General features: G+C 43.4%; 2 protein-coding genes across 2 annotated transcripts in view; both read left to right on the top strand.

Annotated features, from left to right (window-relative positions):
* LOC147235860 (SMAD family member 6-like) overlaps positions 1–6,518 on the top strand; it is a 17,472-nt gene extending 10,954 nt beyond the window's left edge. The window contains exon 4 of the mRNA XM_086144197.1: positions 5,507–6,518. Within this exon, the coding sequence (XP_086000323.1) occupies positions 5,507–6,192 (686 nt within the window). The 3' untranslated portion in view covers positions 6,193–6,518. The remainder of the gene's footprint in view (positions 1–5,506) is intronic.
* A 21,596-nt stretch (positions 6,519–28,114) lies between these two features.
* Positions 28,115–53,161, top strand: smad3a (SMAD family member 3a). Its single transcript, XM_086144189.1, has 8 exons — positions 28,115–28,926; positions 47,113–47,306; positions 47,456–47,590; positions 48,912–49,037; positions 49,927–50,139; positions 50,279–50,416; positions 51,709–51,853; positions 52,761–53,161. The coding sequence occupies exons 1-8, from the start codon at positions 28,724–28,726 to the stop codon at positions 52,882–52,884; spliced, it is 1,278 nt and encodes a 425-aa protein (XP_086000315.1). The 5' UTR covers positions 28,115–28,723; the 3' UTR covers positions 52,885–53,161.
* The last annotated feature ends 804 nt before the right edge of the window (positions 53,162–53,965 follow it).

Below are 53,965 nucleotides of genomic sequence, written 5' to 3'. Positions count from 1 at the left end.
TCGTGATGCAAATGATAATAAAAAACGCAACGTCAAGCTCGGTGAGAAAATCCGACCTGGAAGTTGTCGTGACGCCACCAGGAGAAGCTGAAAAGGCTAATTTCTATTTTTTTTTTTTTTTTTTTTTTCGTGTAACCATTAATGGTGGAACAGCGGGAATGTTAGGAAGACCCCGGGGGTAAGTCGCACTTTAACCCAAAAAAAAATAAAAATAAAAAAATAAAAAAATAAATAAAAAAAACAGACGCTTACGTGGGTTCGGACGGAAATTACGTCCAAACCTAACGGATCAGGTCGGATCGTGGAGGGGGTCAAACTCCGTTTGATCCGCTAATTTAATTGCACATCAGACGGTCAAACCGGTGTCAAGATACAATCAGACAGTAGGGAGGGGGACGTGTAGGATGGGGGGGGGGTCATGAAGTCCGTTGACTTTATCAGATGATGATGTTTCAGAATCATTCAAGCAGAGTCCAAATACATTTATATTGTTTTTTACTGGCTGCTCCGAGTCATCTGTCGTGTGTGTGTTAGTGTGTGTGTGTGTGTGTGTGTGTGCAGGGGACAAACCCTGTTCTCACAGTGGCCTCTGGATGAGTCCGATCAATGGTTTCCCGAAAGAAGGGTGCAGATTAAAATGTGTTTTGTGATTTGGGACGGTGCAAATAAAAGGTTTTACAAAATTTGACTTGACTTGACTGAGAGGGAGACGGTGGCGGCGGGAGGACGGCGCAACGCCGCATAAGCAGAGTTCAACAGAGGACGTCTCAGTGTGTGCGCGCTGTAAGACGAGGCCGGTTCGGATGTAAACTGATATTTCACTTTGAAGAAACTGGTGCTCGCAGCATTTTACATTTTCCTCCATGGTTCCACACCGCCCCAAAGATTTTCTCTCTCCTCTCTTGCTACCAACGCTTGATGTTTTTGTTTCCTTTACGTAGCGTGATGCAAATGCAGAAATGACGCAGTCGCCGTCCCGTCTTGTTCCTGGAGGATTTTCTTACGTTTGTCCCCGAATGTTAAATTGTGTCCCGGTCGGGAGCGATTCCGGTTTAAGTGGGCCCAAAAGATGTTTTTTTTTTCTAAACTTTGGCTTGGTGATGTCGTCCAGGATGCAGGAACGCAGGCGAAACCCAAGTCCAAGTAGCGACAGAAATGCAGGAAACTGAGTGAATTAACCCTTTTTTTTTTTATGTGGTGGAAAAACTGCGTTTATAGCTGCACACTGCAGCAGACGGCATCACAAGATTGACTCCACAATAGAAAGAGAGGGAGAGGGAAAGAGTGTGTGTGTGTGCAAGAATGTGTGTGTTTGTATGTGTTTGTGAGCAAGAGCCCTGTTGTGTTTGACTGTAAAGCCTCTGTCTGGCGATAACGCAGCCCGCTGATGGCAGAGATAGTCAAGACGCCAGCTTAAAAGTGGCTTTCTGGATTGAAGTTGCCCTGTAATGATAGTTGTCTCAAACAAAACAGGATCTACCATTTGTAGACATCGAGGGGTGTTTCTTCCTGTTTCTTTTTCTTTTTTTCTCCTCTTCCCTCTTTCTCCTTTTTTTTTTTTTTTTTTTTTTTTTTTTTTGGAAAGCTTCAGGAGGAAATTTGATCAAAACAAAGCATCTCAGAAGCGCCCCGACAACGGTCAGTAGCTGAATTCAATCCTCTCTTCTCGTCCCCGTGTCCCCCCTCCAGCCTCCAGCCTCCAACCCCCCCGCCTCCGCCTCTCGCTCCCCAAACCACCCACTTCTTTCAGCACAGTGGAAGAGTCTAATAACTGGAGGGGAATCTAATCCTTGGCACTGGATGAAAGACAAGGGTCTCCCTCCCTCCCTTTCTCACAGTCTCTTTCTCTCTTCATTTTTTCCATGGATGCTGGTTATGCTTGGCAGGTTCTCATTTTCCTGTTCACCCTTTTACTCGTCCCTTTTTTTTTTTTTTTTCAACTCCCTTACTTCCCACTTTTCTCCACGACTTTCCCCGTCCCGCTGTTGAGTTTCAGGTAGGCGGCTGGAAGCCTCCGCTTTTCGGCCGCGGGAGTTAACAGAAGTCATTAATACGCTTATTTAGCGTCTGGCTGACCGTCAGAAAGGAAAATTGATAATCGTCTGTTAAATATGAATCATCAACACGGTTGACTCATGGGTGATTCTTTCTTTTTTTTTTTCTTCTTCTTCACTGTGAGAAACCAAACCTTCTGCAATACATTAACCTCAGACTCCAAACATGTTTCTCACCAGTAGGTTGGAAAATCTGTTGTGGGGAACGGCAAAAGTCAAACGCCATAATTGCCCCGTGACAGTTATGCAAACAGGCGCCGTGCCTTTGTTTTTATCCGACTAATGTCAGCCACATTTGCGCCGATTTTCAGCGCGGAGAGCACAAACCAGCGCGGGGAATGTTTACAGGGGCTAATGCCCTCTACGCCTTACTAATCTCATCACACGCAAGTGGCTCGCCGCGTTCGGGGAACGCCAGCAGGTGGAGATCTGCTACGTTAGCATCTCTTTTTATGTCCCTGCTGCTAGGCGACATCCAGATATATATTCTCTTTGACTTGCATGTAAATGTAGATGGGTGGGCTTCCTTTTTTTTTTTTTTTTTGACTTAAATGACTGGGTTTGTCACAGTTATTCATAAGTGATGTTTGCATTTTAACCACACGCTAGCGGTAATCTGGAATCACATCAACAGCGCAGAAGTTCTGTTGAAGTCATTGGGTCAGTTTTGTTGAAATGAGCTGAATTTAAGATCCGGCCATTTATATGTGTCATGTAAATATTCTAAATTAAGTTGCCATAAGTCCAGCAGTTGCAATGTTTGACCTGTAGTTTCAGTCCAAGATGGGACGCGACACCCATCCAATTTCACCGATAGAAAATGTCCTTATGCGGAGTATCCCTCAAAATATCCTGCAAAGTATCCAAGAACCCACGTTCTCCTGACAAAAAGAAAAAATGCCCGAGAGGTTTGAACCGCGAGAATGAGCCGGCGGGACGCAAAAACAGACCTCACCTGACTCATGTCTCTTAAATCGCAACGCATGCGGCGAAGCTAGACTTGCTAAACAATTTAGCAGCGGATCATTTCGTTATTTTTACAGTTAACGGTTATATTTCCGGCTTTCCAGGCTCGGGGAGAAAAGCAACAATTAAGGGCGCTCGGTGTTTAGATGAGATTGGCACTAAGAGACAGTGATTCTGAAATGAAATAACAAAGGCTACTTATCTAATTGGTAAACAGTGCTGTTAAATGGTGGTTGGCTTAAATGCTTGCAGGACGCTGTAATTGCTGCCAGCCCTCACACAGATGAATACATCCAGGCACGCACTCTCTCAAACACACACACACACATATATACACACAAACACACACACATACGCAGTGTATCGACTTCCTCGGCTCGAACATAAACATACTGATAACCTCCTGTTTGAACCCGTCTTTAAAAATTCCATTGAAGAAGTCGGTTGCCCACCAGCTCCTTCCCTCCTCACACAGACTCATTAGACGTCCAGCTGGACGAGAGCCAGGCCGGGCTTGATGACACCGCGCTCCGCCGGAGACGTTAAACACGACTCGCCGTACGGACCGGGGGCCGTCGGTCACATCTGGAATTCCGCGTTTTTTTTTTTTTTTTGTTTTTACACGCAGGAACGATCGACGGACCCCGACGGCGTTCGAGTGTTCTCGCCTCTAACCGTATTCACACGTAGGATTGTTAAACGCGGAGTAATCAGACGAAGGGTCGGGGCGGGGGGGCTTTTTTTACGAAGCGCCCAACATTCAATCGGATCCCGGGACTGCGTCGGATTAAATGGCAATTATTGGCGAGGCTAAATGGTATTTCCGTCGGTTTGACTGGAGGCGGGGGGCGGGAATACAGTCTGCTCGCCAAATGAAAAGGAGCAGGGTGCTTTATTATTAGCCGGAGCTGTCACGACGGGAGCGTCTCCCGCGTGGTTGTGAATTCTGATGTCCTCCGTTGGCCGCTCCACGACACAGAGCGCTAACGAGAACAGATAATATGATCCCGCTCTCAGAATTAAGGGATAGTGTTTTAATTTCCCCGGATGATTGTGTTCCAAGATGCTCCGCGTTGTGGAACTCCGCTCGGTGTACGTCCTCAGAGCAGCCAGACACCGAAAAAAAGAGTAGATTTAATGCCAGAGCGTTCGCTACACCCTTCATTATATGATAGGAATTAAAGTGCAGCGCGTCTTAGAAAAACATAAAAAGTCCCAGTTTGTTTTATGACCTCTTTAGGAATTAATTTGATCGTGAGCTCATTAAGTCTCTTTGTGTTTCCCCAGACATGTTTGTGTTGCCTTATTACAGGGAAGAACATGGCTTGTTAAAGTGTGTGTGTGTGTGTGTGTGTGTGTGTGTGTGTGTGTGTGTGTGTGTGTGTGTGTGTGTGTGTGTGTGAGAGAGAGAAAGAGGGAAAGAGAGAGAGAGAGATCCTGCTTGCTGAGCAGCCTGCTCTCTTATTGGAGAGCTGTAAAAACTCCAGACCGCAGGAGTTGCCAGCCTGGAATTCACTAATGACACACGTGGGCCTCAGATGAGAAGTGCAATTTTGTGTGTGTGTGTGTGTGCATGTGCGTTTATGTGTGTGTGTGTGTGTGTGTGCACGCAGTAGTCATACTGTTTGTATCAGAAAGCCCAATTTGTGTGTGCCGGTGTGGGTATGTGAGGCCCTATCCCATCATCTAGTCTGTGTGTGTGTGCGTGTGTGTTTGTACACAAACACACACACACACACACACACACACACACATCTCCTCCTCCCATATCACCCCCTTTCCCCCACCTACCCCCTGAAATGAAAATGGCCGCCGTGCAAACACAACCCACCCAGTCTAGATTTGGGTCCCGGTTTCACCCGAACGCTGCTGGCTAACGGGAGAAGGGGCGGCCATTCCGGCTCCTGGTGGATGAAGAGGGGGTGTGCGTTGGAAATTGAAAGGAATGGGGCCACAGGCACATGGGTCTTTAAATCCTCTGTGTCAATAGAGTCTCTGGAGAAAAATAATGGCATCACTCTGTGTGGGAGTTAATGTGAGCTGATAGCATGAGGGCTGAGGGGTCAAGGGTTCACGGGCTTGCACTAGGTTGACAGAGAGCTGAATGCTTTCCCCCCCTCGCCCCCCTCCACCGTTCCCCTCTTTGTTGCCCCGAACCTCCTCTTTAACTGTGGCGCTGAAGGAGTGTTATGGGGGGAAAACGCAGAGAGAGAGAGAGAGATTGGGGGGCGTGATCGTAGGAAGTGGGCTGTTCTCGGGGGTTGTCAGTTTCAGCCCGTTTCCGTACACAAACGGGGCGAGGAGGGTGAGGGAGGGAGGGAGGGAGGACGGATGTGAGCCAACTCGACGCGATCGCTCATTCAACGTGTCAACATGAATTTTAATTTTCCACCCGTACCGCATGGGCGTTTTATATTTGAATTCTTGTTTTTTTTTTTCACGACAATGTTTTAAATGACACCCCTTTCTCTTTTTGTCGTCCTCAGAGACCGGTACCTCCCTCGGGTCCTCGACCTCCAGCGGGCATCGCTCTCACTGGTGCAGCGTTGCCTACTGGGAGCAGCGCACGCGCGTGGGTCGCCTTTATCCGGCCTACGAGCCCTCGCTCAGCATCTTCTATGATCTACCTCAGGGCACGGGCCTCTGCCTAAGCCAGCTCAACGCCAGCGCCAACCACAGCCGCCGCGAGGACACAGGAAGCCACGGAACATCTGGACTTAACGGCCACCACGGAGGCAGTGGCGGCGGCGGCGGCGGCAGGAGCAGCGTGCAACAGATACGCAGTAAAATCGGCCACGGCATCGTGCTGAGCCGAGAGCCGGACGGAGTGTGGGTGTACAACCGCAGCCAGCACCCCGTTTTCGTCCACTCGCCCACCCTGAATCTCCTCAGCGGCCGCGGGCTGAGCGTGAAGAGGGTGATGCCCGGCTTCTCGCTCAAGGTGTTTGACTATGAGAGCTCCAGCTGGATGGCGGAGCACGGCGTGAAGCCCGAGAGCCAGGAAGGGCCCTGGGACCCTCACAGTGTTCGCATCAGTTTCGCTAAAGGATGGGGCCCCTGCTACTCCAGACAGTTCATCACCTCCTGCCCGTGCTGGCTGGAGGTGCTACTCAACAACCACAGGAAGCACACACACACACACACAATCACAGACACACAGGAGGTTTCCTGACCCAGTATCCGAATTGTAATCTACCTAGATTTAATATAAATTTATATATTTTATAAAAATATATTATACATGTAAATACTTGAGTCATTTTACAATGCAATTATTTATGTGTAGTGTAATGTGTATATGGACAAAATAAAAAAAAAAGGAACAAGAATATGCACTTTTGATTCTATATATGCATTACCTTTCTCAGTGTCATTTTTGCAAACGTGAGCTGTAAGATTAAGATGAATCCGGTATACGTGCTAACAATTCAGCGATTCCATCAACAACAAAAAAATATGGCATACACACTTGTCAATAAAGTATTTGTATTAAATGAAGTCAGTATGTGGTGGCTACTTATTTCTCAAATGTTTTAGCAGCCTTTTAGAGAGACAAAGGTCCTTCTTCCAAAAATTCGGAAAACCCGCATTCATATACGTCTATTAGATTTTCATTCTTTAATATGCTTCAACCGGTATCCTGAGAAACTGTCTAGAAATGATCCTAGAGCGGATTCTGTATTGAATTTTGAATCCGAATTGATCAGTTTTGGCCTTTAAGCTGCTCACAAAGAGCAACTAGCATGTCTGTTTTTCCCTCTTTTTCAAGATTGTGACAAAATGAAGGGAAAGGACAAAAAAAAAAAAAAATATCTATGCCGCATCTTCTCCTTAAAAGAAAAAAAAAACAACCCTCAGTTTAACATCGAAGCAGCCAGATGGGTAACATTTTTACTTAAGGAGCAGTTCACAGCGGCCAGTCGTGAATATATCTGACACTAAGTAGTACTTACGGGACCTGCCTACCTGGGTTTCAACACGTCTCAGTATTTCCATCCTGCAGTACTTGTTAAAAACATCCGGACCGTGGGATCGGGTCCCTCTCATCCCGAGTGACCCCCTCCCCCGCTTCTGTTTGCGAGGGCTACTCGGCGATTAAACCTGACAAATATACTATTAACTCCCTTCTTCAGGTTAACACTGGGAAACTGTTCATTTTTTTTGCCCTGGAATAGGGCAAATTTTAAAATCCTGCCTCCGGATGCCAAGTAAAGCGGGGCCGCATATTTCAAGCGCCTCGGTTTAATCCAGCTCAACGCCACAGAAAAATGCAAACCCCGTACAAAAAAACATGCTGTGAAACGATCGCCTTGCGTCGCTGAATATGGCGGAGGCTTTGTTTTGGAGTCGACGTTGCACGTGAATAACGTGGCCTGGTCGCGTCCAGCGAGCGAATATCCAAAACCATAAATCAAGTCAGAGCAAAGCGGCTTAAGGTCACGCAGTGACGGCAACTCCGGTGGAAGAGGAAGGCGGTGAACTTTTTAAAAGTTCTGAAAATGAGGACGTTTACAGCCCTTCGTGTGCCGTTTGTGTGTTTATGTTTGAATCCGTGCCTCCTTTTTCAAGCTTCGTTCAAACCGTATGAATCATAATCAGCTTTTAACTATCTCCTCGGCGTCAAAGGGGACCGGCGGCGATGGAAAACAGAGAGCGGCTCCACGGTGCCAGTGGTAAGAAAATAAAGCGCATAACTGAGCGATTACACAACAAACCACAGCAGGGCACTCGAACCGACTCTGGAGGCAGAGCGCGGCGCGTTTATAGCTTAATGGCATCCTGTTCCAGCCTTTCAACAACGCGGTTATTTATGCAGATATGTATTTGAGTGAGAGGTCGGGGGAGAAAACGCGACGTAAGCAGCGGAAGGCGGTTAAAAAAAAAAAAAAAAAAAAATCACGGAGACGTCAAGTCTCGGGAGGCAGAGGCACGTCGCTCGGGCAGTCAGACATTTTTGCTGTGACCCTGAACCTCTGAAGGCGGCTCGCCGAAACCGGCAATTAACTTGAGTTTGAAAAGCAGGGGAAGGTTTGATTACAAAGTCGCAGCACCCCTGAAGAAAGAAAGAAAGAAAGAAAGAAAGAAAGAAAGAAAGAAAGAAAGAAAGAAAGAAAGAAAGCGTTCAAAGATCGCCGTAGTTACTGGAAACGTGCAGTCCGAGCTTAAAATAGGTGACGACGCAGAAACCAGTCGCGTCTAATCATCAGCTTGCATGTTGCTGTTATTTGTGTGCAGGAACCGTAATGAAACTTTAATAGGAGCCCTCAACCACCCTCCCCGAGCCCCCGCCCCGTCAAGCCAAGGAAAAAAAAAAAAAAAAAAAAAAAATCCAATGCATATTTCAGTCAAGTGTCTTCTCAGCTTTTCCAGGCGAAGTTTGGGATTTGCGGTCGGGACACAATGGAAGGATTCAGAGAGGCCGAGGCGGGAGGGCCTCCGCCGCTGCTGACACTCGCCGCTCCGAACCTACCGTGTTTTCCTCGCCCGTCTCTTTTTCGGCCCCCGCCCCTGCCCAGCTCTCCTGTCTTAATTGTTTTCCTTTGTCAGAATTCAGAGTCATGGAGACGATGAAATGAATCCCAGGCAGCAGAGAAGGAGGAGGAGGAGGAGGAGGCTGTGGTGGGCGCTGACCTCACTGTGAACTGAATGAAAACGGGCTGCCACAGCCTGTCAGGCTCCACCCCGACAACATTTAATTATCCCCGCGCAGATCATGATGTTATAATTATGTTAATGCGCATTTGGAAGTTTTTTCGGCTCCAAAACTGCGACCGGAGTACCCTCTGCAATTTCGCTTGTCATCCGTTTCCTCTATTCTCCTTCCACGCGGTTCGAAAATCAATTATCAGGTTTTTATTTGCGGGGGGGACGCTCCTTGAGTATTTATGAGATTGTGGCTCAACAAGGGATTTCGGCGCAACAGATTAACCCGAATATGATTTTTCTAAGTGTTTACCCGTGTTCTGTTTCACAACAGAGGTATAAACACCTCGCAAGGTGGAAAGTTGTTTTTATTCCAATAAAGATAAATCAAGCACGTTGATCTGAATTTAAAGGAAACTGATGACCGCCGACCGGCTTCTTGAATTCATGTTTTTTGGACTTAAAGTATCCCAGCGGTCTCTTAGCTTCAATATTTGTTTCTTCTGTTTTATGCCTGAGTCGCGGTGCAGACGTGTGTGTGTGTGTGTGTGTGTGTGTGTGTGTGTGTGTGTGTGTGAAGGGTCGAACACTCCAGGCTTTCTTCCACACACAACTGCTAAAACTGGAACACTTCTCCGTCTTCTACATGAATGAGTGAGTCGACGTGCCCACGACATCAAGCCAACCTCGCTAGTATATGGAATTCACCGCCGGATGAGCCGGGGCTGGAGGGAAGCACAAGTTTAAAAAAAAAACAAAAACAAAAAAACACTCTTTCCAGTTTCATCCCTTTGTTTGTTCGCTTCATCGTCTGAGCTCTCGGTTGTTTGTGTCTTCATATTAAAGCGGCTCCGTTGCCTCCGGTGAGAAATGTACTCTGAGTACGATGTGGAAAAACTTTAGGGCTTCAGCACACAAAGACGCTTGAGATGAGAATCCAGGCGCATCAAACGCTCCTAACAGTAGGATACTGCTAAAGTTATTTATTCCTGATCAGATATGTTTTAGTGAAATGAGATCAATTTTGTCATTCATTCATTATCTAATCAGCTTATCCATCTCGTAGGGCCGTTTGGGGGCTCGGAGCCAATCCCTGACGCTACTGGATGGGACGCAGACCTTGACAGGTCACTTGTCAATCACGGACCATTTGCTCTGTATTGTTTCTTTGACACGGCTGTTTTTTTGTGTCTGAAGAAAAGATGGAAAATGGAGATGAGAAAACTTGGCCAGGTATCGAGAGAACGCTGGGACCAGGTTGATCGCTGGAACTGAACCATGTTATATTATATTATGTTATGATTTGCAAGGATTAGCTATGATTAATTTTGATTTGCTATGGATTGCTATGCTATGTTATTTTTTGTGTATGCTATGCTATGCTATGCTATGCTATGCTACGCTACATCTCGTCATGCCACGTCAAGTTACATTATGTTACCACAGACTGCAATTCTATGTTATGTTACGTTATGTTGTGATTTGCTACAATTTGTGACGATTTAATTTGATTTAACTATATTATGTTTTTTTTTTTGTTATGCTATGCTATGCTATGCTATGCTACATTACATCTAGTAACGTCACATCATTTTACAGTATGTTAAGTCACACTGTGCTATGCTATTCAATGTTAACTAATGCTATGCAATGTTATGTTTTGTTGTGTTGTGTTATGATTTGCTAAGATTTGCTACAATTTGCTTTTATTTGCTATGCTATGTTCTGCTTTGTTATGCCATGCTACATTACGTCTAGTCACATCACATCATGTTACATGAGGTAATGTCACACTGCGCTATGCTATGCAATGTTAACTAATGTTATGCAATGTTATGTTATGATTTGCTACGATTTGCTACAATTTATTTTGATTTGGTATGCTATGCTACATTACAGCTAGTCACGTCACATCATTTTACATTATGTTATGTCACACTGTGCTATGCTATGCGTGTGTGTGTGTGTGTTAACATAACTAATGTTATGTTACGTCAATCTTGATTTGCTATGATGTGCTATGCTATGTTTTGTTATGTTATGCTGTGCTATATGCTATGTTACATTACATTACATAACGTTAAGCTATGTTACATGTTGTCTCATCATGTTACATTATGTCCCATCACACTGTGCTGTCATGTCATGTCATGTCATGTCATGTCATGTCATGTTACGGCAACCAATATTATTGTGTTTGTGTCATGTGGGCCGTCATGCCAGGCTCAACTAAATGGAACTGGGCCACGCTGATACTTGATTGACTGCACCTGACTTGTAATTGGCGCTATGAAAACAGCCAGTTGTCAGGAACACGAAACAGATCACAAAACAGACGCCACCAAGGTTAGATCTCTCCACTCCTCACACTATCTTCTTCGTCATCATCATTATCAACAACACTGCCATGACAGTGTTCAGTCTTTTAGCTGCATATGTGTTTCCCTGTTTGCAGACATGGAGACCCCTCATGTGAAACGTCCTGTTGTCGTCCTTCTGGTGAGTGAAAATCTGTCTTTAACGCGGTCTAATATCAACATATAGCGGGGAGATCCCTTGAGAAACTCGAGGAATAAAAACAGCAAAAATCAAATGAAGTCTGGCAAGCAGAATGCGCATACACAGGTTGTGCCGCTGTCAGCGAGCCTTACATGTCAGACTTAATTATAAAACGGAAAAACGCTCAAACAATCCTGACAAACGCTGGCAATAAACAGATACACAGACAGACAAGCGGTCATCCTGAAAACACACACAGCGTTTGCAGTTTGCAGTCGGGAAGTGAAGCGTAAACTTCCGGCGGCACCGAGTTCGGATCTGTTTTAAGGCCTGACGCGACTCTGACGTCCGAAGTCTGACTAACCTCCTCAAAATATGCCGTATTGTTGCGGCTGGAGGCTGGAATTTGTTGATTTTAATTTGACCGTCGATGCAATCATTGAAAACTTCATACTTTGGAGCCAGTATGAGCGTGTGACTGTGTTACAATATACTGATATATGGCTGTTTTTGCACTAGCAGTAACTTGCCATACATTTTACCAAGAAAAGGGCGGGTTACAAATATTGCAGCAACCTTGACCTTTGACAGCAAAAATCATCTCATCAGTCCAAGTTGATTTTGCATCTTATCGGAAGATACCCCAGATCCCAAACCGCTCCCACCCCGAGTACGATCCCAAGGCAGAGGAATCACAGGTCAGAAATACTCAAAGGAAATTAATTATATGGCAAACAAATATATCTGAAGCCCCAACAAGGCGTACCGGTGGTTCTGACACCGGGGCGAACGGCTGTAAGAGCTGTAATAGAATCAGAAAGCCTATAAGACTCATAATCTTTTATTAAATCAAATCATTTGATGAGCTCTAACCACTTTTTAGATGTTTTTCTTCATCGTATGGCTACAAAGATGAACCGACCACGTTGAATTTTATTCGCGTTCAGAGATCAAATTAAGAAGACTGGCAGGCCAAAAGAAAGATGGCTGCCTTCAAACAAACAAAAATATGAAAAATAGGATGACTGGCACTTTTATGGTTTCCAAGGACATAGGCCGGTTTAGTATTCCCCGCCTCTGCTAAACTATTAGTATAAAACCAGGCGATGTGCGCATCAGACGCTCGGCCTTTCAGTGAGTGACTGAGCCACTGTTTATTTTCCAGCCCGTCTTTGTTTTGTAACTTTAAGCACCATGTCTGTCAGCCATAGTGTAATTATATGGAGACAGAGATACAGGAGGGGGAGGCATTGGAGACAGCCTTCTCTTTCAGCTGCTGCGAGCCACGAACCAGCGCAGCCGGGAGCCGCTCGCCTCCGGAGGGGCGGCCAACTCCCGTTTTAACCCCTTCGATCATCCCAACGGCTCCCCGGGACGGTCAGCCCGACGCTTGTCTCCTCGGAATCGGATTTATTCCGGAAAAGGGATTGAAGACGAGTTTGTGAAAGAGCCTTTGTGCGTTTGCGGACGACGCCCTGATTTTACCGGATTTTACGGGGAATGGCATCAACACTTTCAAAAGGAATACAACACTTTGAGAATGTTAGCAATAATTGGATAAAGTGTTTTAGAATAATTTCATTAAATGCATTTTTGGAGTCAATAAAAGGCAGCGGTGTTGGGGAGAGTAAAAAAAAAAAAAAAAGACCAGGAGCTGCTCAAGGCAGAGCAAGACAAACTGTTGATCCAATGTTATTTTAATAGAATATTTACACACGTGATACTCGGATTTACTTTTTTGTAATGTTTGCTTTCACAATCAACACTGTTGCACAAACACTCCGGATAAGTTAAGGTTGTTTATTTGTGGAAATGTACCTTTTTCAAAAATACTCCAAAGTTGGATTTTGTTTTGCACAGAAAGCTACAGCTGCCTCTCAACTAGCTTTAAATTCAGAATTATGCATTCATTCATTCGGTCATCTGCCCTCTCATCCACACGCCGTTTAGAGACATACGATCATTCACCCTCTCATTCGTAGGTCATATAAAGACAGAACAATTCGCAAGACATAAAGACATATAACAATTCACTCTGTCATCAGAAAGAGACATACAAGCATTCACTCACTTATTCACACATCCTATAAAGCAGCGATCCCCAACTTTTTCTTACCAGGGACCAGTATTATGCTTGAAAATGTTTCTGCGGGGGGTTCAAATAATAAAAACTCTTGTCAGTTCACAGTGTTTAATCTGAATACAACGATTACACTTTATATTAGGCAATTACAATATTCGGCGACAGGAAGGCCAAGGAGGGAAACAGTCATTTATGTAGTTCACGAGTCATTTTGAGACATAAGCAATTCACTTTCACATTTACATATCATTACGAGACATAAAACCGTTCATCCTCTCATCGACGCATCATATGGACACATATAACCATTCATCTGGTTCACAAGTCATATAGTGACATACAACAATTGACTCTCTCATTTAGAAATCATTCACCCTCTCATTCAAAAGTCATATAAAGACAAAGAACAATTCACTTCCTCATTTGCAAGTCTTTTATTTGCTATGCTATGTATGTATGCATGAATGTATGTATGTATGTATGTATGTATGTATATGATTTTTAGATGGCTATTTGGTAGAGCGGTCACTTCGGACTTCCGACGACGGGTAGTTCGATCTTCGGTGACTAAATTGCACTTTTTTTTGAAGTCGCTTTGGATAAAAGCGTCTGCCAAATGACTGGAATGTAATGTAACGTAATGCTACAGGACTGTCTCGGAAAATTTGAATATTGTGATAAAGTTCTTTATCTTCTTTAATGCAATTAAAAAAACAAAAATTACTTTTTCATGATATTCTAATATTTTGAGATAGGATTTTTGAGTTTGCTCAAGATGTAAGCCATAATCAGCAATACTGAAATAACAAAAGGCTTGCAATATTTCAGTTGATTTGTAATGAATCCAGAATGTATGATACTTTTGTTTTTGCATTACAGAAGATGAAGAACATTAACACAATATTCAAATTTTCTGAGACAGTCCTGTATATGCTATGCTACGCTTTGCTATGCTATATGACAAACAACAATTCACCCTCTCATCCAGGTATTTCATACAGAAATGCAATCATTCACATAATTATTGAGATAAATAGAACCGCTAACTCTGTCATTCACATGTATATTTTTGTCTTCATGTCGTGGCGACGGGACGTGGTTCTTATGAAGAGTAAAACGTCGAAATTCAGTTGCCGCGAAAAGAAGATACGCAACAATTCACGCATTGTATAGAGACATACGAACATCGCTCTCCCCTTCACGGGTCAAAGGGCCAGAACCGAATCAGTCGCACATCTGCGCAATCTAGGGTCTCCGCTGAAACCTCCTCCTTGTTTTTTTGAAACCGGAGAAGCGGTAGGAAAACCCACGCAGACACAGAAAGGCCCCTGTCGGGATGGAACCGGGGACCTCCTTGCTGTGAGGCGGAAGCGCTAAACCGCCGCGCCACCGTGCCGCCCCGGTATCCTCCGCCATTTCTCTAATGCCAAGTGACACGAGTGACCGCGGAAATCACGCAGGAGAATAGTTTCCATCCCCGCCGAATGTGTCTCCGGCGTGAAACCCCGACCCCCTTTTTATGATTTTGACCGACGTGAAATTGCATTTTTCGCGCCACGCCTCCGCTGTCATTAACGCGCGGAGGATATTTTAATAATAGTAACGACTGCACGGAAAAATGTTCCATATGTCTGCAAACCCATCGGCAGGGGAGAGGAACGCCTTCGGATGTCATTCGTGTTAAGCGTTCGCGTTGGACGGCGCCATTTTTTTTTCGGATGAGCCAGTCGAAAGGGGTTCCGACCGAGCTGTACGTCCCACAAAGTAAAAATAAACTTTTTTCCTTGTTGTTGCTGCTGCTGCTGCTGCTGCAAGGCAGATGGCATTTTCTCACCGAAATATTTTTGAAATTGGAAAAAGAAATAGGAGAGAATGCGTCGTCCGAGCTGTGGTTTATTATTGGTTATTGTAAATATCATGGCTCGGGGGCGCGGAGCCGCCGCACGAAGACAATGGTCGAGACGCGGGGGGATGTTTGAATACTTTCGTAAAAGTCTTTAATTCATTTTTTTTTACAAAATACATAACAGAAAACAATTCCGCCCGGAGACCACACAATCAAGAATAAGACCAACTCCCCTTCGGTTTTCAATTTGTTATTGTTCGCAGATAAAAGGTTTCCTTTACAAAACTCGCATTTACCCAAAATACCAGCGGGTGGGGGAGCGAGGGGCGGGGGGGGGGGGGGGGTTCTCAGTACGACCAGTGATGGGCTTTTCTTTTTGAAGAGGCTGAAATCTTTTCCATATTGTGGGACTCTAAATGGATGCAGGAAATGCTGTCACTCCACTCTGCTTTCCAAACTTCCAGAATGAGGTTTTGGCTCTGGCAGATGCCAGGGCAGTAAATTCCAGTGCGGTACCGACCCTGCTCAGGTTTCCTCTGGAGACTCCAGGAGTCTCCGCCTTCCCCTTGATTCCTCAGCCTCAGACAGAAACGACTGGACTTTGTCCTCGTTTGCGTTTCGACTCTTGTTTTCTTGTCTCGGGCAGTTTGTCCTGAGGCGTCGCAGGCTGCCGAGGACACCGTTCAACTGTCAAACCGTCGACCGTCCCCGCTTCTCCCGTTGCAAACCGAAGAGCCGGGAAGGGAGGGAAGGAGGGAAGCGGCGAGGGGGGGGGTTTGTGACCTCAGGACAAACATGCATGACTCTGAACAGTCAGCAGGTTCGAGTTAAAAAGTAGGTGAAGTGGAGTCACTCGTAGCTGCGAGGAAAATACAAGGTAGTGGCCGATAAAACAGCTGACGTGGTGAAAAGAGAGAAAGTAAACAGCGGAGGGAAAGGAAGCGAGGAGACATGGAGGTATGAGTCAGCCTGGCAGCGCCGTTGTGTAATGCGACAATTAGCCCGGAGCCGGGACGGGCCCTTTTGGCAAAGACCTGTTGTTGTTAAAATAGAGGCGGCACTTCAGACCGACGGGAATCGGCGTCGAGAATTAGCCTTTGGCCGACGACGTCTACGGACGCTCGGAGACGCCGGGGCGCCGCTCTGTCCCGTGAGCGTTCGGTAGATTGATTCGACGGCGGGATAAACCTCACGTTCACACAAGCACGTCTGAAAGCGGCGAGGGTGACGCGTCCGGCGTGGGAACATGATATCGGAACGGACGGATATTTATCTCTTCGCTTGAATTCTCTGTTGGGAAGTACAGGATCTACTCCCATGAAGAAATTTATCATTTCTGTAAAAAAAATAATGCGCCCAGAAATGGAAACCTTTCAACTTTGCTAGTATAATGACTCTAATGCCATTTAGGAAACATGATATCAGACCGTTTTGACAAGATCCTGTTCTTCAGCATGAAAAAGACCAGCCTTATTATGGAGCGGCACACAAAACTGTTTCAGACATTAAACGTGACTCTTTCATCTGCTTTCCTTTCTTCTTTTCTCTCCCTCTTTGGCACACACAGATATTATTCCTCGTATCAAAGCGCTTTAACGGGACCCGCAGTGGCAAACCGAAGCCACAAAGCCTTTTTTGTTCGGCCTCCTCTCCGACCAGACAGAAATATGCAGCCATTTTTCATATCTCACCTTTTGTCTCCCCAGCAAGGTGTTAAAAACAGAAATAAAGAGGTGGAACTGAGAGGCCCCGGACTCTCATATTGAAGCGGCGCTGACTTGAAACCGAAGATCTTGGATACGTTATATGAAGCAAGAGGACGTCTCGTCGTGGTTTTGTTTTGTTTTTTTCCCGTCGCGGTTCCGGGATCGAGCGGCGGCGAGAGAAGCCGACCGGATCGAGTCGTGCTCGCCGACCCCCGCGATCCGCCGAGATGATTTATGGGATTCTCTCGGCTTTTACGCCAGTCTGTCAGTCAAACCGAGGCGAAGGCGTGAAGCGATGTCGGCTTGTCACCGCGCAACTGTTGCAGGTACTAGCTCGGGCCCCGAAGGTAACATTAGCTCGACTACCGATGCTCTCAAGATCGTTAAATGAGTTGTCGACACGTGCCCTGCAGTGCCGGAGTTGGCCTTTGCTGCTGCCGCAGACGTTTTTTTTTGTTTTTTTTTCCCCACCTTTGCTGATTTAGTTTGTCCTGAAAGTTACGGCATCCAGGCTGTGAATTGCAAAACATAAAAAAATTTTTTTTTTAAATTGCCCTTTTTTTTTTTTTTTAGTTCTGGAAGATTCAAAATCGTTCTCTTCTGTTTTGGTATTAGAACTTATTTAATTGCGCTTTAGGAACATGCATTGATTTCATATGTTTTCATATTTTAATGGCGTTATCTGACAGCAGGTAAAGTCAACTGGACAGTAAACATCGGTGAAAATGTATCTTTGCGTAGTTTTGGGACCATTTCTATCTTCTATCCTGCAAACTGGTGCAAAGTCTTGAACCCTTGCGTCGACATTTCCGTCTTTTACAAACAAGCACGTTTGAACAGGAAAGAGGAAAGAATATTTCCAAGAGTTTTTGTTTTATCTTTTTTTTTCTAGAGATGGTCTCGTGACTGCAAACATTGGAGCCTGAATTAGACCGCCGAGCTACTCGTTGGCGGTTTGTCCCCTCGCAGGTTGCCTCACGTCCAGAGACCGTTTGTCATGTTGTTTTATTCCAGGCCACATCATGGTTACAAAGCATTTTTTTTTCCTCCTTTTTTTTTTTTTTTTTTTTTTTATGCTTCACTTATTTGTGGACTTTTCTCTAGAATTAAAAGTGACACTAACTTGAAAATGAACCGTGATTTGGTTAAAGCTTATTCCTATCATTACAAGGAAGTTGAGCCTGAGCATTTGAAGTCACTTTATATAATTTTGAATTAGCTTGGATTTAATCATAACATGTGCATGCATTATTTCATTAAAACCTAAAATACTTTTGCAATCTGATTTGCAGAATCCGGCTCAGTCAACCGATTCCTGTCTTTGAGCCAGATATTGGAAAATGTAAAATTGGTGTCATGTTTTGGCTTTTTTACTTTTTTCTTTATAAAAGATATATTCAGGGTTTTAAAAATGCCGAGTGGCGTCAGAAAATGTTTTGCGTGATAAAGCAAGAGATTCCTCCTGGAGATCGACACAGATCTAACACATTCTTGACCAGACAGACAATCAGATGGAGCGATAAATGGGAAGGCTGGGAGGCAAACAGACATTTAGACGTCTGGCTCCAGAGGACAGTTATTCCTTCATATCTTCGTTTTGTCTTCAGACACATCATTCATTGTCTACTCCGGGCTATTATCAGAGGCGCGCACGCACACACACACACACACACACACACACACACACACATGCACATGTGTGTGTATACAAACATACAAATATGGGTGTAACATATGTCTGCGTGGGTATATATGTATCGAATTATCCATCCATATACAGGATGTATGAGAACATGAATACACATACACACATTCCTATACATATATGGAATTTGGGTGCTTATACATATATACTGCTCAAAAAAATAAACAACACAATGTAAGTGCAAGTCAATCACACTTGTGTGAAATCAAACTGTCCACTTCAGAAGCTGATTCATTTTGACTTGTTTTAAGGACATTACATCATAGTTGGATCCGCCTGTAAGTGTGTTTTTCCACTGTAATTTGGAGTGTGACTTCAAATCCAGACCTCCATGGGTTCATACATTAGATTTCCATCAATCATTTTTGTGTAGTTTTTTTGTCAGCACATTCAGCTATGTAAAGATTAAAGTATTTTATAAGAATATTGCATTCATTCAGATCTAGGATGTGTTATTTTGGTGTTCCCTTTATTCTTTCGAACAGTATATATATATATATGAGTTTTGTGTGTGTGTGTGTGTGTGTGTGTGTGTGCGTGTGTGTGTGTGTGTGTGTGTGTGTGTGTGTATGTGTGTGTATATTTATATATGAGTACACGATTGCTGTCACTGGGTCTGGGAAAAGTATATCGTGAAACATAAGAGAAAATTTGAATCTCATGCACTTGAATTAATTCCAAACCTTTGAAATATAAATTAAAAAAGAGAACAGCATTTATCTCTCCATAGTTTGTTTGGTATTTATGACATGTATTTTCAGTAGTTCATTCAGCATTTTGCAGCACTGGGATGTCACTGTAGAGGTGTTTTACTGCCCTCGGCTGGCAGAACTCGGTCGTGTTTGCATTTTACGTCCCGTCTTTTCTTGAATAACAATTTCTGTTGTGCTTTTTGGTTTTATTCCTGTGTTTTCACAAAACACAAACTTTGAATCCTTGTCCTAGTCGTCAGTCAAAACCGAGACTGCTTCTCAAACGCCGCATCTTAGCTGAGTAACCTCACACTCTGTTTTCGAAAAATCTTCTTTCGGGAAGAAACTACAGATCAGGCAAAAGCAGTTAAAAATCAAATGTAATGTATTTTTGGATGCTAAAGCTGATGAATTTTTTTTTACCATTATTTTCTAATTCTTGAACAGATTCTGTGCAAGTGTCCACTTTTCTTCCATTTAATTGAGAGTGGAAATATGCTCCATGTTTAAAAGCATGGTGACCAAGTACACCCGCAAGCAATATATGGAACAACCACCCTAGTTTAAATTTCATCTCTTAAAGACAGTATTTGTTGCAGTTGTTTTTGAAAAAACAAAAAAAATGGAATTTGACCTTTAGGGTCAGAGGGTTGCAGATCTGTGATGAGCTCCATGTTCATGTGCTCCTCACAGGCGTGGGAATCCTCCTACAATCACATGTTGAAAACACCCTCCAGACACACATGTTCACGATATATCTTTCACAAAAGGTCCATTAGGATATTTTAACTCTTTTTTTTCCCGCGTCCCGCTTTGCTGCTCCCGCCACCGGCCTTCAGGGGTTTTCTGCAACCAAAGGTCTTCTGTTTCTTCACTTCCTTTAAATCACCACAAACATTAATCACATATATCTGCAATTTAATGGTTAAAACCTTTTCAAAGAAAGCTTATGGTTTATATTGAATAAGGCTTCTCTAATCAGTCAGCGCACATTTTAGGATTTAATATGGGTCCAGTGAGTGCGAAGCACTCGAGGATTATGTTTATGTATAGTGTCGGTTTGTTCTGACAATGTCCTTTGTCTGAAAATGTCACCGTGGCGTGTAAATGCGGATGGTCGATACAGACGTGAGTATCTCATTTCCATTATATTCGTATCACAGGGCCCTAACTTCCAAACAACATTAGGCAGATCACATAGATGTCTTTGTTTATGCCACTACCGTCTGATCGGCTGCGACCATTTTTAAAGGCTCATGGAATTTGATAACAAGTCGGCCGACAATAGCGTTCCGCTCATTCATATTGTCCAAGTGCAAAAATACAATGGTAGCCCAGGGACATTATTTGCATACTGTCGAGGGGGGTGAATAGGGCTTAGGAGAATGAGAAATTATATCAACCACAAAGAAAAAGCAATGGCCTGTGGCCAAATGTGCCGTCCCCGATGCATAGAACATCTCATGCTGAGGGTTCTGTTGTCATATAAATGCAAATGGAAAGCTGGTATGCAGGATATAATGTGCAATTACGGTTTAAATCAGATCCACTTGAATGCTGCGTAAAGTATGCCGGACCGTCACACACATCCCTGCATGTTGTATAAATTTGGATTCATTTTTTTTTTTATTATCTGGAATTTATGACAACATGCATTTGACTACGGCCATGGATCATTACATCGCTGCAGAATTAAAATTATCTGAACAGAATTTGAAAAAAAAAAAAATTAAACAAAAAGCAAGTTAAAATTTAGAAAAAAAAATATTAATGGGATTCATTCAAATGGTCCGATGGCTCAGTTTCTTGATGAACAGAGGAAATAAAAATACTTGCAAAAGAGCTACAAGTCTTCAGTTGTCCGTCTTGGTTGTAATAAAAATAGTTTGCCAGTAGAGGGCGCCATATTATTGAGTCTTTTTTTATTGGTGATTTTTTTTTTTTTTTTTTTTTTTAAACATTTTTTTTCGGTTTGTTTAAACGCATGAATTATGTCCCTGGTTGACATGAACATCACATTAACCAGTGTGCTGAAAAATTCCTTTTCTAAGATCAAATGGGGCGAGAAAACTGAAAGTATGTCAGTCATAGCAGAGTGTGTGACCGGACCGCACCAACATCACCCAGCAAAAGACCTTTTGAAATAAAGGGGGGAAAAAAAAAAACATTTACCCTTGACTTCGGGCGATATTTAAATCTGTAACTGGTGACAATTATCAGCTTGCGATGCTCTGCAAATAAGGAGGAGACTTAAACTAAGGTGCACAAACAAAAGTTACTCAACTTTGCCAAGGAAATATTCCTCTCCATCAGGCATATACAGGTCCACTTATATTTCCCCAGAATATTTCCTTGCTCTGCATGTTATATCCCATTCTCCTCCCGCCCAATGTGAGAAGGTGAGATGCAGGGTAGCTTCTGAATATGTTCCCTTTCTGCAACACCCCCCCCCCCCCCCAGCCTGTGTGTCATATTTGAATTCCTGTTTGTGTTATGTCGTGTCATGTCTCGTCCAGAGAAGCGTACAAGCGAGGACGACCAAGTCATACACTTAGAAAGTGCGGTCGCTGTTGAAAAGAGGGTGCTGATGGACGGAAGGGGAGTTTGGGAATTGCGTGTCAGACGCTTCGGGCCCGCTGCCGGAGACACTCGAGCTCAGAAAGAGACGGCTGCGTTCCTGTTTTTAAAATGTACCGCGTTGATTTTAAAATGACCGTCATCATCCTCAGGGGGATCGTGCGCTTTCAGCAGCCGACGCCTCGGATTTTGCGCGATAAGTTCGTTTGGTTTACAGCGAATTCTTCCTTCCGTCTGAAGTCAGCGGTGCAGCATGAGGCCGGGGCAGGAGATCCGTTAAAGTTTCTGTGACGAAGGCTACAGGATGTCTGTTTTTTTTCTTCATTTACTTCCTTTTCATTCATAACAGGTTTGGATTTTATTCTCTGGGGACTGTTTGCTCACCGGGCCGCATTTAGAGACATAAATCAAGTGACTCTTTCACCGAGAAAGAGAGGGAGAGTGAAAGAGCCCGAGGAGAACCCGTGCAAACGTGGGTAGAACATGCAAACTCCGAACATGAAAAATAAACAAGCTAGCGAGTTTGAACGAACAAGAGACCGCACCACCGTCCAGACCTGTTTTTCTAAATCTTCCATCTGCAGTAACTTTTCTCTTCATTGAAAATGGCATCGATGCAGCGACACTGCGATCTAATGGGGGGTAACATGATCGGCGTGAATTGCGGGGAGATGTAGTTTATGGTCAATGCACGCGTTTGGCGTGTTTATTTTAAGACGTTCTCGCGGGCCGTACAAAATGACGTGGCGGGCCGCATTTGGCTCGCGGGCCTTGAGTTCGACACGTGCCCCCTAAGACGTTTGAGACATACAGTAAGCATGGAGCCCACCCGTGCAATAATGATACTATCAGCAAAGCAACTCCTTAATTTAATATGTAATCATATTTCGAGGTATTACGTCAGTTCTCGCTGGAGTAGCCCATTTCTTACATCTCTGGATACGATCCTTTGTGTCTGGACCTCCCCTTTGGGAATCCCCGTCTTAATATATGCCAAATGATATTCTCAACGAGGCAAAATCCTTTACATCTACAAACCGAATGACCTCAACTTAATATCCTGTCTGCTATCAATGAGTTTATGCCGGCATGCTAACAACAGGAAATTTGCTCTCATGTGGATTGAGCAATGCGGTGACTCATGACGCAAGTCATGTTGGTGGTGCCCCAAACCGCACCGTGGGGCAAACCTCTGTTTAATAATCAGTCATCGTAGCAATAACAAGCTATCGGTCGGATTTCACTCGATGAGTCACGGGAGGAGATAAGGCTATATAAGGGAAGGGCTTACCTACCTGCGCCGTGACTCACCATATGTATTGGATCAACTGGTGTGTTTATCAGGGAGAAGTCGCATCAGCAGAGTCACACACTGCTGATGAGCAACAAACCAGTTGGTCTAAGAGCCGCAAGAGCGTCTATGGCTCGGTTTTACAGGCTTTGTAAAAAATCTGAATAGGGAACACGCTTGTGGTCTGGAGATAGGGATTTGAGCTACCATAGCGGTGTGTGTGAGGCGGGTTTGAAAAATGAAAGTGCTCAACCGAAGTGATACTGCAAATAGGGGAAGAATTCATACCTTCCAGTGTTGCATCATACACCGATTCATTCAGCTGGCTAAATTTGGACATTCGATCAATTGTGGGGTCCCAGCGGTGTGTCGTGTGTTTAAAAAAAAAATCATTTTATTATCTATTTTAAATTCATTTGACTTTATTTATCATGATACTTCAGTTGGACCACGTGACATTCGACTGCCCTCCCGAATCGCAGCGTAAATAAACCAGTGGAACAGGCACGAGTTGGCTAATCAAAAAAAAAACAACCTCATACATTAACACGTATGCAATGCGATTGAAAAACAACACCTGACCTAATAAATGAGGCGCATTGGAGCGTGCTGCACAGTTGGTTGAGTGACAGGCAATTACAGAGAGGAAAAATAACTGTCTTCCTGTTATTCAAAGCCAAGTGAGTTGCGCAACTGCCTGAAGTTTCACAAGATTTGTCACCAAGGACCTGTGGACCGAGGATTGTTTCCTCAGCTCAAGTGGATCCTCTGGTGTAAACAATGGCTGCGTGCAGTGTAAACACACATTTGAAGGAGGGGGGCGGCCTTTGGGGAAAATATGGGAATGAGTGAGACGGGACGTGACACTGAGTGTGTGTGTGTGCGTGGGTGTGTGTGCGTGTGTTCATGCATACGTTACGATGGCTGCAGTACACGTCGTACTCTGCTGTCAGGAGCTGTCGAGCGATTGATGGTCCCTGCCGCTGAAAAAATACGGCATCGCGTCGAAGCCAAGGAGGTCTGGGAAAACACTTGCACGTGACTAAAAATGGTTTGCCTCGTAAAAACAGTATTGAAATAATAGCTACCTCTGACTAACAGGTACAAATCAAAAAGGTATAATCTTTACTGCAGTCACAATAGTCGTTGCGGCTTTATGGAATTTTATAATTCTGTCACTGGGATGGATTTATGGAAGCTGTGGTGTCCCCAAAGACCCGCAACGAGGTGTGTATTTTACATAATTCACATACCAGCGGTGAACTCTATCTTCGTGTGTTTATCTGAGAACTGTATTTCCAGTTTACTACATTTCTACAGAAATATTATTGGGCATAAAACTTGGAATCATCTTACCGCGTGTTAAATAGTGGTACTTTGCAAATGCCTCAAAGGACAAGTATGTTAAGACTAAAGACTGCGACATTCATTATTTATACTGCTTATCCTGCTCTCGTGGTCCGGGGGGAGGCCGATCCAGAGAGGCAGGTCTCACCATGACCAGGAACGCCAGTTCCCCAAAACGACGCATGGAGCGACTTACAACCGTTCGCCCTCTCGTTCACGTCGTTCACGCTCTCGTTCAAGGCAATTTGAGGATCTCCGGCTGCGTGTTTTTGGATAGTGGGAGGAACCAGGAGGACGCCTGTGCAGATGCGAAGAGAACATGCAGACCGCTCACTAAAAGCCCTCGAACCGGGGGACCTTCTCGCTTCTTGCTCTACATCACTTTTCTCAAGTGGAGTATAAGCCAGTTACTTCTCGGCATTGATTTCCGTACTTTGTTTATCATTCTTTTGTTCGGTCTTTGTTTACCTTTACATCAGGACTGGGTACAACTGTAAAAACCGGAGCCAGATTCCTTGGACGTGTGAACATACTTCGCCAATAAAGCTGATTGTGATAATGTGGAGCGGGTGGAGACCCCGACGAAGAACCACAGGATTCAGATCTCATTCCCACCGACAAAGACGCGACGAGTCAGGAATCGAGTGGGTCTGGTGATTCAGACAGAAGTGAATCAAGGGATTAAGATGAAGGAACATAACCAAACATGAACCCGGGGCAGCAAAATACAACCATCCGGGAAGGAAAAGACAAGAATCCCTCATGAGAAAATGATTCTGACCCACCTGATTGCACATTCAGAGGACAGAGTGTCTCACCGCCTGACAAGCCTCTGCCTCCCGTGGAGGATTTCAGAAAGTTCCTCACACAGGAAATGCCGGAGTCGCTGATGGAACAAACTGAAATGTGCACGGCATAAAAAAATCCATGCGTGACACCGGGGTTAACCCCAAGTGTCAAAGAGCTGGAAATATTGGACCGGACAGAACGGCGGGCTGTGCAAATGTGACAAGAAATGTGACACTCATCCGTGCTTCACCGAGGAAAGGCATTTTTTTACAGTCACGGATGATCTACCTCACTTTTTTGTTGACCACTTGGTTTACGCGACTTATACCAAGTCACGATCAGCGCATTACTTTGTTTTGTACAGCGGCCTGTTTAAAAAAAAAAAAGGCCTCGGATTTGAAATGATCATTTTAACATGATTTTAGATTTTTTTGTGAAACCAAACTAAATCTGAGAGGCGATGGTATAAATAGATGTGAAATTACAAAAGAGGAAAATTATATATGAGAAATCTCAGCTCGTCTTCTATCCACCGTGATTTCCCTTTAAGGAAAAAAAAAAAACGTCTGTGTTTCTAATCCGTCAAATTGGCCTTTCTCTCTTTATCGCGCTCGTCGTGAAACACACATATCCCTATTGACCCTTTTCCCCTCTGGGACACACCCGCCCTGATCCAACCACCAACCCACACACAGACGTCACACACCCTGGACCAAGTCCCCCTGAGGTCGGATCCAGCACAATGTCATTATCATCCATCGGATTGTATGTGGTCACTGGCCGTTCAGTCTTGCTGACGTGCCTTTTGTGCTCGGTAATTCTTCTCACAGCCCCCTCCCGACCACCCCCTACCACCGACCACCCTGTCCTACCCCGTCACCCCCACCCGTCTACTGCAGCCCATCTGTAATCCCATCCCCCCACCCCACATCCCTATATCCGCCCTGTCTCGCTCCCAAACACTTGTCCAAAACAAACCAGCTGTCTTGGCCGGTCGCCTCCCTGGGGGCACAAACAGGTGCTGATGGAGGGCTAGTGTGTGTGTGTGTGTGTGTGTGTGTGTGTGTGTGTGTGTGTGTGTGTGACACACGGCAGTGCACACTCCTCGCCGGCACACCGGGGACAGAGAGTGATGTCGGTGTTTTAAAGATGGACACAAGACTGTGAACCCCTATGAGAACATGGTGTTTGCAGAGATGACAGGCCCCCGAGCGGGGAGACACACACACACACAGACACACACACACACACACACACACACACACACACACACACACATACACACACACACGCCATGTTAGTCACAGAACCTGTTTGAGAAGGAAATATTTCAAACTTTGACAAAGGAATTCAGATTTACTACAGTCAGGCGGGAGGTGTTTATTAGAAATCTTTTCTTTTTTTTTTTTTGAAACGGTAAAGGATAAGGGAAGAACCTTGGCGTGCCTCTTGGGGGTCTAAAAATACACAATGCTGTGAAACTAAAATAGATAAAAGGAAAAAAGGTCGTTCCTGCTGAGCGGCGAGCCAGTTGTATTTTTAGCACAAACTACACACTGTGCGCCAGAAAGGCGAACGGCAAGGGGCAGGTCAATATTGCAGCGCACAAATACCAAAAAGCTAACCACGGGCTGATGATACTATTTTGGAACGTCGGTGGAGGCACCGTTAGAGGGTTTGGAAATGGTAAATCTTTTATTTTTTTTGTCCTATAAAAACTTTTGCATGCAAAGATATTTCAGATTATTTACTTAGCTTTGTTCACATTTCCACGCTTTTATTTTGAGGTTGCCGGCGTGTTACCACTTATTGTGGCGGCCCCTCGAGTTTTATAGCTCTTTCAGGCGCCTGCAAATGGGGGATCCGATTTTGCAAAGTGTTCTTGAACGCAATAAAGTCTCCCCTTTTGAAGCAGAGGAACAAAGCAGTCGTCACACCCTGAGCTGTCCCGCTATCACTCTCTCCGAGGAGTGCTCAGCTGTGCTGCACACTCTATTGTACATCTGGTGCTGAGACTCTTTGACACTGGGTGTGCGTGCATGCATGTGTGCGTGTGTGTGTTTTGTAGGGGGGTGGGTTGCTTGTGTGCATTTGTGGGTCCCTTCATTTGTTTGTCTAAAGCTGTGGTTTGGGGAGTTGACACACACACACACGCACAGAGGCACATGCACGATGTACTCAAACTGCCATCCTGTTGAGTGGGTCTCTCGTCGTGTGTGTGTGTGTGTGTGTGTGTGTGTGTGTATGTGTGTGTGTGTGTACCTCTAACAAGCTGAGGCAAGTACAGCACGCGTGTGCGAGCATGATTTTCATCGCTTTCCATCATGCAGCAGGCCGCTCAACTATTTGCAGATGCGGGGACAAAAATCCAGTTGCAATTACTGGAAGCCGAACCAAAAAAGCTTTGTCTGATAAACATACAGGAATGTAACCCAAAATTGCAAGTTGCACGAATGCACCAATCAGTTAATTCGTCTTAGATTCTGTGGATGCTCCAAGACTACAGTGAAAAAACAAAACCAAACAAAAGAACACAAAGCAGTTTCCTCACAAAGTTAGAAAAAAGCACTTTACCATGTGGAGGGAAATCAGGAGGTAAAAACATCATGCCTCTTAGTAGATCATAATTATGTAATGCAGATAAACTAAAACAGATGGATGATTTAATTTTGGGCGACTCAAAAGTAATAAACATCCACGTTTCAGGGCGTGGAAATGTACTTTAAGCTGTGCCTTTCATGTAGTGGGCATATTCCCTTTTTTATCCATAAATATAATCTGCTTCAGATTCAATGTGCTTATTTGCCCCGACAATAAACTGGTTTGCCCAGTGTTGCATAACTAAACTATCTTCGTGTATGTGAGTGTGTGTGTGTGTGCACCATGCAATCTTAGCTGCAACCAGCAGTAGATACTAGCCGAGATTGTGCAACAGGAGAGGTTGCACATTGGTGCAGCTGCTCAGACGGCCTTTCACGGTTCTCCAGTGCAGTCTGGGCTCTGAATGGAGACTCTCAGCTGCAACCCCTGCATTTGCATTTGATGCAGACTTGAGTCGGCGGATCAAGCATCGCGGATGACTCTGAACTTTGACAAACTTTGCCGCGTCCAATAACAGACCCGGGAAGAGTATACTCCACGTTTCTTTGCGTCTTCCGATTTCATTTGGGGGCCAGTCGCGTGTGTTTTTGTTAAATATGTCGATTGATGTTGAAAATAACTGATTTTTAAGCGTGTGCAAGGGGAACTACTTTTCGCGGCGGAGTAATACGGGAACCTTAGCGCAGCGCGCTACCGGTGCCCAGTTCACTGCTTAACTCCAGGCGGGCGGACACGGTGTACCGAAGCTGGACCATTAAATTCCGGGATGTCCCTGTATGAGTTTGATATTCGACAACTATTTCTCTCTAGCTAAAACAACACTCCCGGTTGCGCCCGTTGGACAGTTTTTTTTTAAAACAACAGCGATTTTGGCCCCGGCAGCCCCGGTCTTCTCGACACTGGTCGGACTTAACTTGACTCAAGATGTCAATTTTGCCTTTCACTCCCCCCATCGTTAAGAGACTTTTGGGCTGGAAGAAGGGGGAACAGAACGGCCAGGAGGAGAAATGGTGTGAAAAGGCAGTGAAGAGTCTGGTGAAGAAGCTGAAGAAGACCGGTCAGCTGGACGAGCTGGAGAAAGCCATCACCACGCAGAACATCAACACCAAATGCATCACCATACCGAGGTAAGGGAGAGGAGTTCTGGGGCGCTTTGTTGACGGTGACCGCGGCTGCAACGACGACGAGCCGGCGTCCCCGGCTAGCGAGGCGGCCACTTTATTACAGCCTTCAATCTGCAAATTAAAAACTAACTTTAGAGTACTCCCCGTACACGCACACACACACGCCACGGTAAAGTTGTAATTATCACTTCCTCACCGCCCCTCCTCCTCCTCCACTGTCAATATTTCAAACTCGTCCGTTGATAATAAACCAATATGGTGGTGAAGGTAACGCTTGTCAAGCTAATGTAAAGTCAACGAGAAAAAAAGCTAGCAAATATTGCTATTGTGACAGTCGGTTCTATTAAAAGTAACTGGGAAAAAAAGCACGTTTTGTGTAATTTCTTGTAACACTCAACGGTTTTTTCTTTAATTTTGTTTTTTGTTTTCAACTGTGTGTGTGTGTGTGTATGTATGTGTGTGTGTGTGTGTTGGTGTTGGTCTGTGCATTGACTAACTAGCAACGCACATGAAACGCAAAAGCACAAATGGAGTCCAAGTTATATAACTTGGCCTTAATCTGCTCCGCTTTCTAGCGCTGTCTGTTAGTTCGTTGCGGAACTTAGAGCCGCCGGTGACCTCCTCTCTCCCCTCCTCTCCTCTTCTCAGGGTGTTTAGCTCGAATAATCTGCGTTTAATTACTGTACGGTTGGGTTGGAGTGTGTTTGTGTGTGTATGTGTGTGTGTGTGTGTGGGGGGGGGGGGGTATGTTTGGTTTGTTGACACTCTCCTTTTTTTTTTTTTACTGTGAAAGGTGGTGACAGGTAAAACTGTCAGTGTGTCTCCCAGCAGCTGTCAGGTACACAGTGATCTGTGTATTTGTTTATTGTCATCGTCACAAACTCAGTTGTGTCCTCCTGATTTGCAATAGGAGCGTAGTGTACGTCACACCTTTCATCTTTATGACACATTTCTACCACCACATTCCTCCGTTACTCTATCGGCGCCTAGAGCTTCAAAAGGCCTCACTGTCTTTTTGAAGAGTTCACCCAAAGGACCATCACATCAGTCTGAGTTAGTTTCAGCAAAGGTGTATCTCCCAAACCCCCTACTGTCTGTGTAATATTTTTTCCCTCTTTTTTGTGTTTGCTATATCTGAAGAGCAACACACAGGAGCCCAAACCCGATATGCTGCCAATTAGAACTGAAGAGCACACTTTGTGTTTGATAGATTCGTCCTCCACACGGGGCACTCCCACATTCTCAATTGCCGCAAGTGTGCATAGCTTCACTTGCACAGGCCCGGGCTAGCATTCAAAGTTAAGCCTCCCAGGAAAGTTAAATAATGTCTGCCATGATGCCAGTTTCATATTTCCCCCCCATTAATACGGAGGGGAAGAGGCAGAGCGCATTAAGATGACCCCTGACCACAATTGGCTGTCATGTGGACTAACAGTGTCCCGGGGGAGCTGCTGTTTCTATTAATTCCCCCATGTTCTGGCTCACTGACAGCAGCTGCCTGCATGTTCAAGCCTGTCCGTGGGGAGGTCAGCTCCTATCTCACTGACACATGAACTCCTTGATGAGGCGCCGTGTTCCCCCTCTTGATGAAGGTTGGCCACAATTCGGAGTGTGTTGAAACCGCACGTCGGAGTCGACAGTTACATGATTGTGATGTGAAACACAGCGAAGGGCATTGTATTTATTCTAGAGACACTTTGGCAATTGTCAGAGATTTTCTTATTTATGTGGCTCTTCATAAACTCATGTGTATTTTTCTTTTTCACTTTGAAAATTTGAGAATAAGCAAATTCAAAAAAGATGTTTTGACTTAAAAATGCGGAAAGATATTTCTCATATCGAGAGTAAGATACTTTTGCATGTCCCTTTTTACGTTTATTTATTGGTTATTTCTTTTTTTTCCACATTGTAGTTAGCAGTTGTTCTGATGCACAAGAGGTGATCTAACTTCGCTTCCTGGCATGATGAAATCATCTCTGGCACTCGGGCTGGGGAAGACAGAAGAAAAAGGAATATCACAGGATCAACGGGGCATTCAGATTCTGATTAAGAACAGCATATCTGTGTGGATGTGGAAAAATCACATGTTGGCTAAACAAGTAGATTAAAATAAAATTTGTGTTGCGCATTAATAAGAAGTGTTTCTGAATCAGGAAAGGACAGGAAGGCAACCTCATATAACGGTCCTTGAAGGGGAGGATATTTGCAGGCAAAGTGGGAGAAACATGTTCAAGTGGAGAACATGGGACTGTCCCATAGTTGTTTATCTCAACCATCACATTTGATAACCAACTTAACAGGCAGAATTTCTCACAGGGTTCATAGTGAGGCATTTGGATTCACTTGGATTTTCTTTGTGCAATCATACGCAACCAAGAAGGACACTTTTGACTGTAACGCACCCATCAGCTCATACAAATTGGAGACTGCTGAACATGAAACCCCCCAGGAATGTCAAAGAACGAAGGCAAAGAGATGCAGGGCTACTCGATCTTAATACTTCCACCCACTTGAATATGTAATCGTCGCAATATCTATCGTCATACTGTGCTCTGCAATTGCTCTCCAGCTTGCAACAAGTGGGTTGAATTTTTATATAATTAAAAAATTCCCACTGCATCCTGATTTACAACATGATGACAACAGTCTTATTTAACCGTTTGCTTGCACAAACAAATGTGCCATTGTTTGACTACAGTTTACTTGGAACGCTGAAATCTACTTTTCGAAAACTGACTGTGTGAAGCGCCTTATTCATGTTATTTTGCCACTTTTCCCTGGCTGAAGGGTATGACTCTTTACTGCTTTTTTATTGTTATACCATATTATTACACGTTTTCTAGTATACTGTTATTTACATTCCAGCCATTTCTTTCTGCTCGCTCACCATATATATATATGTGTGTGTGTGGGGGCAGCACCACAGTGCGGAGCACAGCCAGGTAAATTGAGCTGACAACTAGTTATTATACTGTGAAAGTGCAAAAAATGCATAGTTCGGAGGAAATGTAAAACAAAAATCAACACAAAATATCCACTTACCTGAGTCTGGCAGCAGTAAGCAGGACAGGGTTGCTGATAATTATCGAGAAATGAATCCTGGCCAGAAGAATAACCGCTCACCTTTGGGATTTTTTACACCAGCACTCTCAGCTCAGCACTGACACTGATATAGTTCTGTTCAAATATTTCCATCATCTCAGACTCCGAAAAAAGTTTTTCCACATGTGCAGTGCTTAAGAGTGTGTAAACCAGAAGTTGGCTGTTTGAGGTTTATCCCTTTGGATGCACACAAAGAGTGAGAGGCAGTAAAAATCATTCTTATAATCTTGATGGTGGAACTTGATTTTTTTATTGTGAATGATTGAATTTAATGAGAATCAAAGTTGTCACACTGTTGATAATAAACCAGTCGAACAAAGGTTTAAACTGTATGTGACAAACCTTTTTCCATGCCTTTGAATGAAGTCACATTTCATATAGTACAGTACTTTTGACAACATTTATGTTATGTGCAAAATTTGATCATATACACTGTGAAATTAAATTCTATTGTATCTGGGAGCAAAGTTTTAGGCAACACAGCAACACCAAATTTGCTTCATTGCGTCATCAGCGCCCTTTAACAACTGTTTGCAGCATCCCATCATGGATGTTTACTTGGCCTCATAGCCTCTGCCCTTTCATACAGTATGTTAAAGCAGCATGAGAACGAAGTCCATGTGCAACAGGAGCTTATTTAAACCAGGCATGTAATGCAGCACTCAAAAATTAAAATTACTTGGAAAATTAGTCAGAACTCCATCCCGTTGTTGTTTCAGACAGTCGTGGATATTAGAAAAGTCAATTTGCATGATATATTTCCTGCCGATAGTGTTTTTTCATCAACAAAGTGTTGCCAAAATCTGTACTTTCGGGTTGATCTGCAACGGTGTACTTTTTAAATTCCTCTTTGCTACCGGGTGCCCCCGTCACAGTAGGGAAACGTTGAATATACTTCAGTGATGTTGCTTAAGTTTTCCCAGGGCCTGACTCACATTACACTGCAGTAACAGCTGAGGGCCTCCATAGTTTATCCTACATGCTTGTAAAGGAATGGATATTCACTAGGTTGGAATCTGCCACTTCACTGCCAGGTGCCACAGAATAGTTCGGGCTGGTCCTTTTGTTTCTGCTTGACGTTTGATGAGTTTTGGAAAAGTTTACTGCACGACTTATTGATTTGGCCAATGCGATTTTAGTAGGAACTGCGCCGCTCGTTTTATGTTTTTCGCAAATCATTTCTGTAAGCAAATACTTTGTTACAGATTTCCATTCCAGTTTCCTTCAGTTTCAGGCCTCGGTCACCCGATGTCAACCTCTTGTAGAATTGTACAATTTACTCACTCGGTTTCTGTCCTTTATCCCACTTTTCTGCTTTTACGTGTGTCCGATCCTCTGAGCTGTAAACATTGGTTAGTCACCAACACTGCGGTGTGAAATGCGTCAAGCAGTGAAAGCCCACTGATGGTTGAGCTGAGGAAGTGGAGTGCTGCAGGCTGCGCTGCTGAACCAGCACAAGGCGACAAATCCAAATCCTTCTTTTCATAAAATACACTCAAAAACAAGCTCAGAATCGATTTCATTTATGTATGCTAGATTTAGTTTTTACTTTAAAGCTATTCTAATGATTTGTCAAAGGTTAAGTGTGACCTTTTTAATTGATAAGATATGTATAATAGATGGTAAAATAACTTGTTTTGGCTTTTTAGGCTTCTACCTGTTTTTTTAATTTGGGGCCGATGCATACACTGATGTGTTTTTGTGCGGTTATATTTAGTTTTTGTCAGTTTCCCCCGCTTCAAGTGAAACAGGCCCAGCAAGAGCGTTTTTGATTGCTTCAGCCTTTAAGCACACAATCTTTGAATGATCACCGAAAGATTGAAACAACTCTCAACTTACATTTCACATCAGCTGATTAAGATCAGCTGATAAATTGTCGGCCTAAATCTGATGGAGGCACGAGTAAGTGTGGTCAACAACACCAGCTGGAAATGATCGCTTTCAGTAAGTAGTGTTTGTACTAATTTTTGAATGTGCTTATTGTCCTTATTCTAATTACTAGAATGTGTATTTAAAGAACTGACCAATGAGCTTTAATGGGTCTTATTAAACACTGTTTACTAACACTTGGTTGCAAATATCATTTATTTGTGATTGGTATTAATAAGAAAAAGCCAAATGTAGTAGACAAATTTCTGCATGCCATGCACAGGCTTTAATAACACCATCATCCAATTCTTACAACAATGGAATTACTGTTAATGTTCAAATGAAGTGTACCTTTTAACAGTCCTTTCATTTTCAATTTTGAGACATTTATAGTGTTTATTTTTTTTTATCAAAGTTATTGGGCCTTTTATTGTGATGACTGTAGCACTGTCCGTGATGTCTCAAATGTAAACTGAATGGCAATTTTAGAGTTTTGTATTCTGGCATCCCTTCTTCCACATCAGTCTACCTGCCCTCATGCATATCCATCTTGCGCAAACTCTGCAAGGCCTCACATTCTTCAATCTTGTGTCTACAGGGGAGTGATGTTATCGACAGTCAGCTTTACATAGAATTTTGTGTGTTTGTTTTTCATGAAATGAAGTCAGACATAAAGCTTTGCAATAGCAACAGAAATATTTTGTCTTTATTTCTCCGTTGGAAAATATGTATGATTATGCCAAATATTAGAAATGTTTTTCAAATTTAGAACCCCTTGCCTTTTTCTTTATGAAAGTATGGCAAAAGTAGGACTTAACCAAAGTTGTCAATATTTTTTTTCTTTCATCAGTACTTTGCAGAAAACAGGATGGAAATTTCCCGCAACTTGTAATTTTTCCAGTTAGATTATACTTGTGATATATTGATATATTAAAATGGCCAATTATCCCACATAAATAGCACAAACATGGTAAAACATGGTTTGGGGAGTTGGAGTTCTCACAGCAACATGGTTGTTATGAATTTTGGAGGGCAATAAGATATGGAAGGAAATTATCGTGTGTGTGTGTGTGTGCGCGCGCGCGCGTGTGTGTGTGTTTTCATTCACAGAGCCTCAGGGAGCGGATTCCTTACTCGTGCCACCCTTAACTTGCTCTGGGTTTGGCCTAATGCTGGGGAGTGTTTTGGTCTTGTCCACACACATCCGTTCTGGCAACAAGTTTGCACTCTCATACTACTGCATGTCAGGACAGGATGGAAGGAGCAAGGGCATACAAGTGTTGAACTGAAGATCGGATGAAATGAGACAAGCCGGGAATATAAGGAATAGGGATGACAAAAACGATGCAAAACTGCGGGTGAATGGTATCCTGAAGAAAAAGGGAGGCTAATAAAAGGTTTATTCCATAAAAGGGTTAAAGGTTTAATCTATAAAAGGGTTGCGATTCCGGAGAGTCGATGTTTAGCCATATAAAATGTTTTTGTTGGCCGTTATTGTTTTCCCAGTTCAGGATAAAACCTGGCTTTGACTATTTTAAAAACATGTTTTGGGGTTTTAGAGGAGATGATTAGTAGGGATAGAGTTACAAGCAGTAAGTCATTGCTGGGACCCAAGAATCAGCCTCAAAGTAGATACCCTGTAATGTAGTTCTGGACACCTTCCTGAATACTGCACTTTCTTGTAGTGCCAGAAATTTATTTTGGTGCTTAGAATCTGTGGGGACTCAAAGGTAGCATAAATAGATGGTATGTACTTTGTTCTCTCAATCTGGAAGTCCTTTTGACAAACTCAATTTTTTTAAAAACATTTTAGACAGTTTTTCGACTCTTTTATTAAATCCCTCCTGTCAGCTCTCGAAAGTTTTGGCATTTTTCCATTTTATGTTATAAAAAAAAAAAGTGTTTTTCTTTGGTATCAGTACCAAAATGAAAACATTGCTTTGCCTCTGCAAATGTAACTCAGTGTTTTTACAGCAGACAATACAGGCTTTTACTGGATTGAATTTTTTTGCAGTGTGAAGAGCTTGGAGGAAGTCTGAAATGAATTGAAATGTTTGGTGTTCCTGATTTATGAATTTAGCAGATAACCTGGCATTTTAAATGTCAGATAGGTATAACTTACTGTAAACACTTTACTATTTTACATCATCTCTTCTGTTGGAAATTTTGGTGCTGCTGTTGTATCCTGGCCTTTATAGAGAAGCTTACGGAGACAGCTCAGAATCTGCGGGACATAGAAAAGAAAGGCAGTAGGTTGTAATGGCAGGTTTTTTTTTTTATTCTGTACAAAAAGTCGTATCTCACCTTTCAAATTTTTATTTTAAGTCTTTATCCAAAGCAAAGCAATGTACTTATAAAAGCTTTGTGGCAAAAAAATGGAGCAGTGTTAAAAACAAATTAGGGATTTGGTATTTGACCCCAGGACACGTCAGATCATTCTCCACTAGACTGGATGAACGGCAACGTTTCGGTCACATAACGGTCACTCTATCATTTGAGCGATTTCACGTCCTTGTTTGGTTTGGCCGGCGGGGAGCATCTTTAAAAACAGAAAACTACCCTCTAATCACATAACTGTTTTGTAATTTGGCCAATGACAGAGTCTCTTGCCACATTTTGGATCTGGACATGGGTGGACAAAAGATGCCAATTGTCTTTGTCGGCATCCATTTGAGGACCACACATTTAATCAAATATTGATCTTACAATAAGATTATCTATAATAACATGAATGTGATAGCTCCATTTCACATCTAATCATGCGCTTGCAAAAGCAATCCCATTGATGCATTTTGCCTTCTTTTTTGGAAGATGTGCCTTCCCCATTTACAAACATTTGCTGGATGATGTTACTGCAGTCGAGAGTAGACGAGTAAAATGGTGGGGATGGTGTGGGTCATTTTGATGAAATTATAGATTACCATAGTTAGTGCGGAATACCATAAGAAGACCTATCCTATCCAATTAGTTTATTTTATTTCATAATGATAGAATTTACTGTCATTGACTGACCCCAACTCAGTTTTTATTATTTTTAGGAATATTTTGATGTCAAACTCTGTAGATCAAGGTACAGAATGAAACAGAAGCATATGTGCACAGAGATACAAAGTGCAATACTTTTTCAAAACAGATCAATGAATGACCAGAATCTCAAGACTTATCAATGGAGTATAGTGACCATCACTTTGAAAACGTTCAACCCCACCTCCTTGTGTAATTGTCCCTCACCCTTTGCTCTCACGTGCTTGTATTGTAGTATTTTACTTGCAGTTCAGTCCCTTGATTTGGATATGTGACCTGTTCCAGACTCCTTGCACAAAGAGATACCCCATTCATTTCAAGAGGGACATTGTCAGGTTACAGTCATTTCTACTACATGAGACAATTGATTTTGACATCAGAATCTATTTGCTCACACACGGAGCCCCTCCTGGTACGATCGTGTTAAGATTGGTGTCACTATTTTTGTGTGAAAGCTGCTAAACAAAGACACAACGTGTGCTGAGGACAGAAAGTACTTGGAGATTTCCAGTGTTGTGCCAAGGCTTGATAGTTGGCAAATGTATGTTAGGAATGAAGAGGGGCAGCTAAATGCTCAAAAGAAAGTTAATAAAGGGATACAAATAGTCGATGATTAACAAGGTGATTTATATTTGGAGTGATCCGAAAGGGAAAGTTATTCCTGAAAGATTTGGGGTTTAGATAAAGAAAGCGAGTGGAGAGAGACAGAGTATTTGGCACATGGCAGTGTTTTGGATCCTCTTAACTTATCATAGGCAGTCTGCGGTTAGTGTGGTTTACATGTAAAACAATAGAAGAAAAAGAAGAAAATCAGGCAAATAGCTGAGATAAAGGCACTTTGTTTTCTAACAAGACAGCGGTACAACATCAAAAGAAGTCTACTACGAGTGTCTGAGACACAAACTACATCAAATCCAGACACTTACGTTACACATTGAGAAAGTTGTGGGAACCCGCAGGACTTCATTCTTTAACTGCTCAAATAATAGTCTATATACACAGACTGATTGATAGCACCTCATTTGGCTTTGTCACATAATGCAGAATTACAATAAGTGAAGTCTATGCATTACATGGAATATTTCTACTTTTTTCCACAGTATTTGAGCTTGAATCTGCATCTTCACCCCATCATACACATTAATAAACATTACCATTTTTCATAGAAGCGTTTGCTATTTTGTAAAGGGTTGGAATGGGCACTTTGAGAGACATTTATTCCAAAATGTGTGGGTTCCTCCTCAACCCATGCCTGTGGCCTGGTAGTTTTTGTATAAATGCTGCGTTAAAAATAACAATTCAAATTCACATTAATAATAAGGGTAAGATAATTGTTTTGTAATCTCATGTTATTGTCCTTTGATTCAAGTTTATCTTAATGTTGCTTTGTTGTGGTCAAAATTCTAAAGTATCCTTATCTCTCTCTCTCACACACACACACACACACACACACACAAACTCTCTTGCTCACTTAGGTAGCATTCAAGTCAAGTAGCACACCTGAGTCATACGAGACAGCATTGTTCGACACAGACCCGACATAAGACGGGTCACAGGGAGTTTATGTGTGCTGTCTGTGTGTGTGGTTGGCTGCTCTAATGACGGTAATAAGTTGCCCTCTTCGGTCGGGTTCAGGATTCCGACAGTATTATTGTTTGATTTGCTCGACAGCAAGGGGATACTGCTGTGACTGAAGACAGATGCTAGAGACTGCACGACATTAGGTATCACGTTAACATCTTGTAACCAAAGAGTTTTGACCTGAAAACCATTGAATGGACCAAAGCTCAATGGGTTTACCAACCTGCTCATGTCAGGTCAAAAAGAAAAGTCTCCGTATTTCGTTGAGAAGTCATTCATTTATGACAACGTGTAAAAGAAGAATAATCATTTGCTCATTCGTTGGAACGTTTATTTTTTGTTTTTTAACAGTAACAGTTTTTTAAATGTGGCTTTCAACACTGTAGAACCAGCACACTTGTAAATATTGAAAATTCACAAAGAGGCTTGTTTGCCTATTGTTAAAGTGAACCTATAAAGTGGATCTCATCATGTCGCATCCCATCAAAAAAACAACATTTTGTGTGTGTCTGTGTTTATGTTTGATTAGTCAGTTCAGAGGAATTCTCTGCCTGCCTGCCTGCCGGGGCCTTGAGGAGGGTGTGGGCTGCTGTTTAGTTTGTGGCTTGCATGGAGGGTGGAGGGGGTTAGAGAGTCAGCTCTGCCTTTCTCGGCCCTGGCCCTCTCACTATCTGTGGGGGTGTGCGTGCGCACGCGGGCACCCACATGTTCGCCAGACAACAAACCTGCCATTGTGCTCTGCTGGCTACTATCACCAGCGCTGCCACAGATGCTGGAACACAGCTGGATGTGTGTGTGTGTGTGTGTGTGTGTGTGGGGGGGGGGTAACTTGACATGAAGTGACAAGTTTTGAGAGGAGAAGGAGATGTGACTTCAAAGCTGCAAGTTACAGAGAATGTCTTGTGATACAGAGGGAAACCAACAGCGAAAGTGTTTGTTCAGTGACACTGTTTCCTGAATGATAGCATAACTTATACAGGCAGGCCCTTATCACAACACAATTATTTTCAATTGAATTATCTGTTGATCATTTGTTTATTGGACTGAAGAAATATTCCGCTTTAGAGCCCCTTTTGCCATGCATAGCAACGCATTGCCTGCAGGGTCTAGATTTGACCCGCACTGATTCATTTGGACGTTAAACAGACCTCCCCATGGCCGCTGTTATGAAGTTGGTGTTAAGTCACTTTGAACCTGTAAGGTGAGTGCTCAGAACATTTAAAGTATATGTCAGGGTTAAGCCAAAAAAATTCCCTTAGAGGGAAAAGAAGAGAGATGTACGGTGAGAAACCAACTAAACCAGAAGAAAGAGGAAATAATATTCAGCTCCTTGTTGTTTATGACCAAACTGGCCACAAAGCTGCAGTGTGTATCAAGCCTCACTTAAATCCGAATAGCAATTTCATCAGTAGGGCACATCTGACCTGGAATGTCCCTTGTTGTTTACGCAATGTGTTGTGCTGGTACACTAGGTTGATCGTCAGCATTATCCAAAATAAAAAGAATAAAAAAAGAACCAAAAATGAAACCGCTTAAGACACCTTCAGTGATTCTTGCCTTTAAATTCCCCCTGTATGGCAACATTCTGAACCTTGAGCCAGAATGGGAGGTCAAATATGAAGAAGTTCTAATTGAGCAACAATTTGAAAGGTTATGCATATCAAGTTCCTTTTATGACAGCTGCTTTGCATTTTGCTTTCCTCTCATAGTCCAAGATGTCATTGGATGGACAATTTGTAACTGAAAATATGTATATTGATTTGGTAACCTCTTGTTTCTACATATCAGTTTGACAACTTTTATGATTCCCATCCGTGTCACTCAATAATGTAGGCAATTCATGTATACATTTATTTATCTTGATGGGTAAATTGGTCCATATTAAAATGTTAACATGTTAAAAATGTTAATGTTAACCACCTTGTGCCAACATGAGTAAAAAACATCAGACTAATATTGTTCAAAAGATAAATTTGCAAACTTTTGTTTATCTCTAATTACCTTCCACTGTCTATTGTTTCATCAGTTTCACTTAAAATGTACCAGTATAACATAAACCATAAACTTCAAAAATTAAAAAGGCCCAATTGTTAATGACATTAAAACATCAGGAGCAGTTCAATTTAGGTAAGTTGCAACTTTGATCAAGCATTCTGCAGCGGTTAACCAGCATGCAGGGAGGTTGAAATGTAATTCAACCTGAATTTTAATTTCAAAATTTAATCCATGTAAATTGTCAGTTTGCTGTAAATGTCTGCACATGAATGCATTTTTTTTTTCATTTGATTTCACAGAGAATGCATGCTTTTTTTGTAAGACCTAAAGGATGGAAACACAGCTAGCTACTTGGAGAAGGAATGTCACCTCATGAAGCAGGACCCCTGACAATAATGGCGTGGTCTGGGATTTCAGGTTTAAGAAGAATTACAAGAAGTGACAAATAAAACGGCCAGTAAAAGGGTTTATTGATGCCTTCGATTATTCATTGTGATTTAAGAGAGACCAGTGACTTTAAGAGCATGTCATTTCAACCCAAGTTTTTGAGTCCAGACTGTTATTTGCAGTCTAGCATTTCTAGTCGCCTGTTTGCCGGTGTCGTATTTCTCATGAGACCCTCCCTCACCAGTCCCAGCACACTCTTAACACTATGATATCACCTGTGGGCAACAGACTCGCTTTCCTCTCACACTATTCTTGGTTCCCTTCCTTCACACCCCCCCTTCTTTTGTAAGGAATGGAGACGTCTGATAGCTTTTCCAGAGAGAGTGGGAGGTATGTGTAGAATATGTTCCTCAGAGTGAGTTGCCCCACTGCCAGAATATGTTTAAAAGATTTGTGCAAAATGTAAAAGCTGGATGTAAGGTTTTGTAATCTGCCTTAAAGAAAAAAAAAATGAGCTGGGATTCATATTCCTCTCCTAATTTTGGAGTCATACGTAGATAACGCAATTTCCCCAGCGAGAGCTGTCGGAGTTGACCAGAAAACAAAACATCTATTTGACATCAGGGGTTGCAGGGTGCAGGTGACGACATGTAAAGGAAGGTCATAGAAACGCTCTCACCTTCTCCAATATTTACTGTTGATTTCGCTTAAAGATTTTTGGGTTCAAGAAAAATGACTGAATTGCTTGTCGTTACACTTTTGCGTGTACTCGTTACAGGAATTGTCAATTGTTGGACAGTTTTATAACTTAAACAGATGATCACTGCTGATCAACTTCCTAATCAATTTAGTTATCGGTGTAGTTACAATAAATTACAAAAACATTCATCATACTCGAGGCAGTTCCCGATCCACGCCAGCGCTGCATAGGTATCACTGATTGCAAATTCATTTTAGTGCTGTTGAATTTTGACATCTAACCAGGCCTATTACAGTCAAGTGAAACAAGAGACTGAAAGTTAGCCAAGAAAAACTCAAAGAGAAACTTTTCTTTGGAAATGAGTACATTGTTTACAAAAGATGGAGCCAAGAGTAAAGTTAAATATGATTCGCATGACCGTAAGATAGCGTTATTGCTTGCGACAAGTTATTCCAGACATAGGAATCAATAGTTTGCCACATGCAGAGCAAACGGGACAGAAAGGTTTGCTCATCTCTAACCTGAATTGTGGTTGACAACATTAGTCTTATAGGTGGACCGCAACCTAGGAATATATTGACCTTAATTGGTAAAACAGCCGCATATCAAGTTTCGAACGAAAAACTTTAAGGTTGAATTATTTTTCTATTCTGGAGTTGTTATTGGACAACCCCGGCCCTCTGCTAAATGTCATTGGACTGTGGTTCTGTTGGTTGAACCATGACAGCCAGGCCGCAGACTTTATGAAAAGCACAAAGGCCATTTCAGTCCTGCCCCTCAGCCCCAGCCCTCCACCCCTCACTCAGTGCTTGGATGGAGGCAAGGCAGTCGGGACGGTGGGACAGACGGAGTAGAGGGAGAGGGGGGATCAGGGGGCCCAGCCACAGACACTCTGAGCTGCCCTGAGCTGTTGAGACAGCCTGCCAGCCCTATTGTCCGGCAGCACCCTCCTTTCTTTATCCATCACCCACTTTGTCATCCCCCCTCTGCACGCATATAGAACAGATTGTCACCGGAGGCTCTACTGCAACCACTCACTATTTCTATGAACTTCAGAGAGAGAACGTTTTACCATTGGAGTTTAAATAAAAGACTATGTGCTGCTGACAATGTAAATAGATTGTAAAGTAGTCCCATGTCTCAGCAACTCTTGGGATTTTTTTTTTTTTTTTTTTGAACAGCCGTCCAAGCCAAAACCGGGCAGTTGAGAAAGTCCATGTCAAAAGGTCTGAGCCCACAGGGAGCGAGTGTGTGTGCATGTGTTTGTTCAGCGCTGCTCGGACCATCACCACCCTGAACACACACAGTGTATATGTTTGTGTCTCTGAGAGTAACTGGGCATGCCTCGGAGTGTTTGTTTTGCCCCCTCCCTCCCCCCAAAGTCTGTGAAGCTCAATCTGCTGTGTCTGAGTTTGCACTGTGTCTAACACACACACACACACACACACACACACACTCTTAGAGACAGACATATCTAAATGTTATCCATCCCCTCCTCTTCACATTCTGAATACCCGTATTTTATGTTGGATGAGCCTTTCACAGATGAATGCTAAATGTTATGTTCCCTGATCATTTTCTAGCCGTCTGACACATTGAACACACTCAATGTTCAATTCACACAAACTGGTTGGGCCGAAAGGTCAGGTTCAGCATCGGCATTGGTTCATGAACCACAACAATGTTGACACAGTTTCCCCCCGTGGTGAAAATCTATATCCGTTCGTGCTTTTCTTTTCTGACATCAGTTTCTCTCAGGCTGTCCCTTGACAGACACACATTAGTTCTTTGTCCCTCGTTCTCAGGCCTGAACAAACAGGTCATTCTCCCACAGTGAAGTTTTGCTATATTTCGTCGTGGTCAACACTGATAAAAATAAAAATGACTAATGGTTAGGAGTGTCACCATGAAAATCATTGTTGGGAGACTTTTCTAATATTTGGCCTCAGGAATGTAATGTGAAAACTAATAGTGAATGCTGACTATTTAAACTCTTATTGACGGTTAATTATTTTTTTCCCTGAACAATGTATAGCATGGGCTAAATTAATATTAAGGTGTCAGCCCGATATATATCTTGTATTGGAATCATTGTTTTAGTTTTATAAAAATGTACATCAAAGTTAATAAGAAGCTAATACGTGTTAAAATCATGTACACGGAAAACAACATCAGTACAGTGACTTCTAGTTCTATAAATTCGAAAAATTAAACTCTAGATTGTGGTTTTCATGTGATCTATTTTCTTCCAGAGCAATGACAGAAAAGACACTGTTCTTCTCTTGGCAGCAGAGACCCACAAGTGACTGTTTATTCATTAACATCTTTCTATTGCTAAAGATGACATGGTTTGATTAGCAAGAAGAAAGTGTTTTTGTTGTTGTTGGAGTGCCGTCTGTTGCAGTGACGGATCAGACAAAAGCTGTGGTATGAATCTCATAGCTCTGATAGAGAAATGTTTTTGGCTCAGTCGACAGCAGTGGCAGAGTCTCGTATTTCCTTTTTCTGCTCCATCTGTATTTGCTCGGATTCATTTGAAAAGTATATAATTTAGGGGTGATTTCTGTAGCTCTTCATGGTTGCGATTTAGCAAAGTTTCCATTCTTGAAAGCTAAACTTGGGGTGAGCTGAACTCATAAATTTAAAGTCAATATTGTAAATAGAGCACCAAACCATCTGTATATGTCAGGATTCTTCCATGTGAGTCGGGCCTCAAATTGTCAGCCTGGGGAATCATGTTGACCAGTTTTTGCCGCTGTAGGCTGGCCTGCATCCTTGGAATCCCCTTATAGCCTCCTCATGTCCTTCAAATCCTCATTTTGGGCAGGCTCACACAGACACGGGAGCCAAGCGGAGAATTCAGGGTCATGGTTCTCCCCCCTTTTCCTCTCCCTGCTGAAGCACTCAGGGCTCCAAAACATACAAGTGTTAGCTGTTTAGACAGGGCTACTGGCTCTTCCTCTAAGCAACAGGCTGAGGCATGACGGTGGTGCTGCTACAGGAGTGGTTTTTACGGTGCAGGAGGTGTTTCTCATCATCATAAATCTCTTCGGTAACATGAGTCATTCAGATTGAGGGGGCTATAGTGTGTGTCTAGACCTGTCTTTGTGTTTACATTGTTGCATTGGTGGCTGTTCAAATCAAGCAACCATGTGAGAGTCTTGAATACTTTTGAGTGTCGTTCAAATACAAGGAATACTTCTTACCACCGGTGGTACTATGGAGATCTTTTGGCCACATTCAAACACTGTAATGCGCTTATTGACTGACAAGACAATCAACCCATCACTCAAACCCAAAGTTTGTCTAAAACTCTTTCATATCAATTATTGGAGGGTTTAGAGGGTTATTTGTGAGGTGGCACATCTGAGTTTCTGCTGTTGTCATAACCCCTAAGAAATTGTCTTACATTTATAAACTTCCCTCATCTTGAGTCGAATATAATAGTTGCACCATCATTCCTGCTATCTGGTACTCACGAGTGCTATTAACATGATTCCACCATGGCCTACCTTTTAATAAGACCCTAAACCATTGTAAATGGGGAATTTAAGAGACTTTGCAGAAGGGACACTAACTAGGACACTGAGTAGCCACTTATGTCACTGCAGTTTGTGAGTGTCTGTCAGCCCACGCAGTCTCGCCCCACCAGACACCCACACAGCAGCACCAGAAGACACATACCAGTGCGATCAGATCAGTCCAGGCTGACCAGTCCACACATCTACAGCCATGAAGGGTTGGTTTTGACTTACTTAAGGTCGAAACGAGAGAGAACTCTCTGCCGAATTTTACCCTGCAAAAATGTCCTCTTGGATGTCTATGTATACGTTTGAACGTGCTTTTAGAATAAGCAGTGGATACCTTTCCCCCCAAAATATTACAATCATTGAGTAAATGTGTCTTCTGGTCAGTATCGTGAGGGTTCACATGTGATCGCTGTTCCTCTTTGCTCCTCACATTACGTGACTTTCATCTCGTGTCATGAGCAAATATGGGCATCACATCCTGCTTCAATTTTTTTAGCTGCTATTTGTTTATTTATATAGTAATAGTTATCTCTATGTGTTTCTTTTTATATTGTTTGTCTCACGGGAATCAAGATGACACAGAGTGCCTTCAGCAGATGTCTGGCAGCATTTGAAAGCAGTGTAAATTTTTACAAAGAGCTCCAAACTCTGCGTCAGTCACAAACAATGCAAAAATAACCAATGCAATGAGAATTAAGAATCCTCAATGACTCAAACCAATATGTCAAATGAAAAAACAGAGGTAGTAAAGGGAGACAATGACGCATATATAAATATTCTTCAGGAATTATGAATTGAATGAATTGTTTGAAAGACATGGTCAAGGGTTTTTTACAGCCTTCACCTGAAAATCACTGGCATTCACCAGAAATTTCATGAATTGCACATTGAACATGCACATACGGGTCAGTTACTCGGACTGTAATCACAATTTTAAGTCACTAGCTCTGAGACCTACACACTCAAGATGCCTTTTTTCCACCCTTGAATAAAGAGGCAGTCAACTAAGGCAAGAAAAACAAAGGTTTTTGTTGTGTGTCCAATAGCTAACCCAAATGAGGACGCACTGGGTTTTCAGTAATTGGACATCAAAGAGCTCTGACAGACAATGCTTTGCGTATATTTCTTCATTTTCTAATTGTTCATGGATCTTTGGGTACCCCACTTGGGCAATCAGCAGAATCAAACTACTTGTTATGGCTTGGCAGTTCTAATCCATTTTCCACTCATCTGTATCATACACATAGGAGTCCAGATGTTCTACAACATTCCCATTGCATGCTCTCCATGCTCATAACACGTGTTTACACAGCCAGAATACTCCACACCATCTGGTAGCGCCAAACCAAGATTTCAAGCGGTTTTAGGTAGCAGTTTCAGCTAAAAACAACATGTTTAATATTAGTTCTTTGCACTGAGTGTTTCTTTGATTTTTTTTTCATTAGTCCTCCTTACATCTGCTTCTGTGCTCTGTAACCTGAGCGGACCGGGTCCAGTATGTCATTCGTACTTTTCAATTGTTTGAAGCGGCACCGGAGTTCTCGATCAAAAAATTAAAAGTCCGAAAGAAGGACGTAAGAAGAGAAGGATTGTTGTTGACTATCTTCTAAGTAGCTGTGTTTCAACACATTCACCAATGCTGCATGTCGGTCATGAGTGACCGACACGCAGAGTGGCGGTCATGTTTTTGTACGTGCCATCATGCCCGATGGATGTCAAAAGTAGAATCAAAGGTCACTGAACAGATCACCCGTCACATTCATACACCAATAGTGTCGAGTCGGGATGCAGCAGTTCACTGCATCGTATGCTTTGTGAGCAGGACCACTACCATTCAAGTGTCAGAAGTTTTAGAAGACAGTGATTTTAACTATATAAACATAAAATAATGACCAATTTGGGAGGGGGGAAGCACAATTACTGTCGTTCTGGAATGGATAGTCCTGGAAAATGGCAAAAGAAAAAAAAACTTGAAATTTTCTGTTCCTTCTTTGCATCCAGGTCTCTGGATGGGCGCCTGCAGGTTTCCCACAGAAAAGGACTGCCCCATGTTATCTATTGTCGTCTATGGCGCTGGCCCGACCTGCAGTCCCACCACGAGCTGCGGGCAGTGGAGCTGTGCGAGTTCGCCTTCCACACAAAGAAGGACGAAGTGTGCGTCAACCCCTACCACTACCAGAGAGTAGAGACACCAGGTAAGAAGTCCATTTTTTTTTTTTTTTTTTAATTTCTAGTTTTAAATACAATTTTTTTGTGTGCAATTTTATTTCATTCGTATGTGTTCTATCACTGTTTTTCCTGACAAGCATGTGTGTGTCTATGTGTCTTTGTGCCCATCATACAGTACTCCCTCCGGTGCTGGTGCCCAGACACACAGAAATCCCCAGTGAGTTTCCACCGCTGGATGACTACAGTCATTCAATCCCTGAAAACACCAACTTCCCCGCAGGCATTGAGCCCCAGAGCAACTACATACCAGGTACAGGCACGGACTCTAACTCAATACACGCTACATCTGTGTTAGGAGGAGTCATGTTCCATCTGCAATGCCAGACAGAATTGCCCTGCTAATTTTTTAGAATCGTGCGATGAACCCCATCAGTCTAACTGCTTACATAATACATGTGCATGGTTGATTTAGGAATCCAGATTATCTTCGGTCTTCGTCAGGCAATGAAAAACTCATCACCCGTTTCTCTAATACCGCTTTCCTCTGAGCGGGTCTGAAAATCTCAAATATCCTTCAGCTGACAACAGTAAATGTTATGTGACCTAGTTATTCAAAAGAGTGCTGTCATCATATTCAGCTGGCACCTAAGGCCGGTGCTTAGGGCAACCCCCTCCCTGAATACTGTCAATACCTTTGCAGCCTATTATACATATTTCAGATGTTTCTTCACATTTCGCAATCTTCATTCAAGTTGTTCAAAGCAGTTTTTCACAAAACCCTGGGGATATTCATGCAAGTAATAGAAATTTCCGTAGAGACCTTTGTCTTGGTAAATTTTTCACTTTTGAAATGTTTGTCTGACCAGTGAAATCCTTTCTTCTCCACTGAAATCACTTCCACTGCTCATGACTCTTGCAAAGTGCACTCGACGATTATATCAATTGTAAAATCTCCAGAGGTGACCCAGCAGCTGAGAGTACCATGAACATTACGTACCAGATAAATACTTCACAACATTTTAGCGAGTAGCAGCTTTTAGAGCGGAGGAACACTGACATTTTGATTATTTGGAGGGTTTTTTTTTTGTTTTGTTTTTTTTTTTGGAACCCAAAGACTGTTATTGTGCTCTTGGTTGCTTCTAAGTTGAACATCTATCCAGAATGTGTCACATGAGTGGGAAAAGCCCTTGGAAAAGAGCTACATTCTGTCCTAGAGACAAATGGAGTGACAGAAATTAAGATTCAGACTATGATTTAAAAAAAAAAAAAAAGTGCGGTAAAGTCAAATGACTTGACTTTGGTATCGAGTCAGATAACGTCTAACTCCAGAACACGAGAGGGTGTGGTCGGGTTTCACTTTTGTTTAGTGTAACAATGGAAAATATCTCATGCAGACATGTATCGGTATTCTTTACCAAAGTCAAAAGTAAGTGATGGATCCATGGGTTCTGTGTGGAGTAAAACGTGTTGTCCATCAAATCGACGATCATTTTTATTTTCAAACTAGAGTATTGATGACGTGTCTTTGTCTGTATGCATTTTTCTTCTGTGTGTGTGATTATATTATTTATTTTATTTTTTTTTTGTTGTTTTTTTTTTTTTCCTTTCTCCTCTGCGAATGTCTGCCTCAGAAACGCCTCCACCAGGCTACCTCAGCGAGGATGGAGAGACCAGTGATCATCAGATGACCCACAGCATGGACACAGGCTCCCCGAACCTTTCACCCAACCCTGTCTCGCCGTCACACAGTAACTTAGGTGAGGACCGTGGATGTGTGTTTTAGGTCGCGCACCGTCCTGGCCGTCTGCCCACGCTTTTAGACAAACGTTTTCATAGTGCATTTCCCCAGTGGGAAATCACTGTTTGATTTATCTCCTTTTTTGTGAGAGGAAACCAGGTGATGAAAGAACCCTTTGTTTTCCTTGCGCCACGGGAGCTGTTAAACAAACCAAGACAGCGTTCAACCCACACCGACTTCAATGACAATGACCCATGTTTATTCTATCAGGATGGAAAAACACCAGGGGACTTGGCCGGTGAGCTACTGGTGAAATAACAAAAATTACCCAAGTTTCATTTGGCAACGCAGCTCCTTTCTGAACTTTAAAGCCAAGGACAAAATGTTGGAGTTGTTGAAGAGGGGCCATGTTGACAGGAAAAAGAGCAAACTACCAGATCCAGATGAAGGTCCTGAAAACTATCATGGATAAGCCTGTAATTTGACTATTTTGGCGCCCATCGTCCCACCAGTGAGGGTTGAGTTTCCACAGTTTGTCTGGTTAAAAACTTCTGGGAAACAGTGTATGGGTTTGACATTTTGTGACGCAAGTTCAGCCGTATGTTTTCTTTGGTCCTGTTTTTTCCCCTCCACATCCACGCCTACACCTTCTCTGCCCACATTTGTCCCTCGCTCTCCTCATCGTCATTGTTCTTCATCTACAAGCTATTTTGTATTTATCCTGTTTTCCCACCTCTCGGCCACCCTCTCCCCTGCCAGCCGCGGCTGTCATTTTTTGCATTTTTGTCGTTTTTCTCCCCTTTATACTTTTAAACACAATTGAGTCCAACTCAGGTCCTCTCTGTTCTTTGGCTTCCGGATTTGATCGTGATGCAAACTCATTATATTTCTCTGTCTCTGCCTCTCAGATCTCCAGCCAGTGACATACTGTGAGCCAGCTTTCTGGTGCTCTATTTCGTACTATGAGCTGAACCAGCGCGTCGGAGAGACCTTCCACGCCTCGCAGCCCTCGCTGACTGTGGACGGCTTCACAGACCCGTCCAACTCTGAGCGCTTCTGCCTGGGCCTTTTGTCCAACGTGAACCGAAACGCAGCCGTGGAGTTGACACGCAGACACATTGGTACGGTCCCGGCGTACCGTTTCGCACGTTCGCTCTCGTGCAGCCATGAGATCTCGCGTCGAAAGCGACGCCGAACATTTGCACTTGTTGTTCGTTTCCTCACGAAAGCCTTTGTCGGTCTGTCTCTGCTTTGCTCAAGGCCGCGGAGTGCGACTGTACTACATCGGAGGAGAAGTGTTTGCCGAGTGTCTCAGCGACAGCGCCATCTTCGTCCAGAGCCCCAACTGTAACCAGCGCTACGGTTGGCATCCTGCCACCGTCTGCAAGATCCCTCCAGGTGTGTGAATGGATGGTGAATGGAGAGAGAGAGAGAGAGATAGATAGGAAAACCCAGAGAGAGAACTGGGTTGTGGAAGGTCCGGTCGAAATGACTGAAATAGCAGCTGTCGCTGGTGGGTGGGAAGCTCCTCGTCCATCAAACGCAGGGTTGGGAGTGGAACCAGCGTCCTCCTGTCCACTTGTCAGAAGGTCCTTGACTTGAGATACTTATCACTGATCTGCTGCTCGCGGTCACCTTGCGTGCTACCTTGAGAGAACTGTAGAGTGAGAGGCACATCTTAAATCAATTTAGCTGTAGAGGCTCCATAATTGCGGTCCACTTAGCTAAAAGGTAGAGACCAACATAAACAAAAACATCCTGGCTATCCATGTGGTTAGAATAAAATCCAAGTATTAAGTTGTTTTTTTTTTTTTTCCCTTCAAGGGGAGTTACAATAGAACACTGGAATAAACATTTGAAAATTGTTAACTGACAAATATGCAGCCTTTTTCTAGCCAAATGTGTCCGTCTGAGTAGTTTTTCGTGTCTGCAGCGAAACCGATAATAACGGAACAAGTGCGGGCCAGCTGAGCCGAGTGCGAAATGAAATTATTCATTGATCACGGATGACTCAGAAAAGTCACATCCAGCTGCTTTCTACCCATCATACCCTGTCAGCGGTCCACAGTAACAAGTGTCATCTGGGTGAAACTAAAGTTTAAAGTGTTGCGTTGAAAACTTCTGACAACTGATTTATACAGTTTAGGAAAGTTTTCCCTGAATTTGGCATATCGTTGCATTTTACCGGAGGCCTGTTGACAGAACAGCTTTGTTGAAAACATTTGTTTCACTCTTGATGTCTGAGAAAAGCGCCTCTGTTGTGAGGTCACAACTGGTACTTATTTGGTTTGGAAGCTCTGAAGGAACACGTCAGCTTTTTTGGGAAAACGTCGGTATAACGTGTTCCTTATAGCACCGGGAGCAGAAGGACTCCGCTTCTTTTCACTGCATCAACTGGGAAGCTAGAAATCCAGCTAGAAATCGGTCCGCTTCCTAGCTGAGCACAGTCAAGGGGAAATGAATGTATCAGTCCCTTTCAAAGACACAAAAAACCTTTTCTTTATATCCAATTGGATCGATCCAATTGGAATTGGAGAGATTCTTTGCAAAATCCGAAATCCCGCGCGACAAGCCGACGACTTTTAAAGAGCTTGTCCCTTCTAAAAGAATTCCTTGAAATCCTGAGAAAGTCCTATGAAAGCGCTGTTTGAGTGTCTAACAGTGCTGCGCTGCTCCTCTCCTCCACCCAGGCTGCAACCTGAAGATCTTCAACAACCAAGAGTTCGCCGCCCTGTTGGCCCAGTCGGTCAACCAGGGATTCGAGGCCGTGTACCAGCTCACCAGGATGTGCACCATCCGCATGAGCTTCGTCAAGGGCTGGGGCGCCGAGTACAGGTACGCGCCGCTCCCTCCCGTTAGCCCCTCGCGTGAAAACGCCAAAGCGCGCCGACAAATTGTATGATTGGCACGTTCGGGTCGATCAAGCCCGCACAAAACCAGATGTAAAGCTAGACAATACAAACACACGGTGAGTCACTTCCCTCGGCCCCACCCCCAGGCATCTGTTCATATGATGTAGCTGAGCCCTCATCAATAAACGCAGGCCTCAGCTGGCACGCCAGGCTATTTTTAAACAAACACACATGCACTGTGTCAAAAAGAGATGTCAGACTTTCCCTCTTCCTATCCCTCCCCGTTTTCCGTTCGGCGTGACTCACTGATAGTAAGGAAGGAGGAGACGGAATAAAGAGGGGAGCCAGTGATTGGCTGCACGTTGGCTCCGCTCCGGAGGTTTCCACAACCTCTGCTGGGAGCGGCGGCTCCGAGGGCCCGCTCGCAGGGGAATGCGGACATGTGGAGACACTTAAAAACAGGATTCAGATTACAGAACCAGACCTCCTCCTCCTCGGCTCCCACCCACACTCTCTTACTTTCTCCGTCTTTTTTCCCGTGCTGACTATGGACTCCCATCTCTCCTCCGCTTCTGTCTTCTACCCGCCCGTCCTCTCCCCTCCATTCTGCCGTCCTCTTTGACAAAATAAGGCACTGATTTTCACCCACTCTTTCACACACGCCAGGTAAACAGTAAATTTCGGCTCCGTGAGCCTGTGTTCATTTTTTTTTTTTTTTTTTTTTTGGTAAGGCGGTGTGTTTTTTCCGGTCGCTGCTCAGACTCCTGCCTCTGACGCGCGCCGAACCAGAAATAAAACTGGTGTAGTTTGGCCCTGTTGAAGTTCATTCATATAAATCCTGTCTGTGCCGGTGGGTCACATCTGTTTTTGCTCTCCCGTGCCACTCGCAGGCGGCAGACGGTGACCAGCACCCCCTGCTGGATCGAGCTGCACCTAAACGGCCCCTTGCAGTGGCTGGACAAGGTGCTCACGCAGATGGGCTCCCCCAGCATCCACTGCTCCAGCGTCTCCTAGGGGGGACAACAACACACTCGTCGCAGACTAGGACGTCTTACGCAAGTGTGGAACAAGTCCCCCTCCTTCAAAACCTAGTTCGTCCTCCCCGCCAACTGTCGGTAGCACTTTTTTATATACACGTCGTTTTATGGCAGAGGGGGAGAAGTGCATTAAAACAGGACCATGTTAGTATGATCTCCACTTTTTTGTCAGCAATTATTTTTAACTTTGATATGTTTGGTAATGACATTGAGAATTGGAAGATGAAAAAAAAAATTGAAAAAAAAAAAAAAAGGCGTGGCAGCGGGAGGATGTGGTTTTTCAACGAAGAGATTCTTCATTGTATTGTTGAAAAACGGTTGTTTTTTTTTTTTTTTTTTTTTTTCATGACTTTCATGTTTTTTCTATGTTAAAGTGAACAATGGATTTTCTTAACAGGAAGAAAAGAGACATTTTCTAAGCACCAGTAACAGTTTTGTAAAGCCTTCATGTTGAGGACTGTGTTCGGGTCTTTGTTCGGTAATGAAGACGTGAACGGACGGGACCCCTGAGATTGAAAAGGCATTATTGTATATGTTCTACCAGCATTCGTAAACACTGTGTGAAGGAATTTACTAAACACCCAGGAACGATACTGTAGACCGCTCACCTCACAGGTGACCTCCAAAGGAGGCCAATCTCTGGCCGGCGAGCCGCGAGCCTCTCAGACGGCCGTCTCCCTGGGCGCTTCAGTGGCTTTTTCTGTCGTCCCCTGTCGTACTTAGAGGAAGGGATGTACCTTTAAATTTGGGCGGCAGAATTAATACACGTTGCACGCGGTCCAGCAGATCGGTGGATAATCGATCACCTCGAAGGTGGAAAATTAGGACGCGCCAGTTTTTCGGCCTGCACCCAAACATCAAAATGGATGTTGGTTAGCCGTTGTGTTTTATTTTGTAATTCTTTGATCGTTTCGCGGCCGATTCGTCGTCCTCCCTCCGCCTCCGATTTGTTGTCAGTCAGGAAAGTTCCCCTTGGGGGAATTGAACGTTAAGTCACAATATCGCATCTTTTGAATGAGTTAACCCTGCCATTTAGCTAGTAAAATTAATTTAAAGAA

This window comes from Fistularia commersonii, chromosome 3, assembly GCF_037954325.1.
Source record: "Fistularia commersonii isolate RoL2024-O1a breed Wild chromosome 3, RoL_Fcom_v1.0, whole genome shotgun sequence".
NCBI lineage: Eukaryota > Metazoa > Chordata > Actinopteri > Syngnathiformes > Fistulariidae > Fistularia > Fistularia commersonii.
This window is presented reverse-complemented; position numbering and strand designations above follow the sequence as displayed.

Excerpts from the sequence above, each read along its gene's own strand:
- smad3a (XM_086144189.1), top strand. The coding sequence starts at position 28,724 with ATGTCAATTTTGCCTTTCACTCCCCCCATCGTTAAGAGACTTTTGGGC. Across the intron at positions 47,307-47,455 it reads CCAGAGAGTAGAGACACCAG|TACTCCCTCCGGTGCTGGTG; the intron begins GTAAGAAGTCCA and ends CCCATCATACAG. Across the intron at positions 51,854-52,760 it reads GGCTGGGGCGCCGAGTACAG|GCGGCAGACGGTGACCAGCA; the intron begins GTACGCGCCGCT and ends TGCCACTCGCAG.